We start from the raw sequence: 67,901 nt of genomic DNA, 5'->3' as shown, positions 1-67,901 counted from the left end.
TTTGATGAGCTCAACATTATTCAATCACATATCACATCATTAATAATTCACATAACCAAACATAACTCATATGAGCTTACATGAGCATCCACATCACCACAATTATATATAATGCATCATATACCAAATCATATATGAAATATAAATTTATATGCATGGGATTTAAGGCATACATTCATTTAAACATATATTTCTGGGAAAATATCAAGTATAGAAATATATACTGAAAACCAAAAGCCAACTCACTGGTATGTCGAAGGGTCGTAGCCCCCGAGTCGCCCTTGAACACGCTCGTCCTCGGAATAAGTCTCACCTTTATGCGAATTAACTATAAAAATGTTATTTAAAGCACATAGACAAAACTAGCTAATAACTTCTCATACATAGCTCAAATTGGGTATAGGAATATACCACAGTGACCTATACAATCTCAGGATTGTCCCCAAATTTTTAAAATAATTTTTCATCCACCCATGTGCCGCCACGCGCCTGCGAGTGCATGGCAAGACGCGCGACCACCCGCAGGAAACCCTAACGGAAACAGTAACGGCAGTTAGGGAATATTCCGCTAAATCCTAACAGATTCTGTTAAACTTAACTGACGGCATCAGAATATTCCGTCAAAATTGACGGAATATTCCGTCGTCTTCAACCTCAGACTCCGGCGACCGTCGCCGTCACCGAAAAACTGCAAAATTTTCAAATCGCTATATCTCACTCATTTTTCATCCATTTCCTATGAATTTTGCACCAAAATGAAGCTTACAACTTGAAGAACATTTCCTTACCAATTTAAAGCTCCAAAAATCACGGAATCTCGCTGGAGAAATTCCACAAAATCTGGCCAAGCTTGAAACTCACGATCCCGACGTCCAATTTCACCCAACGAACCACTCCGAGCTTCCTTAGGACCTCCTAAAGCTTCCTATGTCCTTAAAATTCCTAAAAATTCAACATTTTATGTGAGCATGAATAGTACCTCAAATTGGGGTTCGGATTTCACGAGTTTTCAAAGGAGTTCTTACCTGAAAATGGTACCATTCAACTCGTATGGTTCTCACGAACACAATGGTGTGCTTTACACCCTCAATCTTCACACTTTCGATGGGTTTTGGGTGTAGTCCGTACAAGAGAGAAGAGAGAGAGAGAGAGAGTACGAGAAGGAAGAGAGAAGATGTGTGTGTGGCCTTGGATTGGTCAACAACCAAAATACATAATAACCTAATCCTAATTAGTTCCAAACAATTAGGATTTATGAATATTGACCCAAAAACAACACTTAAATCACATCACACCATTTAACGTCCATGGGCATTTTCATCAATTTACGTCAACAAAAATTATTTTTCGGGACGGACTGTGACATAAAACGAGCCCTATGACCCTCGGTTGGAGATGGAGGCAAATATAGCCATGTATTGTTCATTAAAATATTAATATCTTGGAGGGCTAGAGGGCTAAAACGAGCCATCTGGCCAGCCCTAAGTTGGAGATGGCCTTAGGCGGCGAGCTGGTGCCTAACTCCTAGGCGGTTGGGGTCTAGTGCCTAGGCGTCCTAAGCGGATTTACATAAATTTATAATATATATTATAAAATATGAGTATATGTGTATAATTTTAGGACTTTGTTTTTTTTGTTAATTTTGTAACATTTACTCACCTCATATATATGAATCATTTTTGGACTTTGCTTTTCATTTGAAAAACAATTGGACCTGGTTTCCCCCATTAAAAATAGGGAAAACTAATGAAAATGACTTGAAAACTTTGAGTTTTAACGATAAGGACAAAATAAAAAGTAAAGTGAATAGTACCATGATTGACTTTTTAGTGTAAATATGTGGTTTTTCGTTAAAATGAATAGTACCAGGAGCTTTTCGTTAAAGTTCCCTTAAAAATAAATTTATTCCCTTGTGTTTTAGTCATGAAAAATCACACACGTGGCAAAGTCAAACAAAAATCCTTTTCCTACTTTAAATTTTCACTCTTCCCGTGGGACTAGGATTTTCTCCCTTCCTCTTTCCATCCCCTCCTCTCACATTCTCTATTTTATCTTTCTCTTTCTATAAAAAAAAATTAATATAAGATGTTGACGTGGCTTAACTGTGACAGTTCAAATAAGAGGGGAGGGAAAAAATGAAGGAAGAGAATCCTACTCCCTTCCCGTGAGCCCATGACACAAAAACCCAAAACAACTCTTTCTCCTTTCTCTCTCTCTCTCTCTCTCTCTCTCTCTCTCTCTCTCTCTCTCTCTCTCTCTCCCTCTCTTTTTTTCCAGAAACCTCTAGCAAGCAGCCATAGTTTACAATGCAGATGCCAGATGCGAGGTGTGAGATGCGATGCGGGAGTTGGAAACTTGGAGTTGCAGATGCGATGAGAGTTCGAGGCTACGAGAGTTGCAGATCTTTCGGTGGTGGCGAGAGTTGCAAAGCACCTTGTGCGACGGCAAGAATTTCAGACCGCCTAGAACGCCTAGGCGGCCGCCTAGGTCCTGGTTGATTTTTAAAACGATTTACCCCAAATCCCAACGGGCTTCCACTGCCAAACGCCTAGGTGGCTGCTAGAGCAATTTTAGAACATTGGTATTTGGTACAATATGAAGAGATAGAGAAATAGAAGAGATTCAAACTCACTCCGGTCTTTGACATCAGACCAAAAATGTATTGGAATAAAATTAGAAAAATTCGGCATCTCACCAACCTTGAGCTTCACACTGAAGGTGCCTTGAATGAGCTTATGTATTCGCACCTAAGATGTAAAGACTCTGGGATGCACGTAGAAAATGTGTATGTACAAAAAAAATAACGTGTTTGTTGAGAGTGTGAGGTTATGTGGGGTGTATTAAATAATATGTGGAGTGTTAATATATAACAAGTCTTTCATATCGGAACGGTTCATTATCTTTATCATCATCTACATATCATTTTAGAAAAGTTCGCATTTGAGAATATTTAGCTATCTATATATGTAAAACAAATTGACACTTATAATAAGTAACATCCTTATGATAAACCGTTAATTGCTTTGACTGGTATAAAAACAAACTATTCCGAATATTATAGCCATGATCATGTTAATGTGAACGCGATGTAATCAAAGTAAAGGCCAAACACACATGGTCACCTGCAAAAGAAACTTTCTAGATAAAAAGGTGATTGTGACATAATTCAATGATAACATAACAGGATAACAACAATTCATCTTTCTTTGTGAGTCACAATAAATACTATAAAATACCATAAGAAAGTGATAACCTTGGAATTATTAACACTAGCTTACTTAAAAATGTAATCCCACAACCACAAATACTGTTCAACCATGATTTTTTTTTTCTTTTTTCTGTTGTTGTTTAAGAGGAACAATTGGTGGCAAGCCACAGTTATCCACCATTTTCGGGGGCCGAGAAGACTCACAGAAACATTTCAGCTTTTCCTTGGCCACAAGTATGGGTTCCACACATTAGCAGCAGGTTTCGAACCCGAGATCTCTAATTTTTAGTTTTAAAAAAGCCTCGTAATCCACCATTTACCATTGAACGACCAGCTCGTGATTACTATTCAACCATGATTAAATAAATATACATTAGTTTCCAAAAAAAAATAAAAATCAATATACATTTTACCATGAACTTCACATGCTTGATCAGATTCATCTCCATTGGCCTTCTGTTAATTATTGAGACAACATGCGGTTGAGTGGATCGTTAGGCCCAAACTTTCCCATAAAACGACACTGCTTTTACCATCTTTCAACGAATGGCACCAAAATTTTGAAGACTAATATTCATAATGTTTTCCCACACCAGCATCAGCTTCTACGCGAGCGAATCTTCGAAGAAGATTAACCAAAAAAAAAAAAAAATCAACTTGCACCAATATGCGTTATGGAAAATAGTAATGACACACTTTTTGTTTCCTCTTATAAACATTTTTTTTTTAAATTCTATTTGTTGATTTTGTTGACATCGGTGGAGCCACATTAAGCATCTCCAATGAAGGGCTCTATATGAGGTTAGAAAAGTGGTGGATGTAGCCTAATTTAAAGCTTCGAGGAATCTTTGGAGCTCTAAAAAAGAATCTCTCCCAATAAGGGGCTATATATATTTCGGGTTCTATATGAGGCTATATATTTTATTATGTAGTAATTTGATTACGCGGTAAATTTATTATTGTCTTAACTTCTCTAAACTTGATTATTGGATGCATTATCTTAAATGTTAATTTATGAACTTTTTAACCTAAAAATATTCAAATTCTGACAAAGTTAGATTTCATCATTTATGCACCGTTGTAGGTTATCTTATCTCAATCTCACCTGTTCGTTTGTTTCTATGAAATCAGACAAGATAAAATTTCATTTCATAACAATCATTGGTTTTGATTATCTTATCTCAATCTCATATGTTGGTTTGTTTCTATGAAATCAGACAAGATAAGATTTCATTTCATAATAGCTATTGGTTTATTTCTCTTATTGACACATTCTCCAAAATCAATCAAGATTTTCATTTCATAACAATCATTAGATTAGATTATCTTATCACAATTTAGTTATGTTATTTGGTTATATTTTCGGTTTAGGTCTCTAAACTACCCATGTTAAATTTCATCAATTTTGTTTATTTTTATTTTTATGAACTTTTCATTCTAGAAAATTAAACACGAAGCACAACATTTTTTTCTAATCAACAACACAAAAAATAGTCATTGTTTGTATATGTTTTCTTAATCAAACAAACAGTTGAAAATAAACTCTTAAAATCCTAAAAGGTTGAAAAATAAACCCTTAAAATCATGTTTTGGAATTAAAAATGGGGCTCACCCATTTCTAAACTAAAAAAACAAAAACAAAATCAAGATTGAGCCCTCAATTTGGTGTGGTCCCCTTGCTTTTTGGGGCTAGATGTAGCCTAACTTCTTGCTACCAAGGATTGAAGTTGCTAGCCCCTGTGGTGGATGTAGCCCCATTTTCCGGCCCATTAGGCCATCTCCAACCGAAGGGTCCAGAGGGCCAGAGGGCCGAAAATAGCCCTAAAACCGTCTCCAACCGAGGGCTAGGCCAGAGGGCTCTGGAATCTGGGAGGGCCCCACGGGATCGGAGAGGGCTGGAGGGCTGGCTGCTTTCGGCCAGCCAGCCAGCCCCGGGCTGGCTAATTTTTTTTTAATGATTTCCTATTGCTGTCGGTTATAGCCGACAGCATTAAAGATATTCTTTTTTTTTAATAGTTCTACTATTAGTGTCGGTTATAACCGACACTAATAGTTTGAAATGTTTTTGAATATAATGGCTAGTAGCCGTTGTATTATTAGGCCTCTTTTTTTTTCTTTTTTTTTTAATGAATTTAAACTTTTTTTTTTTAATGAATGTAAACTTCTTTTTTTCCCCTTTTTTTTCCTTTTCATATGAATCAAATTTTGTTTCATATTTTTTTTCCTATAACTTTTATTTCACAAAATTTGTTTCATATTTTTTTTCAATTCTATTTTTTTCGTATAACTTCCTAGGCCATTTATACAACATTAAATTGTAGTTTTTAAATAATAAATTATGTTTGGCCCTATGACCCTTTGGCCCTCGGTTGGAGACGGTTTTTTGTGACAGGGCTAAAACGAGCCCTCTGGCCCTCTGGCCATCGGTTGGAGACGGAGGCAAATATGGCCATGTACTGTTCATTAAAATATTAATATCTTGGGGAATCTTGGAGGGCCAGAGGGCTCGTTTTAGCCCTGTCACAAAAAACCGTCTCCAACCGAGGGCCAAACATAATTTATTATTTAAAAACTACAACTTAATTTTATTTAAAAATCATGTTGGTTAGTGTTGTATAATTTTTATGTTGGTTAATGTTATTTAATGTTGTTTCATATTGTTTAATGTTGTTTCATGTTACTTATTTTAATTTAATGTTGTATAATGGCTTAGGAAGTTATAGGAAAAAAATAGAATTTAAAAAAAATATGAAACAAATTTTGTGAAATAGAAGTTATAGGAAAAAAATGGAATTAAAAAAAAAATATGAAACAAATTTTGTAAAATAGAAGTTATATGAAAAAAATATGAACCAAATTTTGTAAAATATAAGTTATAGGAAAAAAATAGAATTAAAAAAATTGAAACAAATTTTGTAAAATAGAAGTTATAGGAAGTTATAGAAAAAAAAAAGAAAAAAAAAAGGTTTAAATTCATAAAAAAAAAAAGGTTTACAACGGCTAGTGGCGCTAGCCGTTGGAAGTTTAAATTCAAATTGTTATTTCTGTCGGTTATAACCGATAGAAATGAGAAACATTAAAAAAAAATAGCCAGCCCGGGGCTGGCTGGCTGGCCGAAAGCAGCCAGCCCTCCAGCCCTCCAGCCCTCTCCGATCCCGTGGGGCCCTCCCAGATTTCCGAGCCCTCTGGCCTAGCCTTCGGTTGGAGACGATTTTAGGGCTATTTTCGGCCCTCTGGCCCTCTGGACCCTTTGGTTGGAGATGACCTTAGGGATGATATTTTTCATTAGAGCTACAAATGTGATAGCCTCAAGGAGGATAAAACCCCCATTGGGGATGCTCTAAGGGCTTACCTTTGGCTATAGCCCAAGTAGCTTTTGATAGAAAATAAAATTGAGAATTATTATTGGCGTTCTAAAATTCTTATTCTACACTCCAAACTTTCTATATTTAGAAAGCAAAATACACTTGTGAGGAGTGTAGAATGAGATTTTTGGAGTGACAATAACACTTCCCATAAAATTTACATGTAATTTTTATTTATTTTCGAATGTAGCCCACATATATTTAGTCACTGATTCGAATTCTTTCGGTTTAATTTACATTTTTTTCTTATCGCTTCTTGTACATGTACAAGTTTGAATTTATTTGAATAACGAAAATTCTTGGCTCACCTTGTGAATATTTTCTTAAACTAACTGATACTATGAAAATACATTAATATGTTTCTTTGTTTATATAGATTTAAATCTATAAACTAGTTCACCCGATGAAAAATTCCTAGCTCTACTATTGTTTGTTGAATTATTCATTTCAAAAGTTTTTAATGAAAAAAAGTGTACCAGAAAAAAAGAAAAAGAAAGAAAGAAAGAAAGATGATATGCGTTTATCATTTCTCTACGTCATTACAAAAAACGTGGTGTTTTGGAAGATGATGTACCAACTTGGTCGTCATCTGGTACTTGACAAATACATAAAGTAGCATTAATAAGTATTAATAATTAGAGAGATATTATTATTACTCAAAAAATCTCATTCTTCATTTCTCACAAATGTATTTTTCTTTATAATTATAAAAAGTTTGAAGTGTAAAATGAAGAATGAGATTTTTGGAGTGCCAATAATAAATTCCAATAATTACTACTCTTTACTTATCAATTGGATTTTATGAGGGAATTTTAACTTCTTCATGGTATATTAGAGTAATTCTTCTTATCCGTGAAGCTTAACAGTCACACTTGCTCTATGGTATCCCATTTGTATTATTTATATGTTAGAATTGAAAATTAGCCTCATATTAAAGTGCATGTGTTAAGAATAAATCGTACGTAAAGAAGAATCTTTATACAAACTTATAAGTAATTTGAGCTACTTCTTATATTACTAATTAATTTTATAATACAACCTCAATTTTTTCTTAATTCCATTCCATGCAAATTAATGAATACTAATATGTACACTAATAGAAGACTCTGACCAAACCGATTGAACTATATTGAAGGTGTTGACTAGTCGCCCAAGAGCACCAACACAGCATTGGCCGCCATGGCTGCTACCAGTAAGAAGAGTGCTTGGGTTCTTGCTATAAATAGCATACTCGATCTGTGTACACTTCACACAACAAGCTTCCTCCACAATCACAATTGCTCATATTATATCTAAGCGACAGAGAAGGTCTAATTTTTCACAAAAATATTTAGATTTCGACAAGATCTTTAATTCGAGTTATAACAATGTCGACTGGTTTGACAAAGAGAAGGATGGTGACAGTACTAAGCATTGATGGTGGTGGCATTAGAGGCATAATTCCCAGCACCCTCCTTGCCTTTCTTGAATCCAAGCTTCAGGTACTTTACGAGTCTGCTGGATAGCCATTTCAACTGTCAGTTTTTATTTTTAGTTACGGTCTTACAATATTGTGAACGTCATTAATTTGTGCATATGGTATAGGAATTGGATGGGCCTGCTGCAAGAATCGCAGATTATTTCGACATAATTGCCGGAACAAGCACCGGTGGTCTTGTCACCACCATGCTTACAGCTCCTAACAAAGACAACCGACCCATGTACGAAGCAAAGGACATCAACAACTTCTATTTGGATCACACCCAAAAGATTTTCCCTCAGAATAGGTTAGTGATCTATAACAACTTAACACAAAATTGTTTCGTATCAATTTACAGTATTGCAGTACGTAGGATGTAGCAAGTACGGATATGGTAATGTCACAAAACATGATCACGCGTATCCGAACAAATCAATCAGCTCACAAAATTGTTAGTGTTTTAGAGAGAGCAAATTCGAAAGAGAAGAAGAAACCAAAGAGAGAAGATGGAGGTTCTTTCTCTGCTCTCACTCAGCAGAATAATGTTTTCATTAAATGTCTCTCTTACATGCACACAACGTGCAAGAAAGGATATATAGCTTTACAAAAAACCTGTGTTGGATCAAGGACATTCTAATAACAGATCTCAGCCACACATTTAGCTAATCTATAAGATCATCACACATGGCACTCATGGCCTTTACATCTATATATCTTCTCACTTAGTATTTTAACATAAGTGCATACACATATTAACATCACAACTTATTTCTAATCAGCTAGAGACTTATAATTCAACACTCCCCTTTAAGTCTTGAGCTGATTTTACTCCAAGCAAATTTCTGAGATAGTTGAACCGATCTTTGGCCAAAGGTTTTGTGAAAATATCTGCTATCTGCTCTTCAGTGGGACAATAAATCAAATCAATGATTCCTTCTTGCAGTGCATCTTTAATGAAATGATACCTTCTGTCTATGTGTTTGGTCTTTTGATGAAAGACAGGATTCCTAGTGATTGCAATGGCAGAAGTGTTGTCACAGTGAAGAGGAGTTGCTTCAGTCTGTAGTTCTCCGAAATCTTCCAAGACAAATCTCAGCCATATAGCTTGAGTAGTAGCCTCTGATGCACTTATGTACTCTGCTTCTGCAGTGGATAATGCCACACAACTTTGTTTAACTGAAGCCCAAGAAAAAACTCCACTTCCAAAAGAAAATGCATATCCAGATGTACTTTTGCTATCATCTGATGATCCGCCCCAGTCACTGTCACAATAGCCAATCAACATTGCTTTCTTGCCCTTTGTATACTCCAAACCATAGTCTAGAGTCCCTTTGATGTACCTGAGTACACGTTTGGCAGTTCCAAAATGCTTGCTAGTAGGGCAGTGCATAAATCTAGCAAGTAAACTAGATGCATACATGATGTCTGGCCTAGTAGCAGTGAGATATAGAAGACTTCCCACAATGCTTCTGTATAACTCTTCACTTACTGCTTCACTTCCATCATCTTTAGTTAATTTCTCAGTTGCCACAAGTGGTGTGATCACAGATTTGCACTCATTCAGACCGAACTTGCTTAGTAAAGAACTTGCATACTTCTTCTGATGAATGAATATGCTAGAGTCGGTTTGGATCACCCCCATTCCAAGAAAGTGATGTAACAATCCCAAATCTGTCATCTCATATTTCATCTTCATATCTTCCTTGAATTCTTCTAGCATTGTTTTACAGTTTCCAGTGTAGACTATGTCATCTACATAGATGGAAACAATCAAGACATCTTCTCCCCTTGCCTTTATGTATAGGGTTGGTTCACTTAGGCTCTTCTCAAAATCACACTGTGTGAGATAGTTATCAATTTCACCATACCAAGCTCGTGGAGCTTGTTTTAGACCATAGAGAGCCTTATGAAGTTTGTACACTTTTTCTTCCTTGCCTTTAACAACAAAACCTTCGGGCTGTTCAACATAGACCTCTTCTTGTAAAACTCCATTCAAAAAAGCCGATTTCACATCTAACTGATACAACTTCCAGCTCTTGTGTGCAGCTAAGGCAATCAGAGTTCTAATAGTATCTAACCTAGCAACTGGTGCATAGGTCTCATTGTAGTCCAAACCAGGCTTTTGAGCATAGCCCTTTGCAACTAACCTTGCTTTATTCTTCAACACTGAACCATCAAGGTTTAATTTGGTTTTGTACACCCATTTAACCCCAATGACAGGTTTCTCAGTTGGTCTATCAACAAGCATCCAGGTGCCATTCTTTTCAATCATGAATATCTCATCATCCATGGCTTTTAACCAAGACACATCTTGTTTAGCATCTTCATATTTCTCCGGATCCATAATACAGAGATTACATTGTGCTAAGACGTCATCCAGTTTTCTCCACTTCAATGGTGTATGATCAAATGCTTGAGTATCCTTTTCACTCAAGTTTGAGTTGTTTACAGATTCACCTGATGTAAGTCCCTTAGATTGGACAGAATCTCCAATACTGAGAACATTCCTAGGTGAGCATGCTGTTGATGAGATAGGAGTCTGCATCATTCCTTCATTTCTTCCTGTTCTTAATTCATCATAAACAAGGTTTTCAGTAGTAGAGATAGGCTGCTCAGAGTTCACTTCCCAATTCCATACAGCTTCTTCATCAAAAAACAATATCCCTTGATAATATCAACTTCTTTGATATGGGATCAAACACCCTATATCCCTTTTCACAAGTTGCATATCCCACAAACACCCCTTTGAAACTTTTAGGCTCAAGTTTATGTCTGTGCTCACTTGGAACATGAACATAACATGCTGAACCAAATACTCTCAGATGAGCTATTCCTGGTTTCCTTCCCGAGTAGGCTTCAAAAGGTGTGATGTTTTTCAAAGCCCTTGTGGGACATCTGTTTAAAACATACACAGATGTGTGAACTGCCTCTGCCCAGAGAAAATATGGTAAACTCTTCTCATGCAACATAGATTTAGCCATCTCAACCACAGTCCTGTTTTTCCTTTCTTCTACTCCATTTTGCTGTGGAGTATATGCAAGGGTAAACTGCCTTTGAATTCCAGCTTTTTCACAAAATGAGTCAAATTCGAATGATTTGAACTCCCCTCCTCTATCACTTCTCAGATACTTGATCTTGAAACCACTTTGTAGTTCTACCATGGCTTTGAATTTTTTAAAACAATTGAATGCATCAGATTTGTATCGCAGAAAATAGACCCATATCATTCTGGTCATATCATCTACCAAGAGCATGAAATATTTATTTCCTGCAATTGACTCATTTTTCATGGGTCCACACAGATCAACATGTATAAGTTCAAGTGGAGAAGTTGCTCTTTGTACTTGACTTCTTGGAAACTCTTCTCTGTGTTGTTTTCCAAGTTGACAACCTGCACAGACTCCATTGTAGTCTTCAAGCTGAGGTAAGCTGTGTACCATATCCTTGTCTCTCAACTGTTTGAGACCATCAAGATGCAGGTGTCCAAATCTCTTATGCCAAATCTCAGTGGAGTGAGTGACACTAGCCTTTAAGACTACTTGATTTTCAGATAATAAAACCAGTGGATAACATCTGTTCACTTTCTTCTTCACTTTCATGATTAAACATTCCAGTGATGGACCATCATACACACTACACACTCCACCACCAAACACAAGAAAATATCCGTGCTCATCCATTTGACCTACACTTAGCAGATTCTCTTTTAAACCAGGCAAATACATTACCTCTCTCACATATTTTCTGCCCTTATTTGTGTCTATCACCAGTGATCCCATTCCAGCTTCATTCACAAGATCTCCAGTTGGCATTTGAACTTTGCCAGCTATGTTGGTTCTCACATCAACCAGCAAATCCACATTTCCTGTCATGTGGTTACTGCAACCACTATCTATGTACCAATCTCCATTGACCTTAGTCTCAGCCACTGCACAATTTGCATAAAATAGATTTCCTGTCACCTCCATTTGATTTGCACAGTTTGCCTTTTGCACTGACCTGCCTACATTACACTCTCTAGCCCAATGCCCAAATTTATCACAGTTGAAACACTTTGGTTTCCCTTTGTATCTACACTCACCAAAATGATACTTAGAACACACTTTGCACTGAGGCTTTGCAACCTCCTGACCTACTGACTGAGATGCATTTACACTCTGATAATTGTGCAGAGAAGATTTCTGCTGAAATTTGGGTTTTGATTCCCATTTCTTGCCTTTAGAATTCCAATTTCTCTGAGTTCTAGATGAACTCGAATGACCCCCACTCTTGTTCTGCTCCTTTGAATTAATAGTAAGAGAAGAAAATGCTCTCTCAGTTGCATCGGTGGAATGCAAATCAAACCTCTGCTCTTGACTCTTCAATATAGCTAGTACCTCTTGCAATTCAACAGATTCTAGACATTTGGTATTTTCTATCACTAAGCATATAGGATCATACATCTTAGTGAGACTGATTAACACCTTCTGAACTAATCTCTCATTTGACAGACTTTCACCAAACGTCTTCATTTGATTAATCAGATCATTTAAACGAGTAAGATACCCAGTCAAGGATTCATCATCACGCATTCTAGTGTATTCAAATTCTCTTATAAGATTCTGAAGTTTTACAGATCTAACCTGATCACCACCATGGTATTCTCCATACAGTAGATCCCATGCCTTCTTGGCTGATTCAGCATTGGCAATCCGAGGAAATATTTGATCCGAGACCGCATTCTGGATAATACCCAGAGCTTTTGCATCTTGCATATATGCTGCGATCATTTTCTCATCGTCTTCTTCTTCCTCTGAGCTTCCTTCAACTTTCTTCTTCTTTGATTCTGAGATCGTAACCCCTTTTCAACTTTCTTCTTCTTTGATTCTGAGATCGTAACCCCTTTTTCAACTAATCTCCATAGCCCATGAGATTTGAAGATCGTCACCATCTTGATTCTCCAGAACTCGTAGTTCTCACCGGAGAAGATCGGAGTTCTCACCTCAGAACTTCCAGATCCAGCCATCTCTTAGCTAGACGAAACGAACACAAATCGAAATCGGATTCTATGGAATTTCGGCGACTTTGCCTAAACCGGAACGAGCTCGAGTGTAGCTCGATTGCTTCACAGTTTACTCCCAGATCTCAAATGATCGAACAAGGCTCTGATACCATGTTAGTGTTTTAGAGAGAGCAAATTCGAAAGAGAAGAAGAAACCAAAGAGAGAAGATGGAGGTTCTTTTCTCTGCTCTCACTCAGCAGAATAATGTTTTCATTAAATGTCTCTCTTACATGCACACAACGTGCAAGAAAGGATATATAGCTTTACAAAAAACCTGTGCTGGATCAAGGACATTCTAATAACAGATCTCAGCCACACATTTAGCTAATCTATAAGATCATCACACATGGCACTCATGGCCTTTACATCTATATATCTTCTCACTTAGTATTTTAACATAAGTGCATACACATATTAACATCACAACTTATTTCTAATCAGCTAGAGACTTATAATTCAACATTAACTAGTTCTAATGTAAATTTATTTGAAATTTGCAGTCGTAATAACTTCTTGACATCACTAACAAGTATGGTTGGTGCTGTCATGGGACCAAAATATGATGGAAAGTACCTGCGAACATTGACGAAGGAGCTGCTTGGCGACCTCACTCTTAAACAAACGCTAACCAATGTGATTATTCCAACTTTTGACATTAAGCACCTTCAGCCTGTGCTCTTCTCAACCATCGATGTAAGACAGCAACAATGAATAAGCCGTAATTTTACTCAATTTTTGGGGATTGCTGTTGCTACTTGTGTAGGTATTCTTATATAGTTTTAAATCCATGGCACAGGCAAAAGAAAGTCCATTGAAAAATGCTAAGCTTTCGGATATCTGCATCAGTACCTCTGCTGCTCCCACTTTTCTCCCCGCTCATTACTTCGAGGTCAATGATAACGACGGAAGAACCCGAACTTTTGATCTCATCGATGGTGGGGTTGCTGCCAACAATCCTGTATGTACTTAATTTGATAATCTACCCTCAATTGATATGCATTTAATTCATAAGTTATGAAAATAACATGTTAGACTGTCAGACAAAAATTAGAAACTAATTAATGCACTAAGGAAATTAATTAAATCTACGGTCATATGCAGACGATGACGGCCATAAGCCACATAAACAGAGAGATATTGAAGCATAACTCAGAGCCGATGGATGCTACCAGGTTGTTAGTGCTATCATTGGGCACAGGCGCAGCCAAGAATGAAGCGAAGTACAATGCAGCCAACGCCTCCAAATGGGGTTTGATCAATTGGGTCTTTGACAATGGGAGCACACCTTTGGTAGACATTTTCGGCGATGCCAGTTCCGACATGGTTGATTTTCATGTCTCCACCCTCTTCCAATCCGTTCACGCCAAGGACAACTATCTTCGTATTCAGGTACATTTTATAAGCGGTTCATGATCTCCGTCAAATATATATGCACTGTGGTCAGTAAATATGGTATAAAAGCAACTTTTAAATTTTATGGTTGCAAGCATGATCATGCTAATTCTTTCCTAATGTGTAAAAATTATAGGATGACACGTTGATTGGTGAGGAGGCATCGGTGGACATTGCAACGGAGAAAAATCTGAAAAGGCTTGTTGAAATCGGAAAGGTGTTGTTGAAGAAGCCGGTGTCACGGGTGAATTTGGATACCGGAAGGTATGAGGAATCCAAGGGAGAAGGTACCTATGAAGAAGCACTGATTGAGTTTGCCAAAAGGCTCTCGGAAGGAAAGAAGCTTAATTAGGCAAAACAGTTAACTGAAAGTGCAAAAGATTGCAATATGATTATATCTTAATAAACTTTGTTGTTTACTTTGTGATGATCATGTTCATCAATTTCACTGTGAATCTTGATTGAAAAATAAAGAATATTGAATAAGAAATTGGAGTTTTGGGATCAAATCTGTTGATGATTTTGAATGGGATGATCTGTATTACTTGTCTTTGTTTGGAACATCCAACATGCTAAATAGATAAGTGCATATATTACGATTCAATAAACTTTGGGTAAGGACCAACCGACAAGGACCTCAACTTGTCCTATATGTATATGATTATATCATCATAGATTCCCCTTACAATGCCAACTACCGCTCGTCACTACTTGATTAAAGGTATTATGGGATGTGGACAAATAAGTTTCTGAAAATCAACTTATATATGAAATGGCCAATGGCTGCATTATCGGATGCAGAATCGGACAAATGCGACATCTGTAAAATTATTATAATTTCTATAAATTCGCAAATCCACAAAGATTAAGACACGATTAAATATTTAAAAATTAATTTTCATAACCTGAATTTTTTTGTTCTTAATTGGGAGAAATAGAGATTTATTGTGGATATCTTCAATCATCGATGGTGAGAGTAGAAAAAAAGAAAGAAGATTTGGATATGGGGGAGAAGAAGTTTTGGAATTTGGAGGAGAAAAAAAAAATGTTGGGAATTGGAGAAGAAGATGAGGAAGAGAGGAAATGAGGAGAGAAAGGTGCAGATCTAGGATTTTAATGAATCTTGTGAATCCTTGCGTGACAAAGCCTTCGTCGTCTAAAGTTCCATCTTTGTCGCCTTTCTTTTTTATAATTATTGTCTCATAGACCTTTTCAAAGACTTTGTGCGACGAAGCTTAAAAGTAGTTCTCGTGCACTTATTCAAGGGCAACAGAGTGCTTCATCGCGCAATACTTTTGTTTGCCGTGCAAAAAATGATGCCAAATTCTTATTTTACCGCGAAATTTTTTCATAGTTTGTGCGACAAATAGTTTAGGTCACTGGGGAAACATCCGTTGCGCGACAAAACTCTTTGTCACGCAAAGTTTTGTTTTTTTTTTGCCGTGAACATTTGCGGCAACAACACACATTGTTTGCCACACAAAGCGTACTTGGATGACGAATAACTTAAGTGGTCGCCTTCATAAGGCAAGGTTTCAGCACAAAAAGATTACGCCCCCTATCTTTATCTCTCTACCCACCTATAGAGTTATATCTCTTGCCCTGCCTTGCCCCCCATTGAGAAATAGAACTGACTAATCCTAAGGCAAAGGGTCGAGAAACTCAACGCCACTATTCTTGAACAACTTGGAGTTGGGCCTTCTTTTCACATTATTACGGATACAAAAATAATGGAAAAAATTGAATTCAATTGTCAACTGTTCCTATCAAAATCGGAAATAGGATTGATTATGGGAAAGTTTGAATTCAATTGTTAACTGTTCCTATTAGAATCGAAAATAGAATTGACTATGGATTCAAGCCATAGCACATAGTGAAGTCCGTTAGAATTCACGTTTCTGATCATATCCAATTGTTACTTTTATTTCTACTTGTTGGATATGATCAGACAAATTTGTACAATATATATGCTCCCTTCCAGAAACGAGATTTAGAGAAAAAATTGCTCAAAGCATGAAACGTGGCGAATATGTTAAAAACAAGGGAACTTGAACGAAAAGCACCCGGTACTGTTCACTTTAACGAAAAACCACATTTTTACACTAAAAAGTCAATCCTGGTACTATTCACTTTACCCTTTATTTTATCCTTATCATTAAAACTCAAAGTTTTCAAGCCCTTTTCATTAGTTTTCCTTAAAAACAAGTTTCGGATGCCAATCATTTCTTATGGTTTTCATTTGCCCTAACCAACCATTCAACTCTTCAGTGTTTGCATTGAATATAATTAAGGGGCAATAATAGAATGAGTTATTCAAATACGAACAGATTTTTGAAAAAAAAAAAATCAAATACGAACAGATAAAATAACATAATTAATTTTAAAATTTTGGAAATCAAATTATGTGATATCGGGCAAGATCCAGTATCTTAGATGTAAGATATGTATTAGATTCAGATCGATCCGAATACTGACAGATGAACACACTCACAGGATTCACATCAAACGTCACGTGTATTTTCACACAAAAGGGTAGAATTCCCCCATTTTTTCTTTCCAGTAAAATGCTGGTTGAATGCAATGTCCCAGATTCTGTTATAAAATTCATGACGGGAAAAAAATCGACTTGATTAGATTTATTTAGGCAATACAAAGTCAATTAAATAATTAGGTATTTTGATACAACTATCACAACTTTGGTGCTTTATCTGGAAAAATTGTAATCTATCAATACATGTGATGAGTTCATTTTTGCTCAATGGGATTTTAATATTTCGGGAAGTTATATACAGGTCATATTGGCCTTTAGTCTCTAATCTATATATCATATTTATCAATAACCTTTGAAGCTATATTTTTTTGTATTTTTAGGTGGATTTCTGATTGTGAAAGGATTTGAACGTATGCTCTTGAATTTGATGCTTAATTTGTCTATAGTATTTTTCCGATGAGTCAGGAAAAATGGCTAAGGTGTAACTAGCATTACCCCAGCAATACAAAGCATGCAAGAAGCTCCTGTATAATTTGAAGAGTTGGAAGCGATTAAACTATTCTCCACGTTCAAACATCAACTAGGATTAAGAAATAAAAACTAAAAGAAAAGGCATAAACTAGGCATCATCTGCAGTACTCCAACAACAATGCATCAATAATGCGTTATTATTTATGTGAGAGAGATCAGTATCCTTGGTTTGGAACGTCGTGTCTCGTTGACATACGAGGTTGAAACGACAAAATAACATGAGGTATTACAGCATTATTTAGTTAATTACGTAGCTATCAACTAAGTGATCGATCATGATTGGAAGTTATGATCTAAATTAATCCCCATGCAACTAAAGCGTGAAGAGCATGGTATGTAGAAAGACATTTTTTTTTTTCCAATAGAAATGTCTCGAAGACGTTGACCACATTATTAAAGGCGTGGCCTAGCAAAATATAGTTGGCCATGGGGGTTTTGCTATAAATTAACACAAGAAGTAAACTGTTTACACAATCATAATTCATATCTAAGTTCTATAGTTGATTACTGATATTGATTTTACTAAATCTGAATCTGAAATGTCCACTTGTATGACAAAGAGAAAGACAGTGACAGTTCTAAGCATCGATGGAGGTGGCATTAAAGGTCTAATTCCCAGCACCCTCCTCGCCTTTCTTGAATCCAAGCTTCAGGTACTTTACATGTATGTTTGATAATCGTTTCAGTTTTCAGTTTTTAACTTTTTAGTTACTGGCATATAATCTTGTGTAATTATCTGTGCATATGGAGTAGGATTTGGATGGGCCTGATGCAAGAATTGCAGATTATTTCAACATAATTGCTGGAACAAGCACCGGTGGTCTTATCACCACCATGCTTACAGCTCCCAACAAAGACAATCGGCCCATGTACCAAGCAAAGGACATCACCACCTTCTATTTAGATCACTGCCCTAATATTTTCCCTCAGAACAGGTCAGTGAGATCTATATATAACAACTTAATACACCAAGGGAAAAGATTGTTACCGGGTAACATGTACAAGGTTATTACATACTTGGTGCTCAACACCAATGATATCTATAACAGCTTCTTAGTCGTCACCCATTTCGATTGGTTTTAGGTTGAATATTCACATTTAACAAGTATCAGGGTATACTTATGTGTCAACCACATGTTCTCTCGTGTTAACCAATACTAGTTAAAAAGTGTGCTATAGGCTAAAAGATGCTACGCGTGGTGGGTTCACGTTGGGAGCGTTATCACACTTCGGAGAACAGAATTCTTGCATTTCTAGTGCTTAAAAGATTTTCAACCTCTCAGTTTGCTAGTTGGTTTTGAGTCTCACATAAATTCATACATTAATTTTTCTTGATTAGTGTAAATTTATAATCTGGAAACTGCAGAGGAAAAAACTTGTTGACATCAATAAAAAGTTTGGTTGGTGCTGTCATGGGGCCAAAATATGACGGCAAGTACCTGCGCACATTGTTGAGTGGTCTGCTTGGTGACCTCACTCTCAAAGACACTCTAACTAATGTGCTTATTCCATCTTTCGATATCAAGTACCTTCAGCCTGTCGTCTTCTCCACCATTGATGTAAGTTTACATTTTGCACCAGTATTCAGGTCCAGCTTTTGTGCTACGTAGACATAATGTTACTAATTAAGTGTTTTAACTGTTAGATTTGATTTTTTACAATTGTTTGATATTTTATTTTCAATCTAAGTCATTTATTTTTCGCACGACTTAGTGGTATGGACCCATGAAGAAAAATTGTTTACTATATATAGTTTAGCAACCTAGTTATGTTTTCTTATAGTCAGGTGTAAATTTTTGGTATAGGCAAAAGATCATCCTTTGAAAAATGCTAAGCTCTCGGATACCTGTGTAAGTACCTCTGCTGCTCCTACCTATCTCCCTGCACACTACTTCGATGTCAAGGATGACGAGGGAAGGACTCGCACTTTTGATCTCGTCGATGGAGGGGTTGCTGCAAACAATCCTGTAAGTAGTTATGTATTTTCTAGTCAGATACATATTAAATGTTTTAAGATCAATAAATTGATTAAGTAACCTAACATGTGTGAATGTCTAACAAAACCAACATATATAAGCTATTCAGTTTTTTTCAAAACAGCTAATCACTTTTTTAAATCTGCTAAGTTAATCCATAATCATCAATCATGTATAGACAATGATGGCCATAAGTCACATAAATAGAGAGATGTTGAGGAAAGGCTTGGTTCCGATGGATGCGAAGAGGTTGTTAGTGCTATCGTTGGGTACAGGCACCGCCAAGTTCGAAGAGAAGTACAATGCAGCCACGGCCTCCAAATGGGGTTTGATCAATTGGGTCTTGCACAATGGGAACACACCTTTGGTAGACATTTTCAGCGATGCGAGTTCTGATATGGTTGACATTCATGTGTCCACCCTCTTCCAATGCGTCCACGCCAAGCACAACTATCTACGTATTCAGGTACATTAATTTTAACGTGGTACATGCCATCTCCGTTAAGGTTATGCAGCAAGTAAATATGGTTAAAACAACAACATTTTGAAATTTACACGTGATGTTTGATTTTATGGTTGCAAGCATGATGATGCTAATAATTTCTTAATGCTGCGACAATTATAGGATGACTCATTGACCGGTGATGAAGCATCAGTAGATATAGCAACGGAGAAGAATCTTATGAGGCTTATAGAGATCGGGAATGCGTTGTTGAAGAAGCCAGTTTCACGAGTGCAGTTGGATACCGGAAGGTATGAGAAACCTGAGGGAGAAGAGGGTACCTATGAAGAAGCACTGATCGGTTTTGCCAAAAGGCTATCAGAAGTAAAGAAGACTGCAGTGTAGAGATTGCAGATGTTAATAATTTGTTTTTTATGTTTGTCACGTTCATCAACTCAACTGTGAATCCTTTGATTAAAAATAAATAAAGAATAGTCATGTTTAATAAAGATTGGAGTTTTAGCATCACATCAATTGATGGTTTTGAATGGGATATAAAGGGCGATTTCTCTAAATGAAGAGTTCATTACCAAATTGTGGTGAATTCATCTGTGATTTAGCTCAAATTCTTACCTAATTTCTTTGACTAAAAAATATATTAGACTAAGTTGTGTTAAATTTTAGTCATCAAATAATTAGCTTGATAGTATTATGAAAAAAGAGGCTTGATATGGCATCTTAATTGTTAAAGATAAATGAGATTCAGAATTATTCAAATATAAACAGATAAAAATATATTTTTTGAGTAAACCACAAAGTCAACCACTCCATCAATACTATCATAGGAAATGACAGTGAAGTAACTTTATTAAAAAGGAGAAAATACAATCTATCAAGGAGAATATAAAACATATTCTTGACTATAAAAGAAACAATTTAAGAAATAGGGTAAATTACACAAAACTACCTCAACTATTAGTCTCACGACACTTTCATATCCCATCTTTTAAAAATGACAATGTCATACCTCATTTTACGAATTTGTGATAATGGAAAATTTTGAATTCAATTGTCAACTGTTCCTATCAAAATCGGAAATAGGATTGATTATGGGAAAATTTGAATTCAATTGTCAATTGTTCCTATCAGAATCGAAAATAGAATTGACTATGGATTCAAGCCATAGCACATAGTGAAGTCCGTTAGAATTCACGTTTCTGATCATATCCAATTGTTACCTTTATTTCTACTTGTTGGATATGATCAGACAAATTTGTACAATATATATGCTCCCTCCCAGAAACGAGATTTAGAGAAAAAATTGCTCAAAGCATGAAACGTGGCGAATATGTTAAAAACAAGTTTCGGATGCCAATCATTTCTTATGGTTTTCATTTGCCCTAACCAACCATTCAACTCTTCAGTGTTTGCATTGAATATAATTAAGGGGCAATAATAGAATGAGTTATTCAAATACGAACAGATTTTTGAAAAAAAAAAAATCAAATACGAACAGATAAAATAACATAATTAATTTTAAAATTTTAGAAATCAAATTATGGGATATAGGGCAAGATCCAGTATCTTAGATGTAAGATATGTATTAGATTCAGATCGATCCGAATACTGACAGATGAACACACTCACAGGATTCACATCAAACGTCACGTGTATTTTCACACAAAAGGGTAGAATTCCCCCATTTTTTCTTTCCAGTAAAATGCTGGTTGAATGCAATGTCCCAGATTCTGTTATAAAATTCATGACGGGAAAAAAATCGACTTGATTAGATTTATTTAGGCAATACAAAATCAATTAAATAATTAGGTATTTTGATACAACTATCACAACTTTGGTGCTTTATCTGGAAAAATTGTAATCTATCAAAACATGTGATGAGTTCATTTTTGCTCAATGGGATTTTAATATTTCGGGAAGTTATATACAGGTCATATTGGCCTTTAGTCTCTAATCTATATATCATATTTATCAATAACCTTTGAAGCTATATTTTTTTGTATTTTTAGGTGGATTTCTGATTGTGAATGGATTTGAACGTATGCTCTTGAATTTGATGCTTAATTTGTCTATAGTATTTTCCCGATGAGTCAGGAAAAATGGCTAAGGTGTAACTAGCATTACCCCAGCAATACAAAGCATGCAAGAAGCTCCTGTATAATTTTGAAGAGTTGGAAGCGATTAAACTATTCTCCACGTTCGAACATCAACTAGGATTAAGAAATAAAAACTAAAATAAAAGGCATAAACTAGGCATCATCTGCAGTACTCCAACAACAATGCATCAATAATGCGTTATTATTTATGTGAGAGAGATCAGTAACCTTGGTTTGGAACGTCGTGTCTCGTTGACATACGAGGTTGAAACGACAAAATAACATGAGGTATTACAGCATTATTTAGTTAATTACGTAGCTATCAACCAAGTGATCGATCATGATTGGAAGTTATGATCTAAATTAATCCCCATGCAACTAAAGCGTGAAGAGCATGGTATGTAGAAAGACATTTTTTTTTTTCCAATAGAAATGTCTCGAAGACGTTGACCACATTATTAAAGGCGTGGCTGATAGCGATTTTACCACTTGTAAAACAAAGAGTTAAATCATAGAAAATTCTTGCAAGAGAACAAATGTTTGTAGTATAGAATGGCTCAAGTAAGGTCGATCTCCTCAGGGACTGATATAAACAATTTACGAGTTTTTGTGTATTTAACTTATTTAACTCTAAGAATTACACTAAATTGACGAAACTAAATATTACTGGATGTGACTTAAACAAATATCTAAAATGGGAATTGGTTTATAGGAATAAGGATTCAACTTAAACAAAACAAGTAAATAAGGAAATTCAAGATAAAATAAATGATTGAAGAAAAATAGATTGACAATATGCTAGAGTTCAACCTTTACCAACAACACTCCTACGTAGCTATTCCAATTGCTTAAATAATTGAAAACACACATGCTTTGAAGGTTGGATTTTCCTTGTGTATGTTTTACTTGTGACATTCAAGCTAAAATGCATACCACTACATGCAACTTATCCATGACATTTGGATTAAATATAAACATGAGTGATTCATTAATCTTGGTGAAAATCCTTTTGTTAAACCATATAATCCCTAAGAGCATGATATTTACCTTAGGAGAGTACAATCCTCAATCACAAGAAGCACAACCAATTTTAACGTGACATTCGTTCAAAATTGCATCCGATAACTTTTCTAAGCATCCTAATGGTGATCAAGCATCAAGGTACATAGATAGTTTAATTCAGTGATTGAAAATATCAAAGCAAGCATATAACAATACTTAAGTAATTGAAAAATAAAACTACGTATTCATGTTGCGGCTCATGGCCTCACTCTAGCATAATAAATTAGTTACACATAATTAATTTGATACATAAGAAATTATTCGTAACAAAAAATAAATAACTAAGAAAGAAGACACCCGTTTCTTTTCTCTCGTCGCAAGTCTATGTGAAATTTTCCGTGTGCACTGCCTTCTCCTGCTCCTCCCTCTGTTTCCGTGCTCTGCCTGCACTCCTGCTTTGCTCCCTCTGTTTCCGCACCTCTCCTCTATTCTGTTTTTTCTTTTCTGCCCCCCTCTTTCTTAAGAGCACTTCCAGCCATGTCAATTGGCCGGGGGACAGGCGAGAACAAAAGGCCTGAGGGCCTGTCAACTGGGTCCAGCCACAAGGGGCCCGAGCTCGTGGAGAAGGCCCGAGCAGGGGGCCTGTCAATTTGTGACAGCCCCGGAGCCCGAGCTCCCAGCCCATTTTTTAATTTTTTCTGTCAGGCGCGTGCACCCCACTCGCGCGTGGGGGCGCGTCGCCCGACATCTTTTCAGAAAAACAGGCAGCTTTACAGCTTTTCACAGTTACCGTTGGGAAGCCACGTGGCTTCCCACGGTCCGTTCGATCTCAACGGCTCCTTCATTTGGACCGTTGGCTCTCAATGGTAAAAAAATAAAAAAAATCTGATTTAATATCAACCGTTCGATCTGAGATCAACGGTCGATATTAATATGTTTTATAAATAAAGAAAAAATAGTTTTAAAATTAAGAAAAGTTACCATTGTGACACGTGGCACAATCTGGAGTGTTGGAATTCAAAATTTTTAAATCCAACGGCAAAGATTAATTATTTGAATAAAAATTTAAAAAAAATGTAAAAAATCCGAAAAAATTGTAAAAAATCTGAAAAAAAAATTGTAAAAATTTGTTTTTACTTTTCTATAAATACCACTTCTTCTCCATCTACCTTACACCACAATTTCATATTTTCTCAACTACTTTCAATCAAATTCCTATCTTTCTCTCAAAGTTTCAATCCAATTTTTTTCCACAAAATGGCTACTGATGCAGGTTCGAATTGGTCGCTTCTTGAAGATGTTGCGTTGTGCACTAGCTGGGTTGAAGTTACTCATAATTCCCTTACGGGTAATGAGATGCAATTGCGAGAAATGTGGAGTTTAATTCATACCAAATTTGTTGAGCAAATGAGTGGGAAAAGAACCAAAGAATCGATATCCAGTCGTTGGAAAATACTTAGCCATTCCTTTAGTACGTGGAGAGATGCCTTGACACAAGCTAGTAATAATGTTCGAAGTGGGGCAAATTATGCGGATGAGGTAAGAATATATTATAATTATTTGTTTGTATTATTATTTTGTTACCTAATTTGATTATAATTATTTGTTTGTTTCATTTATTTGTTACCTAATTTCATTATTATTATTTGTTTGCAATATTTATTTGTGACCTAATTTCATTATTATTATTTGTTTGTATTATTTATTTGTGACCTAATAATTTCATTATTATTATTTGTTTGTATTATTTATTTGTTACCTAATAATTTCATTATTATTATTTGTTTGTATTATTTATTTGTTACCTAATAATTTCATTATTATTATTTGTTTGTATTATTTATTTGTGACCTAATAATTTCATTATTATTATTTGTTTATATTATTTATTTGTTACCTAATAATTTCATTATTATTCATTTGTTTGTATTATTTATTTGTTACCTAATAATTTCAATATTATTCATTTGTAGCAACTTCAAGCACAAGCATGGTATGGTGCCAAAATCAAATCAAGAAACAGATCATTCACCCGGTGGGAATGTTGGAATATTGTTAAAGATTGTCCTAAATTCAAAGTTGTGCCTGTTGGTCCAGAAGTATGCATGAACAGCATCCCTCTACACAACACCTTTGTACACAGCACCCCTCCACACTCTACACCCGATCATGGCTCCCATGTTGATGAAGAAGATGGAGAAGAAGTGCCTGAAACGCCCATTCCTGAACAAGAGTCGGGGTCGACCCGTTATCCAATTAGGCCTCTAGGTAAGAAGGCTTCAAAGAGGAAAGGGAGTGCTTCCAAGAATGATTATGGAAAGTACATGCAAGAACTTGCTCGTCAAGGTGAATTGACGTTGGCGCGGGAATTGGCGAAATAAGAGGTTGACAAAGCTAGAGAAGAGGTAAAAGCTTCAGCTATTCAACAAGCATTTCAAGCTGAACAGAGGGAAAGATAGCTACTTAGGCAAGAAAGGGAGTTGCTTAGAGAAGAAAGAATTGCACAACGAGATCGTGACATTATGAACACGCGTTTAGAAGGGATGTCTCCAAATTCTAAATATTTTTGGCAGTCGGAGAAAGCGGATGTGGTGCAAAGGAGGCGTGCAAAAGAAGCGAGATCAAGACAAGATGGTCCTAGCACAACAAGACAAGATGATCCTAGCACCACAGATTGGTTAAGTGGTGAGGAATAGGGTACTTTTGTAATTGGAGCCCATAGTTTTCCAATCACTTTGGGTTGCCATATCCATGTATCAAAAGATGCCACTGCCTACAAAATGATAGATTTTGATCATTTTCTGTTCCCATATGCGCCTGGCCATGCACTTGGACAGTTTTTCCACGTCCAGTGCATACAATCGATGCTTCCTATCATCCCAGGAAAACCTCGCATCTCGCCCTTCTTCAGAAGCCTTTGCAAGTCCACGTGAGTAGGTTTTCGGAGGTACTCTGCAGTGTACAAAGATTCAACTGCTCCGCAAAACCTCATCAGGGCCTCAAGAATGGTTGATTTCCCCATCCTCGTTATCTCATCCACTTGGTCTGCAGATGCTCTATACGCAAGCATCCGCAACGCAGCAGTGATTTTTTGCTCAGGCAGGAGACCCATAACACCACAAGCATCCTTCTTTTGCACAAAGTAAGAATCATGATTGCAAACATCAGTCATGATTCTGTTGAACAAATGTCGTTCCATTCTAAAACGGCGTCTGAAGTACGTATCAGGAAATGCACTGTTATGGACAAAGTAATCGTCCAACAGCTCTTCACCCCGTCGTTGCCTGCTTCTATCAAGGTTTCTTGAACGGTTGGGCCTGCATATCTGAGCAACAGTCTGGATGACTCGATGGGAATGTGAGGCTCTGGCCATTCTTGTTTCATCATCTCTCCTTCTACGCTCCTCATCCTCTTCCATCTCATTTTCGGCTATCTGAAGGTTGAACATTCCTTCAGATTGGTTAAACAATTCCTCATCTTGCTGATCGATTTCCCACATCATCCTTGATGAAGAAGAAGACATTGTAAGGATGGATGGTGAAGAAGAAGCAGAAATTATGAATAATGAGATAGAGATGTTGAGAAAATTGGTGTGAGATTTGTGAGGATGGATGATGGATTATATGGACGATTCAGAAAAGGATCGTATTGTAGATGAGGCCACGTGGCATGCCGTCATTCGTTAAAAATCTAATCGAAATCTATCCTCAAAGATTCTGAAAAGATAATGACACGTGGCACGATCGTATTGGATAAAAATCTTATCGAAATCGATCTCCAATAATTATATTTTCGGATAATGACACGTGGCACAATTTTGAACGAGTTAAAATTTGATCAAAATCTATCATCAAAGATTCTCAAAAGATAACGACACGTGGCACGATGACATTGGATAAAAATCTTATCGAAATCGATCTCCAATAATTATCTTTTCGGATAATGACACGTGACGCAATTTTGAACGAGTTAAAATTTGATCAAAATCTATCGTCAAAGATTTTCAAAAAATAACGACACGTGGCACGATGACATTGGATAAAAATCTTATCGAAATCCATCGCTAAATATTTGTTTGTTTTTATAAAATGACACGTGGCGCAACGAGAACGATTTAAAAATTTTTATCCGAAATTACAAATAATTTTATTTTGTATTATTTAAACGAACAAAAAAACTAATATTTTATTGCCTATTGCCTGGGGGAGGGCTCCAAGGGTGGAGATGCAAATGGCAATTACTGTTCATTAATGGCAGTTACTATTCATTTGAGGCAGTTACTGTTCAAAAGGGTGGATTCAATAGTGGATTGACAGGGGGTAAGGCTCCATGGGTGGAGTTGCTCTAATCTTTTATTCTTTCTTTTGTTTTCCACTCAACCCTTGTGCCTTGAACAAATCATGCCATCCTCTTATTTTATTCCCTTATTCTTTTCTTTTGTCTGCCAGTCTGTTTCTTTATTCCTCCACTTCCTTTCTTTTTCTGTTCTGCCTTCTGGTTAGCGCCTGTTGCGCCCTCTTTCTTTTATTCCTCTCTCAGTGTGCCATCCACTTCTTCTTATTCTTCTTTTCTTTCTTTTTTGCCACCAGTCCGTGTCTCCACTCTGCTTCATTTATTTTCTGTTTTTTTATTCTTTCTGTAGTCCACTTCTTTCTCCCCCACTTTTGCTTGAAATTTATCCTAAAACAAATTTAACTGCACATTAACACAAAGTAAAATAAAATGCCACAATTTTAACACAAAAACATCACAAAGACTTTAGAAATGGATGGTATAAATGCATGAAATATATGAGTGATCAGTGGCCTAGCAAAATATAGTTGGCCATGGGGGTTTTGATATAAATTAACACAAGAAGTAAACTGTTTACACAATCATAATTCATATCTAAGTTCTATAGTTGATTACTGATATTGATTTTACTAAATCTGAATCTGAAATGTCTACTTGTATGACAAAGAGAAAGACAGTGACAGTTCTAAGCATCGATGGAGGTGGCATTAAAGGTCTAATTCCCAGCACCCTCCTCGCCTTTCTTGAATCCAAGCTTCAGGTACTTTACATGTATGTTTGATAACCGTTTCAGTTTTCAGTTTTTAACTTTTTAGTTACTGGCTTATAATCTTGTGTAATTATCTGTGCATATGGAGTAGGATTTGGATGGGCCTGATGCAAGAATTGCAGATTATTTCAACACAATTGCTGGAACAAGCACCGGTGGTCTTATCACCACCATGCTTACAGCTCCCAACAAAGACAATCGGCCCATGTACCAAGCAAAGGACATCACCACCTTCTATTTAGATCACTGCCCTAAGATTTTCCCTCAGAACAGGTCAGTGAGATCTATATATAACAACTTAATACACCAAGGGAAAAGATTGTTACCGGGTAACATGTACAAGGTTATTACATACTTGGTGCTCAACACCAATGATATCTATAACAGCTTCTTAGTCGTCACCCATTTCGATTGGTGTAAATTTATAATCTGGAAACTGCAGAGGAAAAAACTTGTTGACATCAATAAAAAGTTTGGTTGGTGCTGTCATGGGGCCAAAATATGACGGCAAGTACCTGCGCACATTGTTGAGTGGTCTGCTTGGTGACCTCACTCTCAAAGACACTCTAACTAATGTGCTTATTCCATCTTTCGATATCAAGTACCTTCAGCCTGTCGTCTTCTCCACCATTGATGTAAGTTTACATTTTGCACCAGTATTCAGGCCCAGCTTTTGTGCTACGTAGACATAATGTTACTAATTAAGTGTTTTAACTGTTAGATTTGATTTTTTACAATTGTTTGATTTTTTATTTTCAATCTAAGTCATTTATTTTTCGCACGACTTAGTGGTATGGACCCATGAAGAAAAATTGTTTACTATATATAGTTTAGCAACCTAGTTATGTTTTCTTATAGCGAGGTGTAAATTTTTGGTATAGGCAAAAGATCATCCTTTGAAAAATGCTAAGCTCTCGGATACCTGTGTAAGTACCTCTGCTGCTCCTACCTATCTCCCTGCACACTACTTCGATGTCAAGGATGATGAGGGAAGGACTCGCACTTTTGATCTCGTCGATGGAGGGGTTGCTGCAAACAATCCTGTAAGTAGTTATGTATTTTCTAGTCAGATACATATTAAATGTTTTAAGATCAATAAATTGATTAAGTAACCTAACATGTGTGAATGTCTAACAAAACCAACATATATAAGCCATTCAGTTTTTTTCAAAACAGCTAATCACTTTTTTAAATCTGCTAAGTTAATCCATAATCATCAATCATGTATAGACAATGATGGCCATAAGTCACATAAATAGAGAGATGTTGAGGAAAGGCTCGGATCCGATGGATGCGAAGAGGTTGTTAGTGCTATCGTTGGGCACAGGCACCGCCAAGTTCGAAGAGAAGTACAATGCAGCCACGGCCTCCAAATGGGGTTTGATCAATTGGGTCTTGCACAATGGGAACACACCTTTGGTAGACATTTTCAGCGATGCGAGTTCTGATATGGTTGATATTCATGTGTCCACCCTCTTCCAATGCATCCACGCCAAGCACAACTATCTACGTATTCAGGTACGTTAATTTTAACGTGGTACATGCCATCACCGTTAAGGTTATGCAGCAAGTAAATATGGTTAAAACAACAACATTTTGAAATTTACACGTGATGTTTGATTTTACGGTTGCAAGCATGATGATGCTAATAATTTCTTAATGCTGCGAAAATTATAGGATGACTCATTGACCGGTGATGAAGCATCAGTAGATATAGCAACGGAGAAGAATCTTATGAGGCTTATAGAGATCGGGAATGCGTTGTTGAAGAAGCCAGTTTCACGGGTGCAGTTGGATACGGGAAGGTATGAGAAACCTGAGGTAGAAGAGGGTACCTATGAAGAAGCACTGATCAATTTTGCCAAAAGGTTATCAGAAGTAAAGAAGACTGAAATATAGATATTGCAGATGTTAATAATTTGTTTTTATGTTTGTCACGTTCATCAACTCAACTGTGAATCCTTTGATTAAAAAAATAAAAATAAAGAATAGTCATGTTTAATAAAGATTGGAGTTTTAGCATCACATCAATTGATGGTTTTTGAATGGGATATAAAGGGCGATTTCTCTAAATGAAGAGTTCAATACCAAGTTATGGTTAATTCATCATGTGATTTAGCTCAAATTCTTACCTAATTTCTTTGACTAAAAAATATATTAGACTAAGTTGTGTTAAATTTTAGTCATCAAATAATTAGCTTGACAGTATTATGAAAAAAGGGCTTGATATGGCATCTTAATTGTTAAATATAAATGAGATTAAGAATTATTCAAATATAAACAGATAAAAATATTTTTTGAGTAAACCACAAAGTCAACCACTCCATTAGTACTATCATAGGAAATGACAACGAGGTAGCTTTATTAAAAAAGAGAAAATACAATCTGTCAAGGACATAAAACATAATCTTGACCATGATAATAGCCAATATAAGAAATAACAAGGCCAACAAAAGATAACATATATATAAAGTGCTAGGGTAGAAACCCTACATAATCATGATGATAATACCACAAAATGAAATCAGGAGGAGAATCTCACCAAACAAGACCAATAGAAGAGGAACCATGATCTACAAGGGCATCGGCAACTTGATTACCTTCCCTACAAATGTCAGAAGGTCAAAATGCATTTGGAAAATTCTATGCAAGCAATTCCTCCACTACCCTCTCAATTGCCAAGGAACTAATTGTGGAGAGCACAAGAAGTCAAGAACCAAGGCAGAATTGATTTCCAACCAAAGAAACTTCCAATCCCAAACTGAATCTAATTCAACAAACTAATCACCGCTATTACCTCCACCGCAATAAAGTTAGGAATCTCTAAGTTAGAACAAAAGGCTCCAAGGAACTAGCCTTTGGAATCCCAAAACATATCACCATAACCAGCACGATCGGAACCACTCTTCCAAGCACTATTAGTATTAAACTTAACCGAACCATGATTAGAAAGAAGCCAATACACCTATAAAAAAAGAGAACTTTAACGAAAAGCTCCCATTATTGTTCACTTTAACGAAAAATCATATTTTTACACTAAAAAGTCAATCATAGTACTATTCACCTTACCCTTTATTTTGTTTTTATCATTAAAATTCAAAGTTTTAACTCATTTTCATTAATTTTCCTATAAAATAATGAGGGCTCAACTAGACATGTAGTGCTATACCTATCCAACGCACATAAATCGCGAACATCATTATTAATATAACCACATATGCTGCCAAACTGACATGGTAAAAGTGCATGAAACAAAAACGTCCTCAAAAGATTCCACATGCAAACAACATAAACCACATCTAGATGCCATATAAATTCTGCATCTTTGTAGCTTTTCCTCAGTCAAAACACGACCACATAAAACCTTCCATGCAAATGTAGACATTTTAGGAGGAAAAAATAAAGACCAAATCAATCTCCCCAAACCAACAACAGGCAACGAGGCCTTAAGAAATGATGCATCGGGAGCAGATAGCTTATCTGAAAGAAGTGAATTAAAACATTGGAGGAAAAGAACAACACCCTCCTCAATAAAATCAGCCACTTTGTCCTCAAGTGTTATAACTTACAACCCTTAGGTTGTATAAACTTTCTAGAAGTTGGATGGTGCATTGGATTTTCAGGTCATGGAACTATGTTCCCGTGCCCGTAGTACGCCTATCATAACCACGCTTAATACAACTTGAGCCTCCCAAGCTGCTAACCAAACACTACGGAGGTGAGCTAAGGAAACTCCTCTGCACTATCACTTTGAACTTTTAGACAAATATGTGTTAATTGAGATTTTAAGGTACCCCCAGTACCGCAACAAGAAAAGAACGGATAAACAAGAAAAAAGTTGTTGCATAAACAAACATTGAAATTCTTATTCATAGAAGAATGAGTGAATTTTTAAGAGGGTGTGATTCAATATAGATAGGATTGCCTACGTATCTCCGGGAGGGAGAATCACGTCAATGGTGTAGTTATAATTAAAAGATCGGGGATGGAGGGTCAAAGGCTCTCCAATTGTCAAGTTAGTAAGCAATTTAATACTTAAACAGTGGGCAAAAAAATAAGTATGTGATAATTGTGTTACCAGAGATGAACCCTAAAAGGGTGTATTTATACTAGTCGAAGATGAGACCTTTTAAGATAATAGAATCCTTATTAAATCGGGAAAATCCCAGAGGATATCTAGGGATAGATATTGCATCTCTTAGGAGTGTGATTACTTGCGGCGCATGTCAAACCTTAGATTTTAAGGAATCCAAGATTATAGGAGACTTGTTGATTCCTTCCTAGATTAGGTTTCAGTATCTTACCGAATAAGTATAGTCAATCTCAACGAAGTCGTTGAACTTCACATCTGATTCAAGAATTGTATGATGGTGGCATCGCTGCTCTGCTTATTTAGCTCCGCTGCGAAGGTTGTTGAGTTCATGATTGAACTTCTGAGGTATTCGTATTCTAATATGCCTTTCTCCGACCTTGGAATATCATGGTCTCAGAAAGGCGGTGCGCCATTTCCTAGCATCATGGTTATCCCGTCTTGAACGACCGTGACGCTAATGTCCAGCACCCTTCCCATCATTCACATCTATATCATATTTTGGCCTTGTAGCGCATAATTGTAACGACTGACCATATGCCCCACATTCCACACAGTGGTAGCAATAATCCGGCATATCTTCATATCCTAACTCAATTTCTATTGATTCTACATTGCTACGCTTGACCAACAACTGCAAAGGTGAGTCCGAAGATAAATCTACATCAACCAAAATGTGAGCAAAAAGTCCAAATTTCCTTCCGAACACTACAAAAAATTTGGGCACCGTGCACAAAAAATTCATTGTGCCTTTTGATACTTAAGGACTCCAATATATGTGCCCATAGACCAATAGCAACAATGCAGCAACTAAAATTTTATGTGTTCTCTATGAGCATTGCCTTTGATCATAGGACACCATATGGCGTTTTGTGCTCAAAGAGTTGAGCACAAATAGGGGGTTTTATGCCTTTGTTCTGACAACCTTGTCAGATGACTTTCCCAATCTATGTTAGCACAATTTTAGTAATCGTGCCCTCTAAGCTAAATATTAAAAAAAAATTATCAACACTCAAAACTCAAAATAGCCTACAAATTGAAACTGAGACTAAACAAAAAAATAATTTTTTTTCATAAAATCAAAATAGCCCACATTCCACAAGCATCTCAAATTACACCAGAATTTCAAACCACTTCCACATTCCATCTCAAATTACACACAAACGAAAACAAAAATTAAAATCAATACCTATTTGGATTCGAAACAGAAGCAGATCAGCATTAAATCTCAACCGTTTGTAACACACATTATGTCAAAATGAAGCTGGGATTAGCAGGAGTTTGATTTTACCAAAATCGAGGCCAAAGGATGGCAGGAAATTGGCCTAAAAGGCCAATTTAGGTCCCTATGAATCCCTGACATATTTGAGCATGTAAAGCTCGAATCTGGTCCCTGGGACTATGAAGAGTGCGTTTGTGGTGACAATCTCGTCCAAGACGACGAGATTTGGTTGGAAAATCTCAAGAAACCTGCAACTCGCCGAATAGTAGAGAACGTTAACTCTCCGTTCAATCTTGCAAACGTGGAGGAAATTTCACATGCAAGGATAGAAAACAACTTAGAACATCGTAAGGAATTAAATGGAGGTAGTTACGAGCCTTACCTTAGTAGGGAAAATGATGAACTCGCCGGAACTCTCTAGGATTTAAGACGAAGTTCTGGTTCTCCGATTTGCGGTTCGAGTCTAGGGTTTGGGACTATGGGTTCTTGTTTTGTGTTTGGTGTGAGGTTGGGACGAGGATGGTGGTGATTTGGTGTTCGAAACGTGGTGGATGTGTTGCTCGGGGAGAAGCGAGCCAAGAGAGAGAAGAGAAGGATAAGGGACAGAGGGAGAAACAAATGAGAGAGAAGTGAGGGAGTTTGACTGAGAGCAGAATGAGAACGTGAGAAGAGGAACTGGGGGAGAAGGGAGAGAAGTGTGGGTTCAACAGGCACACACTCCAACTCCAAAACTTTAATGATAGATAATTTCAAATAATGTGAAGAGAGAAAGTGGTTGTTTACTTTAATTTGTTAATGAGCACGATGCAGGCCACTGACTAAAGACATTATTACATAAAATTACTGGCAGTTGAGATTTAAGTTTTATAATATAATACATGTATCTAGCTTTAAATTTGTGGCATATAGAATTCCTAGATTAATGACATTTTATGAAATCATTTAGTTTTTTAGGAGTTATATTGTAAGCCTTTATTTTTTATGTCTTTTCATATTTTTCACTTTAAGTTGTAAGCCTATAAATGCTTGTACTTGTAAAGAATGAGGAAAGAAGTTGTTTGAATTATCATATTGATATTTGAGTTGTAAACTCATTTTTATGTGCCTTTCTCTTTGTAAGATTGTTGTGTTTTGTTCTTTCTAGTGTCTACGTTGTAGGCTGGTACTACAACCAAAATTTATAGGGTTTTTAGGCCTCTCCTCGCACTAGGAGATAGTGGACCCTACCTATCAATTCTAATTATCATTTTAATTCATTTATGTCCGCTACACCCTGCATCAGTTGGTATCATATTTTGCATTCTCTTGATAAAAAAAAAAATGTATATGCCATAGCAAGACTTGCTCAAAGAGCAAGTATGGCCAGACTCTCCATATACGTGGAATTCCACTTCCTCACCCTTAATCAAATCTCATCCGGGTCCCATTATTAACATAACTAATAAATAAAATTTAAATGTAAAATAACATATTCTCTCTTCTCACCTCTCTCCTCTGCACTCTTTTTCTTCCTGATGGACGGAGAGCCAAAAAAATCAAAAATTCGTAAATTTTTGCTGGTTTGTGGACTCTTATTCAAATAAATTTCGACTCCATAATTTTTTCAAGAACTAATCCAGTTGATAAAGCCTTGTAATTTGACAGCAAAAAGTATCGAATAACAAAATAAATTTAGAAAACATCCGTTTGATCCAAATATTGGATCTGCCAGGTGATGGTGATGAAACGTGTGTGCGTGGGGCACTTGATCAATAAAAACTAATACTAAAATATGATTAGTGTCCATACTAGTGAAGGAAGACACGAACATTGTGTCTATAAAAATCAAATGATTTAAATATATTAAAATAGAGGGCACAAAAATGTTTTTTGTGTTTTGTAAATTAATAAAAAAAATTAGAATTACGGATATCCATAAATAGTGACACAAACTTTTGTGTTCAAAATTTAATAGGCACAAATACACTTTTGTTTAGACACAAACTAATGTGCCTTTTTGTTCAAAAAGCACTTTGTGATAGTTTTGTGTTCATTGACATATAAGAGCAACAATATATATTTGTGCTCAATGAAATTGAAAAGGGCACAAATCAATTGTGTTCTTAGACCATATTTTTTGTAGTGGAAAGTGTAAACATCAATCTTACGAGCACTCCAATGCTACTGGCCACTTTGAAGAGAGTTCTTGGCTCCCAAAATTCTAAACCAAAATCCCATAAACGCACCCAAACAAGTTGTGAAAGTCCCCCAACCTTTGCTTCCACCCCCACCCAAAATAAAAAAAATAAAAAAATAAAAAATAAAAAAAATAAAAAAACACAAGTTGAATGCAAATTTTCCAGACTATACAAAGAAAGGGATATTGATTCATTTAATCAGTCATTGCCCTTGTGATTCCTGAGACAATAGTAACTAATTCAATCATTATTCATGACTGAAAAAAAGAGTTTAAACTCAAATTTTCCAGGTTATACAAAGAAAGGGATATCGATTCATTTAATCAGTCATTGCCCTTGTGATTCCTGAGACAATAGTAATTAATTATAACTAGTTATTTGTATATTAGTATAGGAAGATGACGATGTTAATTAATTGGAAGCATATATATAGATCTGGTTGATCAATCATTATTAGGCATATTGGTCTTCCGTTAATTAATTTTTTTTTTAAGAAGAATGGAGGGTTGGGGGTTCAAGATATCCAATGCTTCAATCTCGCCCTATTGGCGAAGATGGGATGGAGACTTATACAAGACCCAGGATCTTTGCTTGCCAAGGTGTTGAGTAGACCTGTAAACGGGTCGGATTTACTAGGTTTGGGTCGGGTCATCCGAACCCAACCGATTAAGCTAACGGGTCACCCGAACCCAAGTGGTTTCACCGGTTAACCTTTTTATTTTTATTTTTATTTTTTTTAACATTTCTTCCAAATCAATACACCCCCGTTCGTGAGCATCCTCAAAGATTTTCTTGAGCTTGAGGCGCTCTTTGGTCTGTGCATTCGAGATGATTGTGGCGGAGACGATGGGGAGCAAACCTGGCATTTTGTTTTGCTTCTGCAAGATTGAGGGCTTCGAGAGCCTCGAGGTGGAGAGCGGTAAGCATCTTAAGCCTGTGAATTGTTGAGCCAGAGACGCCATGGTTGTCTCTCTCTCTCTCTATTCTTTTGTGTTGCTTTGCTCCCAGTGTGGCTTTTGAGGAAGTTGAAAGTTTTTTGGTTTTGCTTAGATAAAGCACTGATTGAAGAGAGAGAAAGTAGGGAGGGACTGAGGATTTTCTATTAGGACTATTGAAATTACACAAAAGTCCTCAATAACGGGTGAAACGGGTGGTTAATGGGTTTCGTGGGTTCATCCAAAATGATCCGTTATTTAACGGGTTGACCCGTTAACCACCCGACCCGTTTATCACTCACCCGAAAACTAATTTTAACAGGTCGGATTGGGTCGAGTTAACGGGTTGGGTTGAAAATGCCAGGTCTAGTGTTGAGGGACAAATATTACCCAAGGAAATCCCTTAGGGAGGCTAGTCTTGGGAAGAAAAACTCATGGGGCTGGAAGGGCATCATAGGAGCACGTAAGGTGCTAGAACATGGGCTACGATGGAGAGTCGATGATCGGATGAATATTAATTAGTATCCGTGACGACCTGTGATTTCCAAAACCTTCTATGTTCAAAGTACGACCTCGGGATGGATTGCAAGCAAATATGGTATGTGAATTAATTGATTCGGAGTCAAATGCCTGGAAAGTTGATATGATATATAGATATTTTAATCGAGAGGATGTGGAAGCATTTCTTGGTATTCCGTTAAGCGGATGGGGCGCAATGACAGGATGGTTTGGCATCACACAAAGAACGGGTGTTACACGGTTAAAACGGGTTATGGTGTAGCCTTGGGATTGATGGAAAATGGAGGCTTGGGGAGGAAAGGAAAGGGGTCATTGAGCAACAGTGGGAACCATAACAAGGTATGGAACATGATATGGAAGCTGGATGTGCCTAATAAATTTAAATTTTTCTTGTGAAGATGCTGCAACAATGCTTTGGCAGTAAGGGGAAATTACAAAGAAGACACATGCATGAGAGTTGATAATGTTTGTGGGGTGTGTGGCACGATCAACGAGACAGAAAACCATATATTTTTTAGATGTAAACTAAGCCATGTGTTTTGGTTCTGCTCACCTCTTCAAATAAATTCTTTTGAGTTGGAAGGACCTGACTTCCTTGCGAGTTGGGAAAACTTTTGTAATAGAGTCAGAAGCATGGATAATGCAGATGAGATCGTGCAAGATTTAGTTTTTGGTTTATGGAGATTGTGGAAGAACATAAATGAAGCCGTATTTCATGGAGTGCACAAACATCCGATGGAGATTTTGGAGATATGGAATAAGAACATTGGGGAATTTAGAGGAGCGAAGCTACAGGTCGCTGCCCCTTCGTGCATGTTTGGTATGGCGGTGAGGGAGGTAGCGAAAGGACAAAAGGTGGCATGGTAGAAACCGGAGTTCGGGACTGTTAAGGTTAGTACCGATGCGGCATGCAAAGAGTCATTATGAGCGGGAGTGGGCTGGGTTGCTCGTGATTTTGCTGGGCTGGTGCAGGCGGCTGGAGGCTCTGGCGATCTACATTTTTCAAATGCAGCAACGGCTGAAGCTACGGCCATTCGGGAAACGATGGAATTTTGCATTGAGATGGGATATGATAAAGTCATTTTTGAGTTTGATGCAAATAATGTAGTACAGATGATCAACATGGAGTTTGAACCTGACTTTGCTCTGGAGTGCATCCTGGGGGACATATGGGATCTTGTTCCAAAATTGAGTTGGGTGAAATTTGCGTTTGTTACTAGAGAGTGCAATCGTGCCACATTTGGTGGCAAAATTTGTTTTAAAGAGGGTCGTCCCCTTGTTTGGGATTGTATTGGCCCGGATTTCCTATTTAACATTTTGACACAAGATGTAGACCTCGTAAAGCAACATAGAATGTTGCAGAGATTTACAGTATGTAGGAGTTTTAGTGAGAGAAAGAGAAAGCTTGTAGAGGGAGAAAAGTCTTTGTATTTCCAATATTGTAAACTTATAGAAGTGAATGTAATTACATGATATATATATATATATATATATATATATATATATATATATATATATATCTTATAATTGCTTAGCAACTAAGCTAACTACCTTGATAACTGCCTAACTAATCTTGTCACACATGGCATACTATAAGACCATTGATTCATTACAGTTATATTGTTATTATCCCCTTCAAGCTTATGAGAGGAAGGTCTAAGCCTGAGATTGCAACAATGTGTACGAAACAATGGTGATGACAAGCCCTTGGTCAAGATATCAACAAATTGTTCATTGGAAGACACAAATTGCATCTATTTAAGCTGTTTGGCTACTCTCTCTCTCAGACAAAATGAACATCAATTTCTATATGTTTTGTCCTCTGATGCATGATATGATTGCAAGTAAGTGCAATAGACAAGTTGTCACAAAACATAGTTGTTGGAGTAGGAACCTGAATATGTAGAAAAACAAGTAATTGCCTAATCCAATCAATTTCAACTGCTGTGGATGCAATAGCCCGATATTCAGTTCTGGACCAATAGATAGGATTTTAACCCAAGAACACCACCAAATCAGTTGTGGACCTTCTATCATTGGGATCTCTTGTCCAATATGTTTCACTATAAGCATGTAAATTCAAATCACCTTTGCCAAACTGAATACCATAAGATTGTGTCATTTTTAAGTATCTCAGAATGCGTTTGACAGCTAAGAAATGGGACTCCGTTGGATTTTGTTTCTTGGAAGACTAAGAGATAGGATTTGAACCCAAGAACACCACCAAATCAGTTATGGACCTTCTGTCATTGGGATCTCATGTCCAATCAGCCTCACTATAAGCATGTAAATTCAAATCACCTTTGCCAAATTGAATACCATAAGATTGTGTCCATTTTAAGTATCTCATAATGCATATGACAGCTAAGAAATGGGACTCCGTTGGATTTTGCATAAACTGACAGACTTGATGAACTAAGAATGCAATGTCAGGTCCTATGAATGTGAGGTGTTTATACCATATTTAGGGTCTCGTATTTAGACCTCGTATAAATACTCGAGGGACTTAAATTTAATTATGTAATAAAGGAATGGGCAAATATGTAATTAGGGAATGAGCCCTTATTCTATAAAATGGCCTTCTCACCCTCACAAACCCTAAGCCTCTCACCCCCTCTCAAAGCTCTCACATTGCAGAGCTCTTCCTCTCTCTCTCTCTCTCCCTCAGATAAATACATATTCAGTGTGGACGTAGCCCAAACCTTGAGGTGAACCACGATACATCTTGTGTTATTTACATTTCTTACATATTCACGGTCGGATTGACGTTGTTCCAAGACCCTCCGGTTTTGTGCATCAACATGAGGTATTGAAGATCCCTAACCACACTTTTATATAGCTCGGGATTGTTGAAAGGAATGCCATCATCCTTTAACAATCGATTATAAGGCAAACAAGATGTTGCACATGATTTGGAATCAACCAATTTCTGTTTTTGTAAGTAAATCAGACACATATTTTGCCTGAGACAAGAAGAGACTTGATGCATTTGAAGTGATTTGAATACCAAGAAAATAATGTAAGGCTCCAAGATCTTTTTGTAGACATCGAAATTTCGGTAAATAAATGTTGACCGATAAATCAAAGTTTAAACGCTCATGTATTACATAAATTTTACACGTAGCGTATGTCTAAACAAAAAATCGAAATAGTTGGAAAAGTCATCAAACAAGACACGTGTCAACACCTGACAGAAACGACTTATTTCATCTGGGATATTATATTCAAAATTAGGCCTTGGAAATTTCTATAAATAGAAGGCTAATTCATTCATTTGAGGGAGGGGGAACCAATTCATATTACACCTTGAAGCTCTTAAGCTCTGAGACTCCGAAGCTCTCAAGCATCCAGGTTCCCGAAGAATCAAGAAAGTGTTCTTCGTTCTTCGTTCATCGTTCTTCCAAGATCAAGCCTCAACGGCCCTTTGGATCAACAATCATCCACCAATTCAAGATCAAGCCCTAACGCCCCTTGAAGAAAGTGTTCTTCGTTCTTCGTTCATCCGTTCATCCTAAGATCAAGCCCCAACGGCCCTTTGGATCAACAAACGTCGACAAATCCACACATCCAAACCGTTCTTCAAGATTAGGCCCAAAAGCCCTTGAAGATCCGTTCATCACTGTTCTTCAAGATCAAGCCCAAAAGCCCTTGGAGATCCGTTCATCACTGTTCTTCAAAGATCAAGCCCAAAAACCCCTTTGAAGATCCGCTCAAATCCACTTTCAAAGATCAAGCCCACGGCCCTTAAAGAACGTTCATCCAAGATCAAGCCTCGACGGCCCTTGGATCAATCACACATCCACCAATCAACACCTTACGGAGATCGAATCAGATGATCAAATTTGAGAGAGATTGTAACCCAAAATCATCAAAAATACAAATATTTGTTTGTGCACGTTGTTCTTGTCTCTTTCGTTTCAGGAATTTTCCGTGTTCACAAATTGGCACGCCCGGTGGGACAATCTCTACCTCTCATCTCTTTCTCCGTTCAAGGAATCCAAGCACACCTCAAAGTCAATGGCATCAAGCAAGGGACAAGCCGTTCTTGCAACCACTGAGGGAAGGATCCTAAGCACTTCTGTCGCAAATGGACAATCCATTGGCGCCACAACCGCTCCTCAACATACCACTTCAAAATTGGTGCCGCTAAAAGAGCAAGGGGAGCATCCAAGGTGTGAGTCTGTCATCAACCTGACCTCGCTGGGGGCACCGAAGCATGATGTTGAGGCACACAAGATGACGTCCCAAAACAGCCAACGACGTTCTTCGTCAGCATCCTGGATGTCTAAAGGAAAGTCACGTCTATTGGTCGCACAAGTCCTGACTATCGGCGTTACCTCCGTTGAAGAACAACTGGCTCAAATGAATGAAGCGATTGCAAGGCTAACACAGATTGTGGAAGAAAAAGACTTGCAAATCGCAGCATTAGTCAACCGACTGGAGGCGCAGGACAATGAGAAACCCGACCCAAAGGATGATCCACTAAAGGGAAGAGCTGGCGGAGACGAAGAACTTCCGGTGAAGAAAATCGATGGGAAGCCGAAACCAGACCAAGCAGCGGCACTCATGGGATCTCTTTCTATCCAGCAGCTGCAGGAGATGATCACCAACACCAAGTCGGTAAAAATGTAATTTGTAGTAAATCTCTCATTCCATGCTCTAGGAGCCTGTTTGAGACCATATAATGATTTATGTAATTTGTAGACAAAAGAGGAATGAACATGATCAATAAAACCTGGGGGTTGAGCTATATATACTTCTTCTTGCAGGATGCCACGAAGAAAGGCATTCTTGACATCAAGTTGCTTCAAAGACCATCCAAAGTTGCTAGCCAAAGCAAGAACTAGTCTAATAGTAGTTGGTTTAACTATGGACTAAAGGTTTCTCCATAATCAATCATTGCCTCTTAATTAAACCATTTTGCAACCAATCGAGCCTTAGCATAGAGAGTGTACCATATGCAATTTTTAAATCTTGTAGATCCACTTACATCCCACTAAATTCTTGTTGGAAGGTAGATGAACCAAAGTCCAAGTACCTTGAGAATGTAAAGCAACTAGTTCTTCCTTCATTGCATCACACCGCACGGAGGACTTGAGAGCAGTTTTATAAGAAACTGGTTCTTTTTAAGACAAATCATCTTCAACAACAGCATTGACAGTAGTGAGTAAAGCCTTTTTTCTTTGAAATTCCACTTTTAGATCTTGTTTACATTAGATGTAAATTCAAACAAGGAATAGGAAGTACAACTTGTAACTGTTCAGGTTGAAATTCAGAAGATGCATAAATATTCTCAAAGACAGATATAGATGGATATGAAGATCTTGATGCAGATAAGCCTTCAGAATAATTGACAGAGGCCACATAGATTGGTGATGAAGACGATTCAGTTGATATACTTGGTTGGATATGTGATGGTGTAGTAATGGACTGAGATGAGCTACCAGACATGGTTTCTGTACTTGCAAAAGCTCTTCCAGAATTCAAATTGATTGCACCAGAGAGAACACCGGTATGTGGAACAATAATGTTGGTATGAGTAACATTGACTAAAGGAGATGCATTAGAAAGGGTTAACACATATAATGGCTTTGACAGACATGTAGGTGTAATTTAGGCAGCTAACAAAGGATATAGAAAAGTTTTCTCATCAAAACTAACATGTCAAGAGATATAGACCTTTTTTCTGGTAAGTTCATAACACACATGCCCCTTATACTTATATGCGTACCCTAAAGAGAGACATTGTGTAGTCTTTGGTTGTAGTTTGGTACTATTATAAGGTTTTAAGAGTGGAAAGCATGAGCAACCAAAAATTCTGAGATGGTGTATTTCAGGGACATGTTTATATAATGCCTTAAAAGGAGATTGATTGTTTATCACAGAGGATTGCATTCTGTTAATCAAATAAACTACAATTTGGCATGCAAATGACAAAAAACTACAAGGTAATGAAGCAGTTTGCAAAAGAGTGATAAAAGTAGAGATGGGCAAACGAGTCCTAGACCTGCAGGTCGGGAAGGGTCGAGGTGGGTTCAGCCGGGTACGGGGCGGGTACAAATTCTCTAAATCTGAAACGGGACGGGGCGGGGCAAGTCCAAATATTTGAAAAACCAGGTACTATTGTATCCAACGTTTGCATTTCACAAGTCAGTCTCTCTCACTTTCTCGATCTCTCCACACTTCCAAAGTCGGACTCTCCTCTCAACTCTCGGACTCGTTTCTCGATCGTGCTCCCAGGCCAGCTCGGTCTGTATTTCTTCGTCGTCGTCGTCGTGAGATTGTGGCTTATGTTGTTGCTCGTGGTCGACTCCAACTCGATAGCTCCATTCCTCAGCTCTTCTCAACTTAACTTTCACCACCACCATCAACTTATCACAAGTAGTAGATAAATTTTAAAGGAATTGCTCCTCGATTTGATATCTCAATTTGTAAGACTTGGGTGGAAATTGCTTCTCTGCCTGTGTATCTATGTTCATTGATGTTTCACTTGCACTTTTCGTTAGTGTTATGCGAGTTTGCGAAATGCTTTCTGGGTTTTGTGCATGGTGTTTGTAGCAATGACCAGTGTTACTTATTTTTTGCATTTTCCATTGTCTTGTTTGTTCATTTAATTATTGTTTATTTCTCTGTTCAATTTTGGTCCTCAATTTTGATTTGTAGCACACTCTTGAATTCCATGATACATAAAACCCAAACAAGGAGGTTTCTTCCTTTTTTTTTTCTTTCTTTCCTTAACCCAACAATTTAACTCTTTAAAATACAATACTAATGAAACAATAAAAGAAATTATTTGAGAAAGGAGAGAAAATTAAAATAAGAGGAAAGATGAGAGAAAATCGGTTACGGTGGTTTGGACATGTGCAAAGAAGGCATACTGACGTTCCGATTAGAAGATGCGACTATGGGACAGAGGTTCAGGGCCGAAGGGGTAGAGGAAGACCTAGGAAAACTTTGGAAGAGACTCTAAGAAAAGACTTAGAGTACTTAGATCTAACGAAGGACATGACACAGGATCGAGCACAATGGCGTTCTAAGATTTATATAGCCGATCCCACTCAGTGACTTGGATTTTCCAAGTCTCCAACCGAGAAGTTTTCCTCACTCGGGAAATTAAGGGAACACTACCCCAACCTACATGCTCCACTCAGAAAGCTTCAACATACAAGCTTTAACAAAAGAAAATTCAAAGAACTTAGCGAAGAAGGCTTTGGTGTATTTAACACAATACGTTGAAATGAAGGAAAGCTTATTTATTGATATCCCCGATAAGCTACAAATATGTACATATACATGAGTCAAAATAAGCACACAAGAGGGAGCCTTCACAAAGGTTGCTTAGGAGAAGTCTCAGCAGTCGGTAGAGCCCCAGAAAGAGAAGGCACCGGAGGGGGATCATTTGGAGCCTCAGTACTGGACAGAACCCTAGAAGGAGGAGGCATCAGAGGTTGATCATTTGGAGCTTCATTACGCGGTACAGCCCCAGAAGACGAAGGCAATAAATGCCTTTGGAACAAACCCACAAATCTCTGATGATCAAGTAAAACCTGACCATCAGTTTCCTTCATCTGGTCAAGCTTCCTCTTCATGTTTGTAGCATAGTCATGTGCGAGCCGGTGCAACTGTTTATTCTCATGCTTGAGCCCTCTAATCTCCTGTTTGAGACTCATCACTTCAGCCGCCAATGATTCAACTTGGCGGGTTCGAGCAAATAGGCGTTGGGCCATATTAGACACAGAACCTGCACACTGAACACTGAGAGCCAGCGAATCCTTAACAGCTAACTCATCAGACCGTTTGGAAAGTAGTCTGTTATCTTTGGGAGTGAGAAGGTTCCTGGCCACCACCGCAGCGGTCATATCATTCTTCATCACGGAATCCCCAACGGTAAGAGGACCAGTAGGGGAGACGAAGGATGGGCGCCATATGTTGTCTGGAGAAGGCGGGGCTGCCTCTTCAACAAGGTTCAAGTCAAAACGACGGTCGGAGGGGCCAGACATTTTCAAAGGTGTTGAAGAGAGAAGAGGTCGGACAAATCAAGATCTTAGAAGTGCAAGAATGAAGCTTCTACTGGTGGAGATTCAAGTGTGCTTTGGAACTTAATGCCAGCCCCTATAAAAATCTGCACTCGACGAAGCTTCAGAAATCGAAGAGGCGCCTGCTCAGAAATCGAAGAGGCGTTTGCTTTCTCAAAAGCTGGGCTGCTTAGAGATTACGAGGGTTGATCTCAGAAATCGAAGAGGCGTTTGCTTTCTCAAAAGTTGGGCTGCTCAAAGACCACGAAGGCCGATCTCAAAAATCGAAGAGGCGCTCGCTTTCTCAAAAGCTGGGTCTCCCAGAGACCACGAGGGCCGATCTCAGAAATCGAAGAGGCACCTACTTTTCCAGCCTTTTCCAGCCTTGTCAGCACCTGTCACACGCACACTCAGTTTTGCGGAAATTATGGGCATTCTGTCAAAGACTTCTGGGGAAGTAGAAAACACATGAATCTTACTGTTCAATCACCCACTTCTCACACGCAACAATAGCTCATGGGTACCACAGATAACTTTGCCAAAGTTCTCTGCCAAAGTTGAGCACGTGAAGCTTGCAGCTCTCACTACATCGCTCTGACCAAGAAGGGTAAAAGAATAGCAAAGAAACAGCACTAACAAAGTTTAGACCCATAAATTTTGAAGGTCTAGCTACCATATTATTACCCACAAGGGTAAAGGAACAGTACCACTGCTGGATAATTGGAAAGTCCCTGTGTGTCAACCTCTGTGCTTCGTGGCAAGGTAGACTAGCAAACATGCCCAACCTTTACTCACATTCGAGAAAACACTCCCAATAAGATTGCTTGCTCCAAAATCGAAGAGGCACCGTCCTCCGAATCTCGAGAGCCAGACTCCCAACATGACTACTTTCTTAAAAATCGAAGAGAGGGTAAAGGAACAGTACCATTGCTGGATAATTGGAAAGTCCCTGTGTGTCAACCTCTGTGCTTCGTGGCAAGGTAGACTAGCAAACATGCCAAACCTTTACTCACATTCGAGAAAACACTCCCAACAAGATTGCTTGCTCCAAAATCGAAGAGGCACCGCCCTCCGAATCTCGAGAGCCAGACTCCCAACATGATTACTTTCTCAAAAATCGAAGAGACACTGCTCCCCGAATCTCGAGAGCCAGACCCCCAGCATGATTGCTTTCTCAAAAATCGATGAGGCATCGTTCTCCGAATCAATCGAAGAGGCGCTCGCTTTCTCAAAAGCTGGGCTGCTCAGAGACCACGAGGGCCGATCTCAGAAATCGAAGAGGCACCTACTTTTCTAGCCTTGTCAGCACCTGTCACACGCACACTCAGCTTTGCAGAAATTATGGGCATTCTGTCGAAGACTTCTGGTGAAGTAGAAAGCACATGAATCTTACTGTTCAATCACCCACTTCCCACACGCAACAATAGCTCATGGGTACCACAAATAACTTTGCCAAAGTTCTCTGCCAAAGTTGAGCACGTGAAGCTTGCAGCTCCCACTACATCGCTCTGACCAAGAAAGGTAAAAGAATAGCAAAGAAACAGCACTAACAAAAGTTTAGACACATAAATTTTGAAGGTCTAGCTACCATATTATTACCCACAACTGTAAAGGAACAGTACCACTGCTGGATAATTGGAAAGTCCCTGTGTGTCAACCTCTGTGCTTCGTGGCAAGGTAGACTAGCAAACATGCCCAACCTTTACTCACATTCGAGAAAACACTCCCAATAAGATTGCTTGCTCCAAAATCGAAGAGGCACCGTCCTCCGAATCTCGAGAGCCAGACTCCCAACATGACTACTTTCTCAAAATCGAAGAGAGGGTAAAGGAACAGTACCATTGCTGGATAATTGGAAAGTCCCTGTGTGTCAACCTTTGTGCTTCGTGGCAAGGTAGACTAGCAAACATGCCCAACCTTTACTCACATTCGAGACAACACTCCCAACAAGATTGCTTGCTCCAAAATCGAAGAGGCACCGCCCTCCGAATCTCGAGAGCCAGACTCCCAACATGATTACTTCCTCAAAAATCGAAGAGACACTGCTCTCCGAATCTCGAGAGTCATACCCCCAGCATGATTGCTTTCTCAAAAATCGAAGAGGCATCGTTCTCCGAATCTCGAGAGCCAGATACCACAGACCACTTTTTCAAAGTGCTCTGACAGAGTTAAAACATGTGAAACTGGCAGCTCCCACTACTGTGCTATGACCAAGCAGGGTAAAGGAATAGCATTACTACTTGTTGTTAGGGAGACTCCTATATATGTCGACCTCCATCCCCAACGGACAGGCAGACCTGCAAAAATGCTCAACCCTTCATCATATCTGAGAGGGCACTCCCAACGAAGCCTTTCGAAATATTCAGCTTTCTTTCCCCCCGATAATACCTCTGCAAACAAGCTATACTAGAGCAAGAATATCTCATATCATCAGGGTTAAAAGCAAGAGTATCCCATATCATGCTTTTTCCCTGTCTTTTCTTTTGGCCTTGTTTTTACCTGCAAGACAAGGAGAAAGAGAGCAATCAGTCAGCACTTGGAATCAAGCTTCCAGCCAGGAACTGACTGCCTGGAACCCCTTACCTGATTACTTACCTGGCATTGCTCTCGAGTACTCATCTTCAACATCTTATGTTTCCAGGGAAGATTCCGCATCTGCTTGAGGAACAGATAGGGCAAGTGCGAAGGATACAAGGAAGCATGTGGAGACAAGCGTAACAGCACACGTGCCGATACATTCATTACTCTGTCAAAAGCAAAAGTATCCCATATCAGCAGGGTGAAACGTACTCTAGATTTGGTGGACTTGTTTTGACCCTCAAATTCTTCAGTCGGCCTTATACTCTGGAGGAAACCAGAAAACCCTCCAGCTCAGTTCAAGAATAAGCCTGTGGAAAGTTACTTCTTCAAAAGCAAAAGTATCTCATATCATCTCTTCTCATTTTTCTTCTCTTTATCCTTCATGCTGCTGCAAGATGGGGAGAAGGTGAACAATCAGTCGGAGCTCTGATTGCTTACCTTGTCTGTCACCTCTTTCAGCAGACCCCCTAGCTCGGCGACTTGGGGGACTCCTACTACATGGTTTGTATCGCGCTTGACCAAGCCTGAAACTACAAGTAAGCTTCAAGTGAAATTGATACATTACCTTGTGCATCTCCACCAGTTAAAGATACCACCCCTGGATGGAGGAAGAGTACTTCCAGAGAAGATGCCACATCTACCTATGAGACAGATAAGGCAAGTCAAGACGACACCACACTCCGATACTTAGAAGTTTCGTGATTACGAGATCATTCTCCCACAATATTTCCTAATGTCATTTGTACTAAATCATTCACTTGTACTCACTAAATGAGAGCTTGAACCTATGTACTTGTGTAAACCCTTCACAATTAATGAGAACTCTTCTATTCCGTGGACGTAGCCAATCTGGGTGAACCACGTACATCTTGTGTTTGCTTTCCTATCTCTATCCATTTATATACTTATCCACACTAATGACCGGAGCAATCTAGCGAAGCTCACAAAAAGCGATCGTTTTCGCTACCTAGGATCTATCTTGCAAGAGAACGGAGAATTAGATGGAGATCTCAACCATAGAATACGAGCTGGATGGAAAGAGTGCATCCGGCGTGTTGTGTGACCGTCGTAGGCCACTGAAGCTCAAGGGAAAATTTTATAGGACGGCAATAAGGCTAGCGATGTTGTATGGCACAGAATGTTGGGTGGTGAAGCATCAACACGTACACAAAATGGGTGTAGCGGAGATGAGGATGCTTCGTGGGATGTGTGGGCACACGAGAAAGGATAAGATTGGGAATGAGGATATCCGAGGTAAAGTAGGAGTAGCCGAAATTGTAGGAAATATGAGAGAAAATCGGCTCCGGTGATTTTGAACATGTGCAAAGAAGGCCGACTGACGCTCCGGTTCGAAGATGTGACTACGGGACAGAGGTTCAGGGCCGAAGGGGTAGAGGAAGACCTAGGACAACTTTGGAAGAGACTCTAAGAAAAGACGTAGAGTACTTGGATCTAACGGAGGACATGACACAAAACCGAGCGCAATGGCGTTCTAGGATTCATATAGCCGACCCCACTTAGTGGGAAAAGGCTTTGTTGTTGTTGTTGTTGTTGTTGTGTCATGCTAATCTCCTGCTGTTAATGTGGCTTGTTCAAAATTTGACTTTAGATCAACTGTCAAGAAAGGAACAAGTGATTTATTTCATCCATTTAGCATAACAGCAGAGTACAAAGTCAAAAAACTCGTTTCTGCAATCTATATAAAAATATGAGAATAACAAAAAAAAAAATCTCCAAATTGGAACCATGGACTCGTAGGAACCGGCCCATTTCAAATGGCCTGGGTTAGGTCCGGTTCTTAAGTTTTTTTTTATTACCCGGCCCGGCCCGCCCATGCAATTTTCAAACAGGTCAAGTTCGGTTCCTCTAATCTTGGGCCTGGCCCAGCCCGTGTCCACCCCTATATAGAAGTTTATACAATGTGCCTCTGTTTCCTTTCAGCTAGGCCATTTTGTTCTAGAGTATGAAGGCAAGAAATGTGATGGCTAATCCATTTACCAATGAGGAAATTTTGAAATAAAGTGCTAATATATTCCCCCCTCCATCACCTTGCATGAAATAAAGTGCTAATATATTCCCCCCTCCATCACCTTGCAAAGTTTTAATGGAAATTGCAAAATGATTGAACACAAAGTTGTAGAAACCAATGAACACAGAACAAACTTCACTTTTATTATGTAGGGGAAATATCCAACAATATCGTGTACATTCATCAATGAATGTCACATAATATTTGTAAACATCCAAAGAATTACAAGGAGTTGGGCCCTACACATCACTATATACTACTGTAAAAGGATGAACTGACTTAGACACTGATGTAGGAAAGGGTAACTTGCTAAATTTGCCTTCCAAACAAGCATGAAAAAGTAAAGGTGATGAATTTGGTATACAAGACACATAAGATTTTTTCAACATGGCAAAAACAATTGGATTAGAAGGGTGTCTTAACCTACTGTGCCACATACTGGAAGTAACTTGCTTTCCAAGAAAAACAACCTTGAATACTTAAGGTTGAATCACTGAAAAAGCTGACAATGGGATGGGATACAATCCATCACAGCACACTCCCTATAACAGAATCCTCCATGTGGCCTTGTCCTGTATCTAGAAACAAAAGGCATCGAATATTAACTAATAGTTGTTGTCCAAACAAATCCTATGTACAAAAAGCAAGTTCTGTGTAATTTTAGGCACATAGAGAACCGAATTTAATTTCAAAGGTTTCATAGGAGTTTGGAGAATAAAAAAAGAACCAATGTGAGATATTGGTAAACTTGCACCATTAACTGTTTGAATGGTTTCATTAAAAGAGAAAAATGTTGTCAATGACAGATTTTGCAAATCAGCAGCCATGTGATTTGTAGCTCTTGAGTCAGTGAGCCACATTTGTTAAGGTGGTGCAGAATGAGCCACATGCATAGCAGACATGGATGAAGATGTAGAACTAATGTTGGCATTTCGAAAATGGCAAAATTGAGTAGTGTGATTCATCTTGCCACATATTTGACAACCGTAAACTAGAGATGAATTAATGTTTCTATAGCGACATGTATCAGCATAATATCCATATCTACCATAGATTTGGCATAGTTGTGTAGAAGATCTTGGTGGAGAAGTACCAAGAATTCCAAGAGAAGAATTGTTGAAAGAAGCCCTTGAATTCCCAAACCAGAAATTAGATCGTTGTAATTGTACTTTCCCTTGCCTTTGTTCTTATTGTAATTGTTCTTGATAAAAGTCCCTTGATTCCCATATAACATGCCCCGAGATGAATTCCCAGAAGAATAATGCTGACTAGAAGTAGAGGATCCCAAGATAGGTTATTTTGCATTAGACCCACTATTCTTAACAGCCATTGCAGACAAGAAAGGAGTAGCAGGAACATATCAACCATAGCTCCCTTAGCAAGTAATTGAGACATTAAGTCTTTCATGGAAATCACATTCTCCCTTTCTCGGATAATAGAACGAATGGTATTATACTCCGTAGCGTAGACAGACCATTCAAAGTAAGGATAACAATGTCATCATCCTCAAAATGTACTCCTGTTGCAGATAAGTAATCACGAGCTTTTTTTATTCGTTGAAGATACTGAGAGATAGAGTTAGTGCCTTTCTTGATATTCTACAATTCGAACTTCATTTGGAACATCGTAGTCTGCATAACAATAGAAAATTGCTTCTTCAATCGAATTCACATATCACGAGCACTTGTACTCCCAATTGCACGTGACACCGCAGAAAAAGACAATGTAGCAGTAATTAACTGCATCAAGGCCCTGTCATGGAGTTTCCAAATCTTGAACTCATCAGTTTCAGTCATGGAGGAAGAGGGACTAGAATTAATCTCAGAATCACAGGAATTGGACACTGCAAATCGAGGAGGACATGGATGTGTGCCATCCACAAATCCTAATATACCATGGCATTCAAGTAGTAGCTCCATTTGAAAATTCCATGTAAGATAATTGGAATCATCAAACTTAACCGTGACAGATGAAGAAACTATGGAAATCAAAGAGGTTATCGGCGATTGCAATTGAGCTACAGTCACCATTGTTGTAGTTGTAGAAGAAATTATGATGTAAATTCAGTGCGAAATATCAACAAACTCTTGGTGTGCACGTTGATACGAAAGAACCGTCGCAGAATTTGGGAAGAACAGAAACCCTAGAATCACAAAAACCCAAGAAAATCAAGAACGTAAGTTCGATAGAACTTACTAAGTTGAGTGGAAGCAGAAGAGATCCAAGATTGAAGAACCGCAAGCTACTTAGCTTGTGCGGCGATTGATACCATGTAAAGCAACAAAGAATGTTGTAGAGATTTACAGTATGTAGAAGGAGTTTTAGTGAGAGAAAGAGAAAGCTTGTAGAGGAAAAAGAATCTTTGTATTTCTAATATTGTAAACTTACAAAAGTGAATGTAATTACATGAGATATGGTTATTAATTGTTGAATATGAATATGAAATCTTATAATTATTGATGAATAAACTTGTTATTTAAAGTAAAAATTGAATTCTTGATTATTCTCTTTGATATTGATTAATTGAATTGAATTTTGTTTAATGAATAATTTATATGATATTGGTATTGATTAAGAATCTAAGACTTTTTTTTCATAGTATACAATTACGTAATAAAATGATACTATAAGAAACAATGCTTAAACCCTCCTCCAAATATTCCAAGTGGTCATCCTTTAAATATTTCAGGTAGTCCTCTTCGACTATTCCAGGTGGTTCCCAACAAAGTGAGGACACTGAGTTGGATAAAATATTGGCTAATCTTTTTTAACCTTGCACTCTTTTAAGTTCGCCCCAACCCGCCACTAGTGCTATGATCTAGTGGTATTTCTCTTCACTTGTAAGTGAGATGACTTAGGTTCGATTCTCGCCAAATTCAAATTTGAACCACATTATTGCTAGTTCATTGTTAGGCTTAGCTCATTCCCCTACCCCCTTAGTGTAGATAATATCGTTTGTTCGGAAAGAAAAAAAATAATTCGCCACTCCCCCCCCCCCCCCGGACAATTCCTGGCTTCGCCACTGTTGATAACTGTCTAACTAATCTTGTGACATATGGCATACTATAAGACCATTGATTCATTACCGTTATACTGTTATCAAGCATTTCTATTCGTTTATAATAAATTCTATTTTTTGACAAAAAATAAAAAATAAAAAATAAAAACTAACTTATCGATAGAATTGTAGGATTAAACAACTTTCCGAGAAAGAGATCGATGGTTTTCTCAACAAGTTGTATTAATACAAAACATGCATAAACCCTAGCTGTATTATAATATTTTGAAGACTTTGAATTCATGATAAAAACTTCTTCACGTGTAGCTTCAACCAGCTTGCACGCTTTTATATTTTTATTTATTTTAAAAAAAAATTATAAAGACATCAACTTGCAACAGTCCTTCCAAAGAACTAATGACACGTTTACGTACCCGTAATCGGAATCAATTTATGGAATTGGATTCCGATTATGGGATATACATTTGTTTACGTAATCTTGGGGAATCAAAATACATGTTGGGTCTACACGCATTAAGGAATCCAACTCCTAATTTTGGAGGAATTGGACTCCATACATAAGGGAGGTATTTCAATTCCTTGTGACTTGAGGAATCCGGAATGGAGTTTATTTACCAATTATGCCCACACTTGTTTCTTATTATCCTAACATTGCCCTTCATTTGACACTCATTATGCCATCTTTTAATAAATAAATAAAACCTATTTATATATTTTTATATAGATGAATTTTATTATATAAATTTAATTCAATTAATTAGTATGAAAATAATTTATTTATGTAAGGGCAATTTAGTAATCAACCTAGTTTTCATTCCGATTGAAGTGAATTAGTAAACAACTTATATGGATTCAACATCATTCATGCAATATTTTAATAAATAAATAAAACTGATTTATATATTTTTATATAGATGAATTTTATTATATAAATTTAATTAATAATTTTATTTAATTAATTAGTATGGAAATAATTTATTTATGCAAGGGCAATATAGTAATCAACCGAGTTTTCATTCCGATTGAAGTGAATTAGTAAACAACTTATATGGACTCAACATCATTTCTACTCCGATTCCAGACAGTTTTAGTAAACAACTTCAATATGAATTTGATTGTGATTCCACCTCATTTCAATTCCTCCTCAATCCAACTCCTCAATTCAAAAAGAATATTTTTTTTAAACCCTATAGTCCAAGTGTATTCTTAACGTAAGTGTTTTTTAAATTCATTTTAAAATAAGGATAACACAACGTACCAAAATAAGGATAACACAAAGTACTAATACCTTGGTACGTATCAAAAAAATAATTGCATAATGTACCAAAAGTAATATTTTATAGGGTAAAAGACTGTTTACTACCCTCATGTTTCATGGTTTTCAACATTTAGTACATCAAGTTTTTTTCGTTTCAGAGTCATACCTAAAGTGTAAATTTTGGGACAGTCTCATACATCCGTTAGTCAAACTGTTAAATTTGCCGTTAATTGTGACGTGGCGCCCATGTGGACAATGACGTGGCGCCACGTGTCAGCCACATTTTTTTTTTGTGACACAGTTTTTTTTCTTCTTCTTTCTTCTTCTTCTTCTTCTTCTTCTTCTTCTTCTTCTTGTGACACAGTTTTTTTTCTTCTTCTTTCTTCTTCTTCTTCTTCTTCTTCTTCTTCTTCTTCTTCTTCTTCTTCTTCTTCTTCTTCTTCTTCTTCTTCTTCTTCTTCTTCTTCTTCTTCTTCTTCTTCTTCTTCTTCTTCTTCTTCTTCTTCTTCTTCTTCTTCTTCTTCTTCTTCTTCTTCTTCTTCTTCTTCTTCTTCTTCTTCTTCTTCTTCTTCTTCTTCTTCTTCTTCTTCTTCTTACTTTTTTTTTTCTTCCTCCTTCTCCTTGTTCCTTCCTCCTTCTTCCTTCCCCTTTTTCTCCTTCTTCCTTCTTCTTCCTTCTCCTTCTCCTTCTCCTTTTTCTTCCTCCAAATCTGGGGAATTTTTTTTATTTTTTTTTTCTCTTTCTTCTTCTTCTTTCTTCTTTCTTCTTCTTCTTCTTCTTCTTCTTCCACCCGACTGCAAACTTTTTTTTTTCTTCCTCCTTCTCCTTCTTCCTTCCTCCTTCTTCCTTCCCCTTCTTCTCCTTCTTCCTTCTTCTTCCTTCTCCTTCTCCTTCCTCCTTATTCCTTCTTCTTCTTCTTCTTCTTCTTCTTCCTCCGAATCTGCCCATATTCGTTTTTTTTTCCTTCTTTCTTCTTCTTCCTCCTTCTTCCTTCTTCCTTCCCCTTCTTCTCCTTCTCCTTCTTTTTCTTCTTCTTCCTCCGAATCTGGGGAAGTTTTTTTTTTCTTCTTCTTCCTCTTTCTTCTTTCTCCTTCCTCCTTCCTCCTTCTTCCTTCCTTTTCTTCTTCTTCTTCTTCTTCTTCCTCCGAATCTGCCCAGATTCGGCTTATTTTTTTCTTCTTTCTTCTTCTTCTTCCTCCAACTACAACTTTTTTTCCTTCCTTCCTTCTTCTTCCTTCTTCTTCCTTCTTCTTCTTCTTCTTCCTTCTTCCTTCTTCCTTCCTCCTTCCTCCTGGTGGAAGAAGAAGAAGAAGAAGAAGAAGAAGAAGCTCCAACTGCAACTTTTTTTCCTTCCTTCCTTCTTCTTCCTTCTTCTTCCTTCTTCTTCTTCTTCTTCCTTCTTCCTTCTTCCTTCCTCCTTCCTCCTGGTGGAAGAAGAAGAAGAAGAAGAAGAAGAAGAAGAAGAAGAAGAAGAAGAAGAAGAAGAAGAAGAAGAAGAAGAAGAAGAAGAAGAAGAAGAAGAAGAAGAAGAAGAAGAAGAAGAAGAAGAAGAAGAAGAAGAAGAAGAAGAAGAAGAAGAAGAAAAACAAAAAAAGAAAGAAAAAAAAACGTGGCTGACACGTGGCGCCCAGTCATTGTCCACATGGGTGCCACGTCACAATTAACGGCAAATTTAACAGTTTGACTAACGGATGTATGAGACTGTCCCAAAATTTACACTTTAGGTATGACTCTGAAACGAAAAAAACTTGATGTACTAAATGTTGAAAACCATGAAACATGAGGGTAGTAAACAGTCTTTTACCCTATTTTATAACTTACCAAAATACTAATACTTACCCAAATGAAATTTATATAACGTACCAATAACGTACTAAATGATTGGTACGTTATATTTAATGTATGTGGATGCTATATCTCATAAATGTATGTTAATAGGATATTTTATGTATTTGAGAATTCAAATAAATATATATATATATATATATATATATGAGCTAAAAGAAACTCTTTTGTGGATGTTTGTTGTGGTTTTAGGAGATTTGTGATATTAATTTGTGAACTAATTGGTAAATTAAATATAATAAATATCATAACTTTTTAATTAAAAATCAGTAGAAAAATGTTTGATTAAAATTTTAAAGCTATAAATGTTTGATTAAAAGAAATTAAATTTTAGACACTTATATCAAAATGCCCCTAACTTTAGGTAAACTGAATTTAGAGTTTAATCGTTGATGTCTATTTTTCTCTCGGCTATATATATAGATTACGAGTTGACTAGGTATACAAAGAATCCTTTGTGGTAAGAAAATAGCGATCAGTCAGAAAATTACAATTAAACACTAATTACAAGGGTTGGCTCCCACCAACCAAACACGGGAAATAACTAATAACATCAGAAAATTCTCCATGAGTCAGTCATGCGGTTGACGACAAAAATTGAGTCTTTAATTAAGAGTTAAACCCTCATGAACTTTAATAAAGAGGATTAAAACGAGAAGATTTTTGACCTCGGTTGGAGATAGTTTTTTATCATAGGGCTATGTTTGGCCTATGGGCCTTTGGCCCCTTGGTTAGAGATGGTAAGAAATATGGATTTACACTGTTCATTAAAATATTAATTTCTTGGAGGGCCCTCATTTGGTTGGAGATGGCCTAAATGAGTGGTGCACGTGACAGTAGATGAGGCCCGCCGCTATAGTCATGTAGCAGTTAACAAAAAAAAATTGACGGAAAAAGAGACGGTTGTATGACATTAGTACCAAATAATAAGTTGTTGTATCAAATTGAAAAAAATTCAAGGACGATACATGAATTTGAAATTGGACGAATGGCTTTGTATCACCTATTTATACATCCACAAAATATTGGCCTAAATGTTAAAATGTGTTTTACTCTGTTAGTAAATATGGTTAATTCTGTTAGTTTACGGTTAGAATTTCATTTCAAATTATTATTAATACTTTTAGGGTGTGTTTGTTTCCCTTCGTTAAGTCTCACTAGACTAGACTGGACTAAAAGTCAGTCTAGTCTTGTGTTTGTTACAGGGAGGGATTACCTTTAATGGTATTAAGTGGGACTCGTCCCGACTAACACCTTCGTTAGAAGGTCTTAGCGACACCCCCCAAATACGAGAGGACTGCTAAGCCCCTTCTCGCTTCGCTCGCTTCACTTCGTCTGCTTCGTTTCGTCTTCTTCATATGCTTCGTTTGTTTTTGTCTTCTCTTTGCACCGACAGCCCCACCCACCCCACTCCTCTTCTCCGACAGCTGTTCAATTCACCTCTAGTCTGCTTCTCTCCTCTTTGCACCGACATCCCCACCACCCTACTCTTCTTCGTTGTCACGCAAATTGCAGATTCGTCTTGAAGCGAGAGAGGAGAGATTCGTCTTGCAAATTGGGATTCGTCTTGCAAATTGGGATTCGTCTTGCAGCAAGAGAAGGGAGATTCGTCTTGTAGTCTTTGGGGATTCTTTCTGATTCATCTTTGGGGATTCCTTTTTTTCTTCTTTTTTTTTTTTTTAACAAATGCTTTGTCTGTTTGATTGCTGGTGTTCTGCCATTTGATTACTGGTGTTCTGCCATTGATCTTTGGATGTTTGATTTTTTGGTGTCTATATTTCTTATTTTACATTTTGGTAGATCTTTGGAATCGTCTGAGTTGGTATTTAAACTTGATTATATTTGATAAAGTTTATACATGATTTATTACATATTTTCTTGATTAATTTTGAAATGTTAATTGAGGGTTATCTGAAATAAGTGTGATCTGGGTTTTATGAAATAAGTATGATCAAAATATAGTATCTAAATTTAATAGTTATTCAGCTTCTTAGTCCGACACTGCATCAAACACTTCATTAAATCAGTCCAGCTTAGTCTAGTCTAAGCCAGTCCAGCTTAGTCCCTGAAGTTAGTCCAGTCCGAGATAGTCCGATGCAACAAACGCCCCCTTAAGGCTTTAATAAATATAAAAAAGCTCAATTAAAAAAATGATATTTAAATAAAGGGAAATTTTTTGAAATGTCTTCTTATGCACTTTTACCAATTTGTCATATGAACTAAAATTTTAAGCGATTTTTCATACCAACTTTTTGAAATCATTAATTTGTCATTTAACCCTAGCTCCATTAAATTTTCCATCTAAAATAAATCAAGTGCTTTGCACATAACTTGTGTTCATGGTTATTTAAGACATTTTAACATAAGAATATCATCCAGCTTTACCATAGACTAGAGGTTCTTCAATGACCCTATATTTTTAAGTCACTTCGAAATACAGAAAAGCAAGTGCATGTCGTTCTCTTTTTTCGAACGGCAAACTCTTAGATCCTTGTATACTGGTTTAACCCCCTTTTTTGTATTTTTTTTTAGAAACCTTAGAATTATTTTTGTCGAACACAACTTATAAAAAGGGCAGTGAGATATTGAAATGTCCAAAATAACCCTAAACATAAGTCACGTGCGAGGCACATGGCTATTTTTGGAAAGAAAGCTTAACGGAGTTAGCGGGAGATGACAAATTAATAATTTTGGAAAGTTAGAATGACAAATCGCTTAAAATTTTAGTTCATATAACAAATTAAAAAATATATAAGTTCATATGATATTTCAAAAATATTCCCTTAAATAAATAAGAAACATTGACATAGTTGGAGGATGGTGACTGATGAGAGTGCGAAGATAGGGCTCATATGGGGTCAACACCCGTGCATGGGAGCAGAAGGTGGAGATCGACGTATGGACGACGTAACCATGGAGATAACAATGAGGTATCTATGGAGAAACGAAACGAAATTCGATGGCTGATGGGGAATAGTGTTTTGAAGATTTCTTAAGATAGGTAGAATGGTTGGCTGCTCGGGGTATTCGTGGTGGTTGGGTTTTTTTTTTTTTTTTTTTTAGTCGAAATGGCGGTTGGGGTGTTGGCTTGGGTTGGTTGGGTAATCGTCGTGGTGGTGGTTGGGATTAGAGTGTACAGTGGAGCCTCATGGTGAGGTATGAGGCGGGAGGATTTCAATCTTTTGTTGTGAGTTTTTTTTTTCTAATTTTCTTCTTCTTTAATTTTTATTTGTTTTAATCAATTTCATATAAATTTGTAAAACTTTCAGTAATAATTGGATGGGAAAGAGCACATTGGTGCACTGAATTAAACAGTGACTTAATTGACTAAATTAAAAATACATGGACCAAATCGGTCAGATGGATAAAACACAGACTATTTTTCTTGTCATATTCATGGGTGGAGCCATTAAAGGACCATGGTGGTTCCCGTCCCATCTTGACCACTGTGTAAGAAATTTCTAGCAGTTTCAAGTCTGCAGTTGTAGAATCGTGAGACGTGAGGAAGAAGATGGGTGGTCCTCATGAAGAAGCTGAGTCAAATGACATCGTGTCTTACATTTTTCTAACAATTTTGTAACTTGTTTGTTTTGTCTTTATGGTTTAATGAAACTCAGCGATGGGGTTTCAAAATCGACTTTAATGTTATTTCTAAAACAACCTTATCAACTATTATTTGCAGTCTTCCTCTTAGTCAAACAATTCAAATCAAATTTCTTTGTATTTTTCTTCCTATAATTTCAAATATTTTACTGGTTTCCTGCTCTCTACCTCTCACTTAATTATATTATACACTTCTTTTGATTCTCTCTATTAAGTTTAATGGTTATTTTAATTAGTTTTATGAAGATCACTTCGATTGTTTATGTTGTGAATTCGAAATTTTTCTCAATACAATATGAAAGGTCCGCTCTTACAAAGAATTTTGGCTCCACCACTGATTCATATCCATCTCCTAAAATTTCCTAAATTAAAACAAAATATTCAATAAAAATGGAAATCAAGAAAGACCTAGCTAGTGGTTGATGTAAAGTAGGAGAACAATTCTAAGTTATAAAAGGGCACTCATGTACAACAAACAAGAGAGATTCTTGTGTACAGCTGGCGGTATACAAACCATACGACGATCCGCTTGTTTGTGTTGCCACACGAACACGTAATCTAGCGGTCGGGCATTACAAGCACTACGTGCCGCACGGCTTTCATGCAAAACTAATGCATCGGACATTTCTTCAGACGAAGACCCGGTGACAACAAAGCACAGCTAGGAACGTCAATTTTGAATCTATCTATAATTTTGAAACATTGGAATTCCCGCCGGACAAATACATGCACAGCTTAAACAAGCAGAAGCAACAGATATCACAAACAACAAAAACATGGAAAATGTTGTTATAAGCAAACAACGGAGGCAAATGATCAGGCAGGGTTTCTGAACCCCCGAGTGCGAAGAGCGTATGGAGTTGTACGACGAGCAAAGAGCGAAACGCTACTCCTACAAATCGAAAGAGTGGGACGAAAGTGAAGACAAAGTGGGGTCTAAGATGGCGGAACTGATTAAGACCAAAGAGGAGCTCAAGAAAGCTAAAGAGAGCGCCATGCAGGCGTGGATAGACTCCAGGCCTCTGACTGATGAGCTTGAGCTGCTGAAATGCGGCCTTGAAATTGCTGAGAAACGATGTGACACGCCCAGTATCATCTCGAACCTTGAAGCACAGCTTGAGACGACAATCCAGAGCATCAAATCCAAAAAGGAGGAACGACACAAGGCGACGGGGATGGTCAATGAAATAAATCAGGCGTTGGATCAAACGCGTCAAGAGACGGAAAGGTTTAAGTACGATGCAGATGAAGAATTACAAGCAAGATCAAGATTGAAGCAAGCCCTTCATCTGAGGAGACAGACTCTGCGAACACTGCAACTTGGACTTGAAGCTGTACGAATAGAAAAAGACGCGCTTGGTGCATCGAAAGCAGTAGCACTTAGATACATAAACTGTTCAAAAATGGAGAAAACCACCGTCCGCCTCACTCAGGAAGAGTACCATGCCTTGGCAAAAAGAGCTCAAGATGAAAATTCTCTTTCAGACTGGCGTGTTTTGGTTGCATCAGAACAGAAGCTTGCAACAGAGGCAAGCAGAAACAAAGCTTTGGAAAAATTGAACAGATTACTCTCGGAGAAATTTTCAAGAGAAAGGGAAATTGAAGAAGAAAGTATAAGTGGAGATGGACACAATGGAGATCCAAGAATCAGGACGGGAGGCCAAGTGAACGCCAGAGAGAATACACTCCCTCAAGCTCAGAACAAGGCAATGGCCAAGACAAATCAGAGAAACCGAAGATCTAGAAGCATCAACAATAAAAAGTTATCTGCAAACAACAAACCATCTGTATTGCAAAAAATGAGACAATTTTTTTTAAGGATAAAAGGGCTGTTTGGATGATTTCGTAGGAATTCAGGGACTAGCAATCAAGTTTCGAACAGCAATAAAGTCGTATGTGCTAGTCTAACAAAAGGCGAATGCAGTTGGAACAAAATTTGATTTAAGCTAGAGTATTCTGATTTTCCCTCAAGTCTTCTGCTAGTTGTCTTGGCCTTTCTACAGGGCCTGAAAAAGGAGCAAGCTCCATTAAAAGTTGAGCAAAGATATTAAGCTATTTCAAATTGGGTTTTTTTTAGAGCATTTCAAAATGGAGTTTAATCATTACTGTTACAACTACAAAAACCAACCAATGATCAGATCGATAAGATCACAAAAGAAAGTTAATAATCTTTCAGAAGGACATAGGTATCCCATCGGGAATACCACAAACAAACAACGTTGCCTACAAGAGTCTGGCCATTTACAATATGACAAAAGGGTAAAAGATTGATGGTACCTGAGATATCCTCGGGGCCAACTAAGAGTTTTAACAGAATAGCTTTAAACCAGTTGACAGTGCAGAAGGAATCAAAATTTATCCGTACTATGTGCAGCCTCTGTGCATAGCATGAACAAACATTCAGCCCCAAAATTGGTTGGTAACAAAGCAATACTGATAGAAACAAACTTACCATGTGACTGCATAATCAGTGAAACATTCTAGAATATGCTTTCTTTTCTTGCTCAGACCTATTCGCAACCTGTGCAAATTTTTTACTTTCAAATCTTATAGAAAAGGGAAGGAAACAAAGCAAGCATCCATTGTTTGGCGAAAAAATATAGAACACATGAAGCTCACTAACCTTCTTTTTAGCAACCAAAAGCTCTTTCTTTATTCCTCCTGAACAAAATAAAATCATGAAAGGTCAGGAAGCTATCATTGATTGTATAATGTATAGTTGGTCTAGGAAATCAACTATGAAAGCATAGGGGTTTGATTATTTGCAGCAGCTAGTCACAAACCAACCACAGTCGAGTTAATGTACATTGAGGTTCGCACAAAATTTGATTTGCAGTTTGGGAAAAAATATGCAACTTTACTTTAACTACAAATCTGAAAGACAATAATATAAAGCACTTCAAGATTGGCACAGCAATAATGTAACAGCTCTCTGATCTCAGGAAGCCCAACCTTGGCAAACATTACCAATTAAAAGAAAGAATAACCTAGTTCATAAAAGAGCCTATTTTCCAGTATGAAGTTAGGTAAATTATGTAACCCCACTGACCATCATTTGGTTCCAAATCCAGTGCCTTCTTGAAGCTTTCGACAGCAGCGTCGATGTCATTGAGTGCCATATAGGTCTGCAGCCAGCAAGATGCACAAAAGTTAGATCATAAACAGCAGCCAGAGGGCATTATGAATTCTTGCCAATTAAAGATTATTACCTGGCCTTGGCGAAACAAAGCCTTCACATTATCTTCCCAATCACGCAATGCAAAGTCTGTGTCCAACAATGCTCCTTCTAGGTCTCCTAATTTCAACCTGCAAGCCTGAACAGAAAACTCATCTATCTATCAATTGAATAAAGGGATATATATTTCTTTTTGGTTGATGACAGTTAAAAAATGTATCACAAAAGAATACAGAATACTCCTGAGTATAATCAAGTTAGTCTTCAGAGAAGTATTAACATTGAAAAGAGCAGGCCCAACTACTATATTCATAGTTGTATTTTAGGTATCACTCATCTCATGGACTCTTCACAGAAACTCAGAAGTAACAGTACTTTTCATTTTGTCCAACAGGCTTAATTTAAGTATGATTAAGTTACTGTTATACAATTTCTATGTCAATCACTACCACTGATAAATGTAAACTTTCGCCATAACGATAGTTCAGCAAATTGTCATTTGCACTACTTAACTGAAATTGGTTTACTTGTCCAGAGTCCCAGACAAGTAATTTTGTTTTCATTTCAAAAGGGTTTCCTAGAGAATTTCATTTAAATTCAGGTGCTTTCAAATTTGATAAATGAAAATTCTTACTGAGCTATTAGTAAGTATCTGGGACTTTGTCTTCCGCAAAGAGGAGCTCGTCTCTGTTTAATCACAAAGATAAAGTCGTAAGATGATCAAAGAAAGTAAGGGACACTCTCTAGTGCAAAGCAACTGGCTTACCTTCATCTATTTCTTCCAGCTCCCAGCATATATCCACATAGCGCAAGGCCTTGCGATACTTTCTAAGGGCCATCTTATAGTCTTGCTTCTGTATAAAGATTAAAAATCATGCTATTGGTATTAGTGAATGAAATGTATGACATGATTTACCATAGTTGTGATATTAAATTAGATATCTCATTACCTTGAACTGTTCGTTTCCAATGGCCTTAATAGTGTCCACAGCCGTGACCCACCAAGAAATGTCCTCTGGTTTTGTATCAAGATCAGCAGTCCAATCAGGATAAACATCACCATCTTTGAAGAAGTTACACACCCCATCATCTGCTCCCTCAGGAAGCTGCCCACAATCCGCAATAACGACTTCCTGGATAGGTAAGTCTCCATCCTTCGTGTTCACATGCTCAACTGAACGAACCACACCCATGCCCTTGATGACCTTCCCAAACGCAACATGCTTTCCATCAAGATGAGAAGTCCGAGTGGTGGTAATGAAAAACTGAGAACCATTGGTGTCAGGGCCTTTATTAGCCATGGACAACATTCCTTTTCTCTCATGCTTTATATCGAAGTTTTCATCTTCAAACTTCAACCCGTAAATCGACTCTCCCCCACTGCCATTTCCAGCCGAAATGTCTCCACCTTGAATCATAAAGCCTTTGATAACGCGGTGGAAACAAACACCCTACAACCAAATGCAATGCAATTCTTATTGCAACTCAACCCCATTGACAAGATTGGACATTCTTGCAAATGCACACATAAATTAAACAAAAACCCAGCAATTAAACGGTGAAAAAACACAAAACCCAACAATGTAACAATGAGAAAACAAAAACCCAAAAACAAAAATTGAATCTTTTGAAGAGAGAGAGAGGGAGAGAGAGACCTTGTAGTGCAGAGGAGCATTGGTGTGGGGGGCAATGCCCAACTCACCAGTGCAGAGAGCTCTGAAATTCTCAGCTGTTTTGGGGACAATGTCATTGTAGAGCTCCACCACTACTCTTCCTTCTAGCTCTCCTCCAATGGATATGTCCAAGTAGCACCTTGGCCTCCCCATTTGTGAATAACCCAGAAGAAACTTAACTAAAATAAAAAACTGGAAAAGGGGAATGAAAATCAAAACCCTAATCCCGCTTTTACAAAATTTGAACTGGTTAGGGCTCGGCGCGAGACTCGGTGACTCAGTGAGACCAGGTCGCCTTCACAGTCCACAGTCTTCAACACTAAGGGTATGTAATGTCTCTGTCTCGTTGAGTCATCAGTGCCTGGTGCTAATGTGCGCCGGTGCGTGGGGTGCGTTTTGGTTTGTCTGTATATGTTTGGAGGTTTTGCGGGCTACTGGGGACGTGTCGGCAGGTTAAGATGGACTGCCACTGACTCTGACAACAGGAGGGTGTTTTGGTTGACAAGAGAGAAATAGGAGAAAAGATTTGGGTGCAACTCACTGTACAGATCAGATTCTACAGAACTGTCAACTAGTAGTGTGCTTCACGTTGCCATGATTAGTTAGTCGGGTGACAATGGATCTTGTTCGGGTTTCATTGTATTGTGTTTAAGCTTAATCATTTATATTTGTGTCGTATTCATGTTAATTCTAGAGCTGAGATAGTTCATATTTTTATTGCCTACATGAACGTCACATTAATAAATTTGACTGAATAGACAAATAAAAAAAGCCAAAATAAAGAAAATTTTGAGTTTTAGAATGTAAAATGACGGTTCTTTTTGTTTTACAAGAAAATTAAGATTAAGTTTGAGTTTGGAAATTACGAAAAATAAGCCAAAAAGAAACTGATTATATATTATTATATTGTGTAACAATTTAGCCCTTATCTTCTAGTAGCAGGCAGAAACACGCATGTTGCAAATTGTTTCATCATTAACACTTTTGATTCGTCCAACTATTAAGTTAACCATTGTTAACTTTTAGCATGACACCTTGGTAACAATGATAAGCATAATTTTTTTATTACCGACAAGGATATAGGCTGTAGTTTTCTCACTAGATACTAGTAAACATAGTTTTCTGACATTTTGGGGCACCACCATGATCCATACATTTAGGACAAACACACTAATAATATGTGAATTTTAAAGAAAAATTATCGATACTATGGATACAAATTTCTTCCTCTTGTTCTAGAACAAAATCACACCTACAAAACAAATAACATTTTAGATCAAGGCCAAGAGCCTCACGCACTCACGATGAATGGGAGGGGCCTTTGGTCGAATAACATTCGATACCAAAATTAGAATTTTGAGTATTTAGCAAGAGTGTAAACTTCGATTTTTAGAGAAAATGGGGTAGTAAATATAGGGCATAGCAGGCCTCCTTGGGGGAGAGGCCTCCTTGGGGGAGAAGGTGGACGGCCCTTTGTGGTGTTTTTAGTGTATTTTGTAGTTAATTGGTAGTTTAATTAGTCATTAATAGATTAATTAGGTAATAAATCTATTAATTAGCTAATTAACATAATTTAAAAGGAATGTTTTGGGGGTTACCTTGTGGAGAAAATGGATGAAATAGGTTTTGAATAAATACCTATTTTGGGCACTTTTGACTTGATTGTGGGATAATTGTCCACTACCCTCGCATAGGAATTCTGGTGCTCCTCAAGGGTAATTTTATCCTTTATGCCAAAAAATCCACGTGTCGTCTCTTGATTATTTTTGGCTTCACAAATGTCCCCACACATGTTGAGCGGCTCGCAGGAAAGGGCAGCAGGTGTAGAGATCTTCAACTTTTGATGCAGATTCTCTCTTGGACTTGGAATTAGATTCTTCTAGGAAAGGGAAATAAATCACATCCAAAGCCTATTTAAGCCTACCTTAAGTAGGGGATTAAATCAACTTCGAAGGGTAATTATTTATCCTTACAAGAAAGAGAGAAAGATAAAGGATATTTGTTCCCCCTCCCTTACCGGTCTTCTTTGCTTGCCCGTGCAAAGAACCGTCTTCCATTGATTTCTTTGTCTTCTTCACGCCGCACTGATGTAAGAAAAACTTAATTCTCATTGTCTTCTTCTTAGGATGTGCTGCCACGGGGCAGCTGTGGAGGTGGTGCAGCATATTGGCTCGCAGGGGCCAGGAGTTGGCTTAGCATGGGCCAAGGAAATGGTGTGGCATGGGTTTTTGTTTGTGCTGCTTAACTTGATTGAAGCCAAAGATTGGCTCGACATGGGCCAAGGAAGTGGCGTGGTATAGGCAACGGTTTGGGCTGCCACGTTTGGGCTGCTTACCAAAAATGAAGAAACTGCTTAAGTTTGATTTCTCAGCTGCCGTAGGTGGAGCAGTCAAGGATGGAGCTACCAAGATCGGAGTTGCTGAAGATGAAGTGTTAGATGAGCGAACTGTTAAGTGCAAAAGTGGCTGCTACCCCTGACCATTTTCTGCCTAGTTGATCTTCAAGCATTCGATCTTTTAAGCTATGTGGTATTCTCGTACTAGAGAGCTTACCCAGATGGGTGTCAGAGAATTAGTTTACCATCTTGCACTGGAGAACAATTAGTTTACTATCTTGCACTGGAGAGCAAACTCATATAGGTGTTGGGGAATTGGTTTACCTTCTCGCACTGGAGAGCAATTAGTTTATCCTCTTGCACTGGAGAGCAGACCTATACGGGTGTTGGGGAATTGGTTTACCCTTTCATACTGGAGTGCAATTAGTTTACCCTCTCACACTAGAGAACAATTAGTTTACCCTCTCGCACTGGAGAGCATGAAAGTCGTTGTCATGAGTGCATCTGAGGAAAGCTAGACTGTTGGGACAATCAAAATAATTCTTAGCATGTGAGGTCATGTTTGGGGATCTGCTTGTAAACCCCGCATAAGGGTGTAAGCGCAGTGAGCTCCCAGAATTATTGTGCCATCATTAGGTATTTCGTCGTGTGCCCTTTTGAGGCTTGGTTCGCATGAGCCACATGGCAAAATCGGCATGGCTGGGAGCCATGGTGCAAGATTGGTATAGTTATGAGCCATTGTGATAAATCAATGGCTATCAGAAGCCGTGAAGCAGATAGGCACGGCTGTGAAAGCAGAGATGGGGCTGGTTTGGGCCAGGTTGTGCGCAGCATGAGGAATTGTCTGGAGTGTTGAGAACAAGGTCTGCCCCCGGTTCTTGGTAGTTGGGCTGATGTGTCCTTCTGGTACTCGTCTGCCATCGGCATGCCATTAGGCTGAGCTGCTGCGTTTGTCGGAACAGAAGTAGTCTTTATATCCGGCAATCTATGTGGGGTAGTCCCGTATGCTCGATCTTGTCATTGAAAGATGACTTGTTTATGTTGGTCATGTCTCATCAAAGTACTTTGTCAATAGCTTCGTTACGTGGGAAATCGCACAATCGCTAGGTCATGAGCCTTTCTACTTCTTCTTGAATTTACCTTTGTTGGGGGTGGCAAAGCTCTCGGCTACCCCCGATCATGACCTGCTGGTCTAGGCTGCTATTCCATGTGTTCGGCTAGTCTATGTCGCGGCTGCAGTGGGTGTGGGTATATTCTTAGCAGGCGAGCGGGTAACACACAGGCTGCTGGTTGAACTTGAGCTGGATTGAGTGACTGCTTCTTTCCATCCGCTATGTTGCCT

General features: G+C 37.8%; 5 protein-coding genes and 1 long non-coding RNA gene across 18 annotated transcripts; 4 read left to right on the top strand and 2 right to left on the bottom strand.

Annotated features, from left to right (window-relative positions):
- Positions 1 to 7,613: 7,613 nt before the first annotated feature.
- On the top strand, positions 7,614 to 14,975 carry LOC103424362 (patatin-like protein 2). The gene is made up of 6 exons (XM_029091808.2): positions 7,614 to 8,054; positions 8,158 to 8,339; positions 13,575 to 13,767; positions 13,871 to 14,032; positions 14,176 to 14,463; positions 14,603 to 14,975. The coding sequence occupies exons 1-6, from the start codon at positions 7,941 to 7,943 to the stop codon at positions 14,816 to 14,818; spliced, it is 1,155 nt and encodes a 384-aa protein (XP_028947641.1). The 5' UTR covers positions 7,614 to 7,940; the 3' UTR covers positions 14,819 to 14,975.
- Positions 14,976 to 17,904: 2,929 nt separating this feature from the next.
- On the top strand, positions 17,905 to 20,415 carry LOC103454479 (patatin-like protein 2). Its single transcript, XM_029091802.2, has 6 exons — positions 17,905 to 18,141; positions 18,242 to 18,423; positions 18,855 to 19,047; positions 19,294 to 19,455; positions 19,643 to 19,930; positions 20,090 to 20,415. The coding sequence occupies exons 1-6, from the start codon at positions 18,028 to 18,030 to the stop codon at positions 20,309 to 20,311; spliced, it is 1,161 nt and encodes a 386-aa protein (XP_028947635.2). The 5' UTR covers positions 17,905 to 18,027; the 3' UTR covers positions 20,312 to 20,415.
- Positions 20,416 to 27,243: 6,828 nt separating this feature from the next.
- On the bottom strand, positions 27,244 to 34,139 carry LOC103454478 (uncharacterized). 7 transcript variants are annotated; one of them, XR_011577421.1, is made up of 7 exons: positions 33,779 to 34,139; positions 33,466 to 33,644; positions 30,627 to 30,689; positions 29,007 to 29,125; positions 28,600 to 28,762; positions 28,411 to 28,520; positions 27,244 to 27,702 (listed from the first exon to the last, which is right to left on the bottom strand). It is a non-coding gene; the product is annotated as an uncharacterized lncRNA (long non-coding RNA). The 7 variants fall into 7 exon arrangements; XR_011577422.1 differs by having other exon boundaries at positions 28,440 to 28,520; XR_011577419.1 differs by having other exon boundaries at positions 28,411 to 28,762.
- LOC139192885 (patatin-like protein 2) lies at positions 27,698 to 30,090 on the top strand. Of its 2 annotated transcripts, none has more exons than XM_070815758.1 (6): positions 27,698 to 28,075; positions 28,176 to 28,357; positions 28,527 to 28,719; positions 28,966 to 29,010; positions 29,315 to 29,602; positions 29,762 to 30,090. In XM_070815758.1, exons 1-6 carry the CDS (start codon positions 27,962 to 27,964, stop codon positions 29,981 to 29,983), a joined length of 1,044 nt encoding a protein of 347 aa, XP_070671859.1. In that variant the 5' UTR covers positions 27,698 to 27,961; the 3' UTR covers positions 29,984 to 30,090. The 2 variants fall into 2 exon arrangements, with proteins under 2 accessions (XP_070671859.1, XP_070671856.1); XM_070815755.1 differs by having other exon boundaries at positions 28,966 to 29,127.
- Positions 34,140 to 60,230: 26,091 nt separating the features above from the next.
- LOC103403521 (protein WEAK CHLOROPLAST MOVEMENT UNDER BLUE LIGHT-like 1) lies at positions 60,231 to 61,217 on the top strand. The gene has a single exon (XM_008342364.2). The coding sequence runs from the start codon at positions 60,231 to 60,233 to the stop codon at positions 61,215 to 61,217; it is 987 nt and encodes a 328-aa protein (XP_008340586.2).
- Positions 61,167 to 64,860, bottom strand: LOC103403510 (peptidyl-prolyl cis-trans isomerase CYP40-like). 6 transcript variants are annotated; one of them, XR_003768101.2, is made up of 10 exons: positions 64,207 to 64,860; positions 63,502 to 64,002; positions 63,318 to 63,405; positions 63,186 to 63,238; positions 62,586 to 62,690; positions 62,426 to 62,501; positions 62,000 to 62,037; positions 61,829 to 61,897; positions 61,654 to 61,753; positions 61,167 to 61,382 (listed from the first exon to the last, which is right to left on the bottom strand). XR_003768101.2 is itself a non-coding variant. In XM_029091798.2 (9 exons), the coding sequence occupies exons 1-8, from the start codon at positions 64,375 to 64,377 to the stop codon at positions 61,844 to 61,846; spliced, it is 1,086 nt and encodes a 361-aa protein (XP_028947631.1). In that variant the 5' UTR covers positions 64,378 to 64,820; the 3' UTR covers positions 61,167 to 61,382; positions 61,829 to 61,843. The 6 variants fall into 6 exon arrangements, 3 of the variants coding, with proteins under 3 accessions (XP_028947631.1, XP_028947625.1, XP_070671852.1); XR_011577406.1 differs by lacking the exon at positions 62,000 to 62,037 and having other exon boundaries at positions 61,829 to 61,922; positions 62,422 to 62,501; positions 64,207 to 64,820; XR_011577410.1 differs by lacking the exon at positions 62,000 to 62,037 and having other exon boundaries at positions 61,829 to 61,913; positions 62,422 to 62,501; positions 64,207 to 64,820.
- Between the last annotated feature and the right edge of the window lie 3,041 nt (positions 64,861 to 67,901).

Source organism: Malus domestica, chromosome 02 (genome assembly GCF_042453785.1).
Source record: "Malus domestica chromosome 02, GDT2T_hap1".
Lineage (NCBI taxonomy): Eukaryota > Viridiplantae > Streptophyta > Magnoliopsida > Rosales > Rosaceae > Malus > Malus domestica.
The sequence above is the reverse complement of the archived record's forward strand: the minus strand, read 5'-3'. Positions and strand labels throughout refer to the sequence as shown.

What these genes read in the sequence shown, in the direction of transcription:
- LOC103424362 (XM_029091808.2), top strand. Translation starts at nt 7,941, where the DNA reads ATGTCGACTGGTTTGACAAAGAGAAGGATGGTGACAGTACTAAGCATT. An exon ending in TGCTCTTCTCAACCATCGAT is followed by an intron (nt 13,768 to 13,870) that starts GTAAGACAGCAA and finishes TCCATGGCACAG; the next exon opens with GCAAAAGAAAGTCCATTGAA. An exon ending in GGGTTGCTGCCAACAATCCT is followed by an intron (nt 14,033 to 14,175) that starts GTATGTACTTAA and finishes GGTCATATGCAG; the next exon opens with ACGATGACGGCCATAAGCCA.
- LOC103454479 (XM_029091802.2), top strand. Translation starts at nt 18,028, where the DNA reads ATGTCCACTTGTATGACAAAGAGAAAGACAGTGACAGTTCTAAGCATC. An exon ending in TTCTTGAATCCAAGCTTCAG is followed by an intron (nt 18,142 to 18,241) that starts GTACTTTACATG and finishes CATATGGAGTAG; the next exon opens with GATTTGGATGGGCCTGATGC. An exon ending in ACAACTATCTACGTATTCAG is followed by an intron (nt 19,931 to 20,089) that starts GTACATTAATTT and finishes CGACAATTATAG; the next exon opens with GATGACTCATTGACCGGTGA.
- LOC139192885 (XM_070815755.1), top strand. Translation starts at nt 27,962, where the DNA reads ATGTCTACTTGTATGACAAAGAGAAAGACAGTGACAGTTCTAAGCATC. An exon ending in TTCTTGAATCCAAGCTTCAG is followed by an intron (nt 28,076 to 28,175) that starts GTACTTTACATG and finishes CATATGGAGTAG; the next exon opens with GATTTGGATGGGCCTGATGC. An exon ending in AAGATTTTCCCTCAGAACAG is followed by an intron (nt 28,358 to 28,526) that starts GTCAGTGAGATC and finishes TGGAAACTGCAG; the next exon opens with AGGAAAAAACTTGTTGACAT.
- LOC103403521 (XM_008342364.2), top strand. Translation starts at nt 60,231, where the DNA reads ATGGAGTTGTACGACGAGCAAAGAGCGAAACGCTACTCCTACAAATCG.
- LOC103403510 (XM_029091798.2), bottom strand. Translation starts at nt 64,377, where the DNA reads ATGGGGAGGCCAAGGTGCTACTTGGACATATCCATTGGAGGAGAGCTA. An exon ending in ATGCTCCTCTGCACTACAAG is followed by an intron (nt 64,003 to 64,206) that starts GTCTCTCTCTCC and finishes ATTTGGTTGTAG; the next exon opens with GGTGTTTGTTTCCACCGCGT. An exon ending in TTGGAAACGAACAGTTCAAG is followed by an intron (nt 63,406 to 63,501) that starts GTAATGAGATAT and finishes ATCTTTATACAG; the next exon opens with AAGCAAGACTATAAGATGGC.